Genomic DNA, 71,755 nt, shown 5'->3' with positions numbered 1-71,755 from the left:
CACTTTGATTTGGACTTGCCTTTAGCCTCAAAACTAAGTGAACACATTGCCATTGTTTAACTGGACCCATTTCATGGTATTTTGCTTGAGCAGCCTGGAAAACTAAAACAATGCCTCACTCATCTGCCTACCTGCCTGGCTTTGGTTCTGGTAGGTATTTGAGTTTGTATTTCCAAAGCCAGACTCTTTAACACCTGATTCATAAAATTTTGTGGCGTAATTTATTTTCACCCTTCTTTTAAAATTCACATGAATTTGAAACCTTAAAGAAAAGAACAATTGGATCTTGTTCTAATATCCAACTTTTTTTTTTTTTTTTTTGCTTCACAGATCCAAGCTATTGGAAATGAGTGGAGTTAGGCCAGCTCCTTCAGAAAAGTTGTTTCAGTCTCCCAGTCTGCTCAAACAAATACAGTGCAAAGGGATGGCTTAAACAATGGGAATTTAATCACAGTTTTGAGGCAGGAAAAAAGTCCAAATCAAGGCATCAAAGCAATGCTTTCTTGCCGAAGACTGGCGTTCTGGGGCTGCTGCCAGTGAACCTTGGTCCTGGGCTTCTCTGTCACATGGCAATGTACATGGCGGCCTCTATTCTCTTCTGGGTCCCGTTGATTTTCAGCTTCAGGCTGCCCCTGGCTTTCTCTCTGTCTGAATTTCATTCTGTTTATAATGGATTCTATTAATAGCATTAAGACCCATCCTGTTTGAGGTGGGCCACACCTTTAACTGAAGTTGCCTCAATGAAAGGTCCTACTTACAACAGGTTCACACCCACAGGAATGGATTAAGTTTAAGAACATGTTTTCCTGGGGTATATACAGTTCCAAACCACCACAGATGTGAAATGATTGAACTGGGCCACACTATGAAGACTGGTGATCTCCTTCTGGAGAAAGGAAAATGGAACCAATTTATCATTATTCTTATAAGCTATTGAGCAGTTACTATGTGCTATGCACTTTGAGTTCATTATCTCATTTATTCTTCACACCAGCCCTATGAAGAAGGTCTTACTATCCCTGTAATACACAAGAAGAGTGAATGAGTAACTTCCCAAGTCAAATTTAAACAGCTAGTAAGTATGATTCAAACCAGGTTTGTCTGAAACAAAAGTCCGTGCTCTTAGTCACCATTTGGCAGCTTCCTAAAGACAGGCAGCCCCTTCCTGTGGAGCATGTCTAGGGCCCGTGGCTGCCCCAAGTGTTGGAGTCTGTCCATCCTCTTAGTGTATATGCCCCAAAAGAGGGTGGCTGCACCGTTCAGGGCTGACACATGAGTCCTGTCCCCTCCAGCAAATAGCAACAGACAGGACACTGCTCCAGCCCCTCCCCAGGCTGTCAAGCTGCTTGGCTGGTGGGGTCCAGTGGAGTTCTGGGTCCTGTAAGAAACCACAATGGAAGAGTGGGTACGGATTGAGTCAGACAGAGCATGTCTTAGTTCGCCAGGCTGCCATGATAAATATCACACAATGGCTTGGCTTAACAGGAATTTATTGGCTCATGGTTTGGAGGCTGGGAGAAATTCCAAAATCGAGGTGTCAGCAAGGTGATATTTTCCTTCCCAAAGTCTGGAACTTTCTGGTGCCAGCTGCCAGCGATCCTTTTGGTTCCTTGGTTCGAATGGCCTGCCTTGTGTCATTTCTCTTCTGGGTTCCACCAACCTCCAGCTTCCAGCTCCTCCCCTGTGGCTTTCTTCCTAGAAGGCTCCCAGCAATCCAGATTAAGACCCCACATCATTCATATGGGCCACTGCTTAATTTAAAATACGTCATCAAGAGGTCCTATTTACAATGGGTTCACCCCCACAGGAATGTGGATTAAGTAAGGTTAAGAACATGTCAAAATTGGGGCACATAATTCAGTCTACCACACAGCATAAAGCCAACTGTGCCCCCTTCTCCCTGTCCAGCTCCTTCCTGCTACCCACACAGCATCCCTGGAGCATGACACCAGACAGACCCACGGCAGAGAGGAGACGACTACTTTTCCCATTCAGACCCCATGGCCTCTTGACCCAGAAAGCAGCCATCGGGGACTCACTGTTTCTTTAGACGATGCTACTAGTTGTTCATTCATAAAACCCACCATATTTATCGAGCATCCACAATGTGCCAAGCTGAGGTAGTCCTCCTGGGTGCTGGGGATACAAATATGAAAACATTCTGCTTTCGAGGAGCCCCAGTCCAGTGGCAAAGACATCCATATTAACAATTATTATAATGCAAAACGCGGTCTCCCTTATTATCATTGTACACAAAGGAATTGTGGGAACAGAGAAGAGGGAAGAATTGATTCTGCCTGGAAAGTGGGCGAGATAGTGACCAAATTTAGGCCCTGGGTAGGTGCCTGGGACAGAGTATGGCCCTAGGAGGCTCTTCTATCCCAGCAGATACCAAGACCTACAAAGATACAGAATAGAATCACATTACAGGGGAGCAGGAGAGGATCTCTAAACAGCTCTAGTTCTACACTGCGTTCCCCTCTTCTTAAAGACGGGATACTGAATCCCTGGGGTGAGAAGTCACCCATAATCAAGCCAGCATTGGAACCAAAACTAATTGATAGTGAAAGAGAAAAGAGTTGGAGAGAGGTGGGGAGAAGGAGAGAAGAGGGCTGTTTTATTCATTCATTCATTCATCCCCTCATCCATTCACTACCTCATTCAGCAAAGGCGCTGGTGCCACAAATGTGAATATCACCTGGTCCCTGCCCTTCAGAAACTCACAGGCAGGGAGGGGAGAGGTAGTTATACATGGTGGAAGGCAATGTGGACCAGGGAAGAGGAGACCCCCATTTCTGCCTGGGGTGTTGGAGTGGGTGAGTGGGTGGACGAGCAGCAGGAAATACTTCCAAAAGGAAGCAACACTTTAACTGAATCCTAAAAGATGAGGTGGACTAAGTGGAAGAGGACGTCTCGGGGGAAGGATTGGGGAGCATCTGGCCTGACTAAGTGAGACGGAAGAGGTTGCTCTTGAGTCAATCCGAGAAGGAAATCTGTGCTGAAGCAGCCCACTGATTGAGAAAGTTAGTGAGAATAATGTTCTGATTGGGTGGGGAACGTAGGAATAAACCTCAGAGAGGGATTTGGTGGTAACGTGTTACAGGTTTGCTCTTCATAGGCCTGTTTGATTCAAGTCAGCCAAGGGAGAGAGAAGTAATTTGCTCAAGCCACTCAGCTGAGAACTGGGGGAGGCAGAGTTCAAGGTAAGACCTGCTGGACTCTAGGGCTGCCGGGCCTTCCACTGCACCTCCCTGCCCAGGTGCCACACGCCACACTGGGGCCCAGGAGCCTGGAGCAAGACAGACACATGCAAATAACATGAGTAAATGTGACATTGCTAAAAAATCTATGAGAAAGAGGGTGTTGAGGGAGCGCTTAACCCCACACCCAGAGGGGCATTCTTGAGGGACTAGCAGGCTCCTGTGGTCTGCATTTCTCTTACCTTCTACTACTAGGGAAATCTTTTTTAACTTTGGAATTATAAAAAAGAAGCTTGGCACTTTTAATCCCAGCCAAGTACGTGCACCTGAATTCTATTTGTGGCTAAGAACCTCTACCCAGAAGGTACGCCCACTTATAACTATGCCTAAGAATCTCCCCCAGAGAGCCTCTTTTGTTGCTCAGATGTGGCCTCTCTCTCTAAGCCAAACTCAGCAAGTGAACTCACTGCCCTCCCCACCACCGATGTGGGATATGACTCCCAGGGGTGAGCCTGGCCCTGGCATCGCGGGATTGAGAATGCCATCTCGACCAAAAGGGGGGAAAGAAATGAAACAAAATAAGGTTTCAGTGACTAAAATATGTCAAATACAGTTGAGAGATCATTCTGGATATTATTCTTATGCATTATATAGATATTCCTTTATTTTTCTAATGCTTTAGAATAGCTAGAAGGAAATACCAAAAACTATTGAAATGTAATGCAATAGCCTTGATTCTTGATGATGATTATATAACTATATGGCTTTTACTGTGGGACCTTGTGATTGTGAAAACCTTGTGACTGACACTCCCTCGATCCAGTTATGGGCAGATGATTAATAAACACACACACACAAAATATAAGTGGGGGGATAAAGGGTTTGGGATGTTTTGGGTGTTCTTTTTATTTTTATTTTTATTTTTATTTCTTAATTTTTATCATTTTTTTTGGAGTAGTGAAAATGTTCTAAAATTGTGGTGATGAAATGCACAACTATATAATGATACTGTGAGCTCTTGATTGTATACTTTGGTGGAGCATATGGTGTGGGAATATATCTCAATAAAATTGCATTAAAAAATAATAGAAAGAACTTCTGCCCAGCCATTCCTCAGCATCCTCACCTGCTTTTAGTGCAAAGGCCACAGTCACTGGGCGGGGGGCATACCTGGGACTGGGTCCACTTGAGCCTGGTGTCAGAAACCCTTACAGGTCCTTCAGGGAAGCCAAGTCTCTGGGGTTTTAGAATAATTTTGGCCCCTGATGCAGAAGGAAATGGTGGAGATAAGCTGCCCTGTTTTGACTGAGGCTATACAGGATTTGCTCCAGAAAAAATCACTGGGGTCCAAAGATATAACATGGTGAGTAAGTTCTTGAGTCGGGAGGTTTAAAGCAAGCCTAAACTCTGAATTTTCTCCATTCCACGTCAGCAAACAAAAACTCCATGAGACTCTGGGAGCTGTGTCATACCTCTGTATTACTAGCAAGTAGCTGACAGGTTTTGTTTGTGTTTTAGGTTGTGTATCAAATTGGAAAGGATGAAAAGGAACAATGAAACCTAGAGTTGATGAGAGTGTGTGGAAACAGGCTCATTCTGCATTTGGTTCAAACTTTCTGCAGGACAGTTTAGCAAGAGGTACCTAAAGCCTTAGATCTATGCATATATTTTGGTCTGGCAATCCCACTGCTAAAAATTTTTCTTAAGATAATTATTTGTTTTTTTATAAAGATAAGTATACAAAATGTTTACTGGCATTTTTTTCCCTGACACTTATTCTGGATTTGAATCTGCTTTCCTTACTCTCAATGCCTCTTCTAGCACCAAAATTATTAGAATTTTTAACAACAGAAAACCAAACAAAACAAAAATGAATCAAACCAATGAACCAACAACCCCTTCCCACCAAAATCACTCACAATATATTGATTGCAAAGATTGCAAAACCAAACAGCCAGCATCCAAAAGAGGATTACAGTCCGGTCGCAATTTGGAAGGCTAAAACTATAGTCATGAAGAATGCTAGAAGCTCACTAAATGTACCAGTGGTCAGCTTAATCTGGTGGCGTATGGAGGTCTACTCCTTCCTCTTTGTGCTTTTCTAGGTGTGTCCGAAGTTCTTGCATTGAGCATGCATTATGCAGCTTAGTTAGATAAAATTCTTTTAGAGGATGTGAATGCAATAACCATGTCTGAAAGAAGGACCACTGGCATGTGTTTCAAAAAATCATTTCTACATGAAATTTGAGCTCAAATTGAATCTATCTCCTAATAGTGTGAATTCAATAAAGACAACTTAATAAAAATAAGAATGAAAGAAGGAAAAACGGAATTGCTCCCAGGAAAGGTCTGAAGCGATTGCGTCTCATCATCCGAAGCCAGGGTCCCTGATGGGTGCTGGCCCCACGGTCCTCTCCTCTGTTTCAGCAGCACGTGTTGGAAAAGGGGCCCATGCCCGGCCCCACTGCTTGCTGAGTGGTACCACCAAACATTCTAGAACTCCTTTTGGGCTAGGACACGGGCATCGGAATAGTAGCTCATGGGGCTTAGGGACCCCCAGGTTCCCTGGGAGCCCCCCACTCTCCCGAGTTCTCACTTCCTCTCGTCCCACTGGGAAGGGGCTGAGGTGGCCGCAGGAGCCCAGGCTCTCTCATTGTTACATCCTCAGCCTTCTGGACTCTGCCAACTTCAAATGTCTGCAAAGTCTGGCACTTTGCTTTGGCTTTACAAACTTCTTCTTTCAGTGATCTATTGCATGTCATTTCTTGATAATATTTATAGTACTTTCAGTGCCTTCACTCCACAGATATTTACTGAGTGCCGTTTGCCTTCAGTAAGCCGACTCCAGTCGTTCTCCCCAGTGTGGTTAAGCGAGCCTGTAGGGTGAGGAAGCGGGGCATGGAGGGGAGAGCTGGGGGTGCAGGGAGGCCAGGAGGGCCTGGGCTTTGACGAGGATGGAGTTGGTTGGTGATGGGTGTCGTGGACCCAGCAGCAGGGATCCCACACGGAAGGATGGTCTGATTCTGTGCTACACAGTCAGCAGGGTTTTATGAGGCCATTAGTTCTTTTATTCACTCCATCTGTCCATCCACATCTAATAAGATCTTCTATATATAACTACTACCTATCTGCCATCTATGTATGTATGTGTGTATGTATCTATCTATTTATCTATCTGTGATGGTTAGGTTCATGTGTCAACTTGGCCAGGTAATGGTGTCCAGGTATCTGGTCAAGCAAGCACTGGCCTAACCATTACTGCAAGGACATTTGTAGCTGGTTAATAAACCAGAAGGCTGGTTTATTACATCATCAGTCGATTGGCTGCAGCTGTGACTGATTATATCAACAAAGGATGGACGTGTCTTCCACAATGAGAGAACGCAGTCAGCTGGATTTAATCCCATCAGTTGAAGACTTTTAAGGAAGAGAGGAGGACCTTCACTTCTTCAGCTGGCCAGCAAAGCGTTTCCTGAGGAGTTCATTGAACACCTTCATTGGAGTTGCCAGTTCACTGCCTGCCCTATGGAATTTGGACTCGTGCATACCCACAATCGCGTGAGACACTTTTATAAAATCTTGATAGATATCTCTTGTTAATTCTGTTTCCCTAGAGAACCCTAACTACTAATTATCTATCTATCTATCTATCTATCTATCTATCTATCTATCATCTATTTACTGTAAATGCCATAATAGAGTTCCTGCTGTCCAAGAGGAGAGACATGAAAGAAATAATTGTCCTGTAGAAAAATCTGGGTGAGTGTTGGAGCAAAGTAGCAAATGACCGGCTCTGCTGAGGTGAGGGAGGTGGGGGTTCCATGCAGAAGAGAGAAGTGTGGACAGCACAAGCTGACCCTGGGACCTGGGTCGTCCATCCAGAGCCAAGGGTCATGCTCAAGGGACATCAAGGGAGCCAAAGCAGATTTGCCTTTAGAGTTCCCATGCTGACTTTGGTGGGGACGGTGGGTTGGGGGCGAGGGGCACTGGGAGGAGGGTGCGGATCTGGGAAATATGTGTGATGAGCAAAATGTGGTGGGTCTGGAAATGGAAGGGAGGACCAGCCAACTACTGCTTCTGTGCCACCCCTTGGGCTATGCACATGCTGGGAGGCAAGATGTGGAGTTCAGTGCAGTTGCTGATGGGGCATCCTGGTCGGGAGCCCAGTAAGCAGCTGGACATAAGGATATGGAGCGCAGGAGAGAAGACCATGACACACAGCATGTGTCTTGCGAGAGGGGACCTTCCCCAAGCCCAGTGTCTGGGTGCCAGCCCAGTGTGGCCACCTGCCATCTCGGGAAAGGTGTTTGACCTCTCTGTGCCTCAGTTTCCTCCTCTTTACAAGGTGGATCATAATAGGTTGCAGTGAGGATTGAATCAGATCACGTTTTATTGTACTTAGAACAATGCCTGGCATGTGAGGTGCTCAGTGCACATTTGCTTTTGTGATTGTGACTATGTGGGACTCCCAGGTTGTAAGTTATGGCTGGAGCTTTAGGAGTAGATGATGTGGCCCAGAGGGAAGTTGTCGGTGTGAGGACAGCTGGGGCCTTGAGGAGCACACAAGAAGGTTTTCTAGCCTTGTTTCTCTCTGGGCCAGGAGTCTCTAGGGCAGAATCATGGGTAGAACCAACTGCAGGGCTGTGGTTTAAAAACTTTTGTCAAATAAATCCCCGCCAGACCTTCTAAACAGACCTTGGTTTTATGAGCAAACCCCATTAAGCTTGCACTATTTGTGTCTTTCAATGAACAAAGTGACACTGTAAACATCCAAGACGTTTTTAGGTACACGTGAACCCCTCCCGAGTCCCAAACTTGCTGTTAACTACCTGTGTGATCTTGGGGTGCCACCAACTCTCTCTGGGCCTCAGTTTAACTCACCATAAAATGAGTCACTTAGGTTAGAATCACTGCTCAGCTTTCTTCTTGTCCTAAGAGTACAGCTTAAAAGGCAACCCACTGTTAGCTTGGTTTTAGTGCCTTGGTGTTCTTGAAAGTTAAATGATTGATTTTTAAAAACAAATTATATGCGAGAAGCCAAAGCAGTGGGGGCAAGGGGGGGCAGGGGGCAGCCTGTACTGAGGTCTAGGGCCCAGGCGCCCTGGCCTCGCCCCAGCCCTGCGAGTTATGAGCGGGTTGCATCAGTTAGTCAGTCAACAGGCATGGAGTGAGGGCCTCTGTGTATGAGCTGTGCTTGAACCACAGCAGGCAGAGCCTTTGCCTTCATCATCTACAGTTGGCTGGGGAAGCGAGATAATGAACAATTCCAAATAACTAAGTGATTGTCAAGACCATGGGTAAGTAAGTGGCTTAACTTTCCCAAGCCAGTTTTCTCCTCCATAAAATGGGGATAACAAGTGCTTAACTCAAGAGCTGTTGTGAGAGTACATGTGCTAACACGGTTTATTTATTTCTATTTGATGTGGCTTGCAGAGATGCCTAGAGTACAACAAGCTAAGGAGTTCACAAATGAGCACCTAAGATGAAAGAAGAGGGAATGAATCTCTGAAGTGCATACTTGGGGCCCTTGATGGTTGCTGGCAGTGGACTGCATGTTGGGTTCTGAGCTTCCAAGACATGAAAGAAAGAAGGAAATATGGCCAGTCTGATCACATCACTTATGGATCAAGATTTTTCAATGGTTTCCTACTGCCCTTACATACAAACCCAAAGGCCTTCATCTGTCTCTTCAAATCCCATCAACCTTTGTCACCCTCTACAGCGTAGAGAAGCCAAACTTCTCCTTTTCTTGGACCAGTCATTTTCCTTCTCTCTCTCTCTCTGTCTCTCTTTCTCTCTCATTTTTTCATTCAGGGCTCAGCTCAATTGTCCCACCCTCTATGAAGCTTCGCTGAACCCAGGGGCTGGGTTGGAGAGCTCTGCTTTCTGTTACTGGAGCTTCCTGTACTTCCCCTTTGTCTCAGTTTGCCTGAGCTGTGATCACAAATGCCACACAATGGGTCGGCTTAAACAATGAAATTTATCGGCTCACAGTTTTGAGGCTAAAAGAAGTCCAAGATCAAGAAAATGGCAAGGCTGGCTTTCTCCCTGAAGAATGCAGCATTGTGGTGCCGGCTGCCAGCAATCCTTGGGTTCCTTGGCTTTCCCATCCCATGGCATCATCCTCTCCTTTCTTGCTTCTGTGACTTCCAGGATCTCTTTATCAGGACTCCAGCAATCAGGTTGAAGACCCAATCACATTCCATAGGATGACACCTTAACGGAAATAACATCTTCAAGAGGTTCTATTTACTGTGCTTCCCACCCACAGGAAGGTGGATTATGATGAAGGAAGTGGGGTACATGATTCAGTCTACCACACCCCTCACCCTGCCTGTAATTGTTGGTCTTTTCTTCCTCCAGTCCATGTTGGTGGGACTTCTTCTCCCATGGCCCCATCCCTCCCAGGGTAGGCTCAGGAAATACTGGAGGAATGAATGACGCAGTTAAAAACTGCCCAGCCTTCTCTGATCCTGAGGTCTCTGTGTCAGTGTGCCCCCTGGATCTTGATAAAGGAGGTGTCATGTGGTGTGGTGGACACGGCCTGGATAAAGCCCGCCCAGTGGGAGTGAACGCAGTGGTGACCGACATAACCAAAAGCAGAGGCCTGTGCTGTGGTGGATAAGGCAAGACTCACTGAAGAAAACAATCTGATGATAAGAACTGAAGTGGGAGGGTTAGTGAACGGGAGGATGGGAGAAGAGGAAAGAGTGAATTCAAGCCAGTTTCCATAAACCCTACAAAGGGCATCTTGGGAAACCTACTTTCTGTATCTGTGAAAGTTAGTGATCAGTTTTGGAAATAAGCAAACAAAAGTTCAACCCCAGAAAAGAGAAAGCAGAGGATGGGACAAAACTGTGCCTCCAGTGACATGTTCTAGGACAAAGGTCATGGATTTATCCACAGTGTAACAGTGTTACTTGGCAATTAGAAGTGTACATGGCAAAATCCTTCAGAGTCACCAAGCTGGGGGGATGCTAAGGTAAACCTAATGGTAAATATTTCCAAAATCTTGAAAAATCATGTGTACCTGTTTGAATGTATTATGTCCCCCAGAAAAAGCCATATTCTTTGATGCAATCTTGTGGGGCAGACATATTAGTGGGGATTAAGTTGGAACGTTTGGATTAGGTTGTTTGCATGGAAATGCACCCCACCCAACTGTGGGTGATGACTCTGATTGGATAATTTCCGTGGAGGTGTTACCCCACCCATTCAGGGTGGGTCTAAATTAAATCACTGGAGACATATAAATGAGCTGACAAACAGAAGGAACTCAGTGCAGCTGAGAGTGACATTTTGAAGAGGAGCTACAGCCAAGAGGGACACTCTGAAGAATGCCCAGAAGCTGAGAGAGGAACTGCAGTTTGAAGACAGCCATTGAAAGCAGACCCTTGCTCCGGAGAAGCTAGGAGAGGACAAATACCCCAAGTGCAACTAAGAGTGACATTTTTGAGGAACTGCAGCCTGGAGAGGGATGTCCTGGGAGAAAGCCACTTCGAAACCAGAACTTTGGAGCAGATGCCGGCCACATGCCTTCCCAGACAACAGAGGTTTTCCAGACACCACTGGCCATCCTCCAGTGAAGGTACCCGATTGCTGATGTGTTACCTGGGACACTTTATGGCCTTAAGACTGTAACTGTGTAACCAAATAAACCCCCTTTTGCAAAAGCCAACCCGTCTCTGGTGTTTTGCATTCTGGCAGCATTAGCAAACTAGAACATCATGGTAAACTCCGTACAATGACATTTCATAACCAGAGATTGCCCAAGATCTTCAGTCATTCTCTCTATATGCCACACTAGATTTTCAGCTACTTGAAAACACAAGTATGTCTTTGTCAAGCATCTCCTACAGTATCCATTCCAGAGCCTTCACAGAACACTTGCTTTGTGGCATTAAATTGAACTCAAAGGACTGGAGATGTATAGTTTTCAGATGAGCTTAATGGTGTAGGCCAGCATTTCAATAGTCTCAAAAGAATATTCACTTATAAAAATATTCACTAGCCCAAGAAAAAGTGATCTGGAGCCTAGGTGAAAAGACACTTAAAGGTTTTAGATAAGAAAATATGCCACATGAGTTACCCCCGTGAAATGACTTCCAAGAAAATCCTTGGGACCTGTGTGCCACGTAAATAAAAGTGTGCCAAGTCCCGTCCTCCACAGGTCAAACCACATCTGGAGCAGGAAATTCTCTCCTGGGCCCCATATCATAAAAAGGTAATGGGAAAACTCCAAATGCATTCAGGGAGGTATAACCAGGAAGGAGGAGAGCCTCAAAGTGATGTGATGTGGACACAGTTGAAGCATGACTCATTCCATACCACCATTCACCCTTTCTTCAAAAGCAGAGTCTGTATACTAATCCTGATTTCTTTCTCCTCCCTCAATCCGTCTTGCCTCTGGGCACTGCTCTCCATTTCCCAGTGGTCCCAAATGAGTTTGGGTTCCCCTTTGTATCTCCCCCGGGCTTCTATGGCCACCCCTTCCTCCAGGCCTGCTCCCCTCTGACCAGGCTCCACGCAGCTCTCTCAGGGTGAGCTTCCTAAAGTGTCCATCTGCTTGTGCCACTTCCCTGCTTAAAACTCCAATGATGCTTCTGCCAGGCCTTTCTCCATCTGATCCAAGGCCACCCTTCTGCCTCATCCCAGTCCCCCTTCACCAGCACCCTGGGCTCTGGCTGCAGGTCCCTTAACACACCCTTCTCTTCCTCATCTCCACACCTTTCTTTGCACATGCAGAAGGTTTCCTCTGCCTGGTGAGCTCCGACTCTTCTTTCAAGACTCTGCTAGGACAGAAACTCAATTCAAACTCACTTCAGAACATTGGCATGAATACCGTATATGCTTGAGTATAAGGTCATCCATAATATAAAACATTTTCCAGGGAGAAGATTCTCTGCCCAACTCCAAGTGTTTCCTAAGTGGACTGGCAGCTAATGGTTCCAACTTCACATTATTCCAAATTTACATTCTTCCAGCACCCTGAATTCAGGGGCAAGAGGCAATTTTGTCACTAGTTGAAGACTCTGAGGGGCTGGGCTTTGGGCACCTGCCTTCCCTGGACCAATCAGGGAGGCTGGGGGATAGGGGCACACTCTGATTGGCTACCTTGCCACGGGGCAGGGCATCCTGATCTAGCTCCTGCCAGGACCACATGGAGCGAGGGAAGCAGAGAAGACAGTTCCCCAAAGGAAAGCGGGCCAGGGAGCATCCTCTAATCTTCCCAGAAGAGTCAAGTGCTTCTTCCTTGCTGGTCCCAGAAGTCCTAGGCTCTCTTCTAGCTGGAGCTACTTTGCTCTTGGGTTTTTGTTCTGTTTTGTTTTTTTTTGTTTTGTGTGTTTTTATTTTCATGCTGCAGTTTAGCAGCATCTCTCTTTTTAATTTTATCATGCTTGTATATAAAACATAAGATTTCCCATTTTAGCCATTTTAAAATATACAGTTCTTGGCATTAATCACATTCACAGTGTTGTGCTACCATCACCACATTCTGTTACCAAAACTTTTTCTTCACCCCAAACAGAAACTCTGTACTCATTAAGCAAGAACTCCCCATTCTCCATCTCTCCAGCCACTGGTAACCTCCAATCTACTTTCTGTCTCTATGAATTTGCCTTATTCTGGATATTTCATGTATGTGGGATCATACAATATTTGTCTTTTGGTGTCTGGCTTCTTTCACTCAGCATAATGCTTTAAAGGTTCATCCATGTTGGATACTGTTTTTTTTTTATTGTTGTTATACACCTTCTCCCCCGTTGGATGTAAGTTCCTAGAGAGCAGGCATTTTGGTTTTGCTGGTCATCCTCTGTTTGTCCTTCTATATTCCCTCTCCACTCGTCTTCACCCTGCTCCTTTGAGAGGCTTCTGGTTGGGATTGGCCAATGGGGCACACTGGTGGGACATCAGCAGGAAAGGGGAGAGGAGAATGAGGCTGGGATATTTCTCCCTCTCGCCCTTTCCCTGCAGGGTCCCTGTGAGCTGGCTGCCTCCCTGGACTGGGGGCAGACTGTCCGTTCCACACAGCCTTCTCTTTGGGTTCTGGAAACATGTCCCTGCCCTCACCCTTCCAACTTTGTTCTGCTGGTGAAAGTCCTGGGGTTCTGCACTGTCTCTTTAGGTTTCCCTCTGCCCTGCCCACACCTTTATAAAGAATTCCTTGATTAAACTCGCCTCACATTTCCCAATTAGAGAGTGCCACCTGGCTCCCAGAAGGAGCCTGATGAACACAGTGTTCTATTCATCTTTGTTCCCCCAATACTCAGCCCAGGGCTTCCCCACCATGGGCCCATGGTAAATTCAGGAATTAGGGAAGCAGTAAGCAGCGGCTGGATATAGATGTGCTGAGTCTTATATGGAAAAGGAACCAGTGGAGTAGGTTTCAAACTTTTTTTGACCAGGACTCATAGCAAGAAACATATTTCTTATTACAATACAGCGAACATACCTATTTATGTATAATCGAATGGAAGTTTCACAAAGCAGTGCTTAGCTTTACTCTGCGCAACACGCTGTGATAATTTCCATTTAATTCTGTTTGATTTCATTTTTTAAATTAAATTCTAGTTATGGACTGCAAAATTGATTTCATGACCCATGAAAGGGTTGCAACCCACAGCTTAAGAAACACTGGCCTGGATGACCTTCCGTTTCCCCCCCGTTCTGGAGAGTCTGCGAATCCAGTGATGCATTTAATGGGAGTTGGCTTCATTGCCATGAAAAACTCAAATGAAATTACCATTCTATCTTTGCTTTTTCATAGAATTTGTACTCAAAGCTAGCCTTTTGGTGGAGGTAGGGGTGGTCGTAGATTTAGAGCTCTTAAAACATGCACGAGAAATTTTAAACCTCAGTTTCATAAAAGTCATATAAAAATCCTGGAACTATAGTTGCCGAGTGCCAGCTGGGCCCATTGGGCTCCAGCAGAATCTTGAAGAGGAAAGCTAATCTTGTGTGTTTGCCTAAAACGTCCCTGGGCCTCTCCATTGTGTCCTTGCTGCCACCAACAGCTCCTTCTTCTCCTCAGTGAAGCCTTTCTTAGGGCCCTGGTTGTATGAAGGGTTAGATCAAGGTGACAACGTAGCCTGTCCATGCCACCCACGGGCTGAGAGCCACCAGGGCCGTGTAAATCATTTGCAATCGGATATGCTCTTGCTGTTTCAAATTCAGTCTGTGGTCCTCTCCCCCTCAAAAATTGCATGATTCTATTTTAAAAACTGAGTTATATGTTCTGCAAAATTGAATCTCCCCTCCTACCCCACCATCTGTTATTCTCCTGGTATCTAAACAGTAAAGCCAAGTTAAAAGGGTAGAAGATGGTAAGAGATATTATTTAGCTGTGAGTCTGAACTGAATTCTCAAATCCTGTTGTTTCAGTTTGCTAAAGCTGCCAAAATGCCATCTACCAGAAATGGGTTGGCTTTTACAAAGGGGGTTTATTAGCTTACAATTTTGCAGTTCTAAGGCTGTGAAAATGTCCAAATTAAGGCATCAACAAGAGGATACCTTCTCTGAAAAAAAAGGCTGCTGGCATCTGGGACACCTCTGTCACACAGGAAGGCAAACAGCCGGCATCTGCTCGTCCTTCTCTCCCAGGTTTTGCTGCTTTCAGGTCTGGCTTCAAGTGGCTCTTTTGGCTTCTGTGGGTTTTCTCTCACTGAGCTCTCTGGCTTGTTTCTGTCCTTTATCCTGTTATAAAGGACTCCAGTAAAGGATTAAGACCCACCTTGAATGGGGTAGGTCACATCTCAATTGAAACAACCTAATCAAAAGGTCCCACCCACAATAGGTCTACACCCACAAAAATGGATTAAAAGAACATGGCCTTTTCTGGGGTACATAACACTCCAAATCTGTCTTCAACCTGACAGCCCCTCCCCTGACTTCTTGAGAGAAAGGACCAGCCCAGGGAAATGGGCTTGTGACCAGATGGTGCTCTTGCCACAGATGCAAGGTGGAGCAGGGCCTTGGCAGGCTGGGCAGACCATTCATTCGTGTATCAGTCATTCTTTCAAAAAAAATTGCTGTCAGCACCTGTGCTATGCCAGGCACAGGGAGACAGCGACGAACAAAACAGAGTCCCAGTGCTCTTGAAGCTTATGTTCTAGTGGGGAAAGTAGAAGAGAAACAAATAAGCAAATATATGTACTCCAGATAGGCAGTGGTGGTAAGTGCCACGTGGAAAATAGAACCAGGTAACGCAGTGGGCTGGTTGGTGTATGTGTGTGGGCACATGTGTGTGCACGTGTGTGAATATTATTTTGGGGATGTCAGTGAAGATTTATTGAAACAATGACATTTGAAGAGGGATCAGAGTAGATTTGAGCCATGGAAATATCTAAAGGGAAAGCTCTCTGGGGGATGGGAGGAGCACCCCAAAGTCCTTTCGATCATAAAGAGGGCACCTGATGCCTGGGATAGAGGCAGGCTCTGCTGCTTTGGGTGTATTATGTCCCCCATGTTCTTTAATGCAATCTTGTGGGGAGAGACATATTAGTGTTGATTTATGTTGGAACCTATTGATTGAGTGTTTCCATGGAGATGTGACTCAATCAATGTGAGTGAAACATTTGGTTGGATAATTTCCATGGAGATATGGCCCTACCCATTCAAGGTGGGTCTTGATTTAATCACTGGAGCCCTATAAAAGAGCTCACAAACAGAAGGAGCTCAGAGCAGCTGAGAGGGACATTTTGAAGATGGCCACTGAAAGCAGACTTTTGCTGAAATTTTGGAGATGCTAGCCCAGTGTTTGCTCCAGAGAAGTTAAGAGAGGACAAAACACCCCAAGAGCAACATTTTGAAGAATGCACAGGAGCTGAGAGAGGAACTGGAACACAACCTGGGATCAGCAGATGCCAGCCACGTGCCTTCCCAGCTAACAGAGGTTTTCTGGTTGCCATTGGCCTTCCTTTGGTGAAGGTATATTCACATTAATGCCTTAATTTGGACATTTTCATGGCTTTTAAACTGTAAATTTGTAACTAAATAAAACCCCTTTTATAAAAACCTATCCATTTCTGGTGTTTTGCATAATGGCAGCTTTAGCAAACTGGAAAATAGGCCCAGGGACTCTGTCTTAGTTTCCTGGATTGGTTGTAACAAAGGACCCCAAACTGGGAGGTTTAGAACAACAAACTTATTCTCCTACAGTTCCAGAGGCTAGAAGTCCACATCCAGGGTGTCGGCAGGGCCTGCTTCCCCTGATGGCTCTAGCAGAGACTTCCTGGCCTCTTCCAGCTTCTGGTAGTTTGCTGGCAGCCCCTGGGGCTCCTTGCCTTGTTGGCGCATCATGCCCATCTCTGCCCCATTCTTCATGTGGCCTTCCTCCTTCCATGCATGTCCGCTTCCAGAAATCTCTCTCCACCTATAAGGACACCATAGAGAGCTCACCCCGACCCACCACGACTCGTCTCAACTCGATTTCATCGGCAAACAACCCATTTTCAAATAAAGTCACATTCACAGGTAGCAGGGGTGAGAGTTTGCTTTTTCTTTTTCTTTTTGGGGGACATAATTCAACTCACCACAGCCTTGAACCACAGTCATCTGAGCAGCGCCTCTGTCCTTCTTTGCCCCAGCTCATGCCAAATCCTGGTCATCCTTCTGACTTGACTCACAGACCCAATTTCCGTGAGTGGCTCACTGTGCTGATGATGGCACCTGCTAAGGAGCCCCCTGTTTATCTGTTTTCATTTCTCTCTCCCCTGGACTGTAAGCTCCTGGTGGGCAGGGTTTTGAGTTGGGTGTTACTGTATCCCAGAGCCTATGTAGGGCCCATAGCCTGCACTCTCTAGGGGCTTATTAGATGAGTAAATCCAGAAAGAATTTGGGAGAGAGGAGGGTGAAGGCTTGTTTGGACCGAGCCCTCCTGGCTGTCCACATGTGATTGTACATACTGGGCTTCTCTGTGATTTTGTTTGGGCAAAGGGCAGTGCCCCTAAAATAAGAGCTGCTATAGTCCAACTTCCTGTGGGAGAGATGGAAACCTCCAAAAGGTAAGTGATCTGCCAGACATCAAGATGGAGACTGTGGCACATCCGGGATGAGAATCCGAGCCCCCGACCCACCATTCAATGTGCTGTCCCCGTGCCCGGGTGCCCGGAAAGGGGAGGGCTCAAGAAATTGTCTTCGTTTGTTTTTCCCATGCCCTGTGCCCGTCCCGGTAGCTCATCGCAGTGGTCAGAGCCATGCGAGAGCAGGAAGGGGGGACCGAGAACCTAACACCACTACCAGCTGGCCCCCTGGAGTTGGAGGTAGAGCTGGCTTTCCTGTCCCCGGACTTAAGTCCCACTCAGAGCTGTCTCGGGGCCGAGGCACCTCAGGACACCCCAAGACTGAGGAGGTGCAGCCAAACACTGGGGGGCTCAGCAGGAGGGCAACTGAGAAGGTGCTTCACACTCTGAGATGTCTCCTGCCTGAGGAGAGGCTCTGCTTCTTGTCGAATGTAGATTAGACTGTGCGTGTGTGAGAGAGAGACAGAGAGAGGCCAAGGTGAGTGAGTGTGAGAGAGAGAGGCCAAGGTGAGTGTGTGTGAGAGAGGCCAAGGTGAGTGTGTGTGAGAGAGAGAGGCCAAGGTGAGTGTGTGTGAGAGAGAGAGGCCAAGGTGAATGTGTGTGTGAGAGAGAGGCCAAGGTGAGTGTGTGTGAGAGAGAGAGGCCAAGGTGAGTGTGTGTGAGAGAGAGGCCAAGGTGAGTATGAGAGTGTGTGTGAGAGACAGGCCGAGGTGAGTGTGTGTGAGAGTCAGGCCGAGGTGAGTGTGTCTGTGAGAGAGGCCGAGGTGAGTGTGTGTGTGAGAGAGGCCGAGGTGAGTGTGTGTGTGAGAGAGAAGCCAAGGTGAGTGTGTGTGTGAGAGAGAGGCCAAGGTGAGTGTGTGTGAGAGAGAGAGGCCAAGGTGAGTGTGTGTGTGAGAGAGAGGCCAAGGTGAGTGTGTGTGTGTGAGAGACAGGCCAAGGTGAGTGTGTGTGAGAGACAGGCCGAGGTGAGTGTGTGTGAGAGAGAGAGGCCAAGGTGAGTGTGTGTGAGAGAGAGAAGCCAAGGTGAGTGTGTGTGAGAGAGAAGCCAAGGTGAGTGTGTGTGAGAGAGAAGCCAAGGTGAGTGTGTGTGTGAGAGAGAGAAGCCAAGGTGAGTGTGTGTGTGAGAGAGAGAGGCCAAGGTGAGTGTGTGTGTGAGAGAGAGGCCGAGGTGAGTGTGTGTGTGTGAGAGACAGGCCGAGGTGAGTGTGTGTGAGAGACAGGCCGAGGTGAGTGTGTGTGAGAGTCAGGCCGAGGTGAGTGTGTCTGTGAGAGAGGCCGAGGTGAGTGTGTGTGTGAGAGAGGCCGAGGTGAGTGTGTGTGTGAGAGAGAAGCCAAGGTGAGTGTGTGTGTGAGAGAGAGGCCAAGGTGAGTGTGTGTGAGAGAGAGAGGCCAAGGTGAGTGTGTGTGTGAGAGAGGCCAAGGTGAGTGTGTGTGTGAGAGAGAGGCCAAGGTGAGTGTGTGTGAGAGAGAGAAGCCAAGGTGAGTGTGTGTGAGAGAGAGGCCGAGGTGAGTGTGTGTGAGAGAGACAGGCCAAGGTGAGTGTGTGTGAGAGAGACAGGCCAAGGTGAGTGTGTGTGTGTGTGAGAGAGAGAGGCCAAGGTGAGTGTGTGTGTGTGTGTGAGAGAGAGGCCAAGGTGAGTGTGTGTGTGTGTGAGAGAGAGAGGCCAAGGTGAGTGTGTGTGAGAGAGAAGCCGAGGTGAGTGTGTGTGTGAGAGAAAAGCCGAGGTGAGTGTGTGTGAGAGAAAGGCCAAGGTGAGTATGAGTGTGTCACAGAGCGAGGAAGCAAGAGAGGAGAATGTGACGGAGGTCGAGGGGATAATAATAGAAGCTCCTTGGTGGATTTTGGGGTTAGAAGATGTGCAAAGCACACGGAGCATACCCGGCTCCGGCAGGGCTGTGTAACTGTTAGGGAGAGGGAGAGAGAAGGGACGATGGGAGGCAGGAGGAGGAGCTGATGCTAGAAGCTCTAGCCATTTGACAAAGAGGCAGAATCCGGGAAGGGCCCCTCTGCCTCATTCTCCCGTGAAGCCGACCTGCTGGCCTTCCTCCCCGGCGGGTTTATGTCTGAACCCCACAGCCTGCACCGTGTGTCGGGTCCGAGGGGCGCCTGGGGCGGGCTGGGCCTAGCGAGTGGCCTGGGAGGGCCGTGGTGCCTCCGGCCTGGCCCCCTCCGCTCGGTGCCTCCTTGGGTTTCACCCTGTGTTTGGCAGGAAGGGAGCTGCTTTCCGGACGGGTGGGATCAAAGGTGAACCCTGCACATCCCGGGTCACTCCAGGCCCTGAAAAGGCTCTCAGGATGCAGTTGCTTCAGAAAGGAGCAGGGAGCCCCCGCCCCAATTGTGCTTTGATGGAGTCCTACCATCTGTGGAGGGACAGTGGGAGCAGGGGGTACCCCTCAAGTTGACTACGTTGATTTGCAATCCAGGCCATCACAGGGAGAGTCTTTAGTTAACATTTGAAACATGCATTTTCTTTCTTGTTTCTAAGTGAAGGCCGACGCGAGGCCTGCTGGAGGCTGCTGGGCGTGCGGCTTTCCCCAGCCCGGTCCCTCCTGCTAACAACAGCCACACCAACTGCACTTTCCCCCACCTCCGCATTCATCCACGAAAAGCAAATAGTCAAACCAAATACCTGCTGGCATTTGCAGCATGCTCTCAGGCTGCAGGAGGAGGCTATTAAAAAGCAGCCAGGGAGAGGGGAAAGGGAGATGAGCTTTTGGAGCAAGAGCCAGGGATGCCTGGGAAGGAGTTACAGGGGGGCTCAAGCAGGTGCAGCCCTGAGGCAGTGAAGCTGGGCACAATTTATTTAGCTGGAAGAGGTAATGGTATTAACCCCCCCAAAACTGGGCATCTTTTGCATTTCAAAGGAGAGAATAAGTAGATATAGAGCAGCAATTGCAGCTCTTTGTAAATGGTGGGTGAGATGGGGGGAGACCAGGAGCAAGAAAGAGACAGAGAGAGAGGGAGGAAGGGGAGGGGGTAGAGAGAAGGGAAGGGATGGAAATGGTGGAGAAAGAGAAGGAAAGGAGGAGGGGGAAGGGGGACTGAGAAGGGAGAGAATGAGGGGGAAGGGAGGAAGGAGGGAGAGAAAGAAGGGGGAAGAGGGAGAGAGGAGCAAGAAATAGAGGGATGGCAGGGGAGTGGTGGAGAGAGAGAAACAAACTGACAAAGGCACAAAGAGACACTGACAGCCGTTAGGGGTGTGTTGTCAATAGGTGGCTTCTCAGAGGAAAACAGGAGACCTCACTGCGCGTCTCCAAGACAATTTTACCCACTGGCCTTCCTTTCAGTGTCCTCTGGCCTCCCCGCTGCTCCTTGCTGCCAGGGAGGGCCATGTCCTGGCTTCCTCAGGGCCCGGTGACAACTGGTGGCCCAAGCAGCTTTTGAAACAAGGTGAGGGAACCTCAGTCCCAGTGGGGACGGTTGTTGAGGGCCTTAAGCTCTGACACACCCCTGGAATTCTCCCGGCTGGGAACAGGGGTCCTCAGGAGCCAAACTTGACCCAAGGCTTCCCCTGGGACTCCGAGACCCCACTCGAGCTGTCCCCCCACAAGTAACTTCCATAGTATCCTTTCCTACTACCCAGTGTTGTCAGGTTAAAGAAACAGCACTGGCTACAAACCAGAAGCCAGATGGACTTCTGTCAGGAGCAGGGAGCGAGGATGAGAACTAGGGGAGGGGAGTGGGGCTGGCTGCAGCACTGTTGTATGAAATTTAAAGAAAAAGAAAATTCCCTCAGCATTGATTTAATTCTGTCAGCACTGAAATGAACCCATCTTATAGAGCAAAAACACTCAGGCTGCAAAATGTTTCATCCTTCTGTCAAAGAACTTGATTAAGCGTCTACTATCCAGAGCTCGCTCTCGGGCGGTCATTTGTAGATGGGGTAGAAGAAGAAAATGGGATTTCTGCCTTCCAGGAAGTTATAGTCTAGTTGGGGAGGCAGATTTTATATAAAGAAAGAGCATATTCCCAACTCAAAAAAAACAACACAAAAAAATCCGAGCCGGATCATTCCATCAGCAACTTTCCCTCCCTCAGCCCTAAGGGGGATGGGCCAGGTTGGAAAGCAGCAGGGACATTTTCCAACACAAATAAATGAAGGTTCTCGGGTAGCAGCCTTGGTATCAGAAAATGGGGAGACACAGCTTATTTGTCTGACTCAGACTGAAAGGGACGCGTGTCTTTCGAAGAGCCAAGCCTGGGCTGCAAGCCAACCTGGAAACGGAGGCAGGAGAAAAGTCCCTTGAAAGACAGGTTTGGTGACTTCTGCCCGGGAATGGCCTTAATTCCCAGGGGAGCAGCCCTGTTCCTTTGCCATCTTTTGCCAGCAGCACTTGCTGGAAAACAGAAAGCGGCACCCAGACGGGGCCTTGTGCGGCACTTGCAGGGGACAGATGAAGTTCTACTGTGTAAGAAACCCAAGCATTCCCACACGGAGAGCCTAGACCAGTGTCACCAACCTCTCCCCTTCCTTTTATCTTCCCAAATAAACTTCCAGAAGAGAGAGAGGAAACACCAGTTTTGTAGACATATGTCTAACAGGCAAATACTTTCCATGGCACCTTCATATTGAAAGTCACGGTGTGTCTGTGAGCCTCCTTGGCTTCCTCATGAGGAAAATTAGATTGTGCCCCAAGTGCCAGGGTGACAGAGAGGAGAGTGGGATGTGGCCTCAGCCCCAGGAGGGGCACTGTGATTCTGGAGCCTTGGCGCCCAGGGCCCGGGAGTTCAGAATGGGGGGCAGCCTCTGTGCAGCCCCCAAGACGTACCTGTTCTGCATCCTACAGGGAATTTCTCCCACGAGTGTCTTGCTCCCTGATAATCTTCTTCTGGCCTTGTCAGCAGTATTGTACCTTTATTCGACTGTCACCTGCTCCCCACCCCCACTGCTCCCAAGTTTAACCAGTCTAAAGAAGGCTTATCAAAATGTTAACAGCAAGATTTTTTTTTTTTTTTAATGGGGAAAATAAGCCCTTCCCTGAATTCCCAATCAGTACAGTTCTTGGAACTGGACACGTTTTGCCCATCCCCACTTAACCACTTCTCCCCCTGAGGTGTGGTTCCAAGGCTGGAGACTGAGGTTGTGGGAGGTGGAACGTGCTGGACCCCACAACCAGGTAACAGCAAAACACATCTGGTGATTTCTTGTGAATGATAAAGTGAATCACTAAAATGTCAGAAAATACCCTCCTTCCCCCTCCTTCCTTCCCTCCCTCCCTCCTCCCTTCCTTCCTCCTTTCTTCCTTCTTTCCCTCCTTCTTTTTTTCTTTTCTCCTCATCCATTCTGAGTCTCCAGGCTTGTGCGAACCAATTGCATAGCTCATCTCCATTCTCTTCCAGAATAACATATTAGGAGGTGTGAAGATCACAAACATAAAATCAAAATTAAACCAGCAGTCAGTCAGTCTCTCAACAGATACCAAGATGACCAGATAACTCAGATTTATTTTGAATCTTGCCTAAGCTCCACCTTCAGAAGTTACTGTAAAGAACCATAACAATTAAAATCATAGCCTGAACTGTCGGCAGTGTGTATGCACTTTGATTCTTTCTCCACTAGCTGGGTGGAGTGTGTTGACCCCTCCAACCCCCCCCCCCCCACTTCAGGCATTCTTGCTGCCGAGAGCATGTGGTTCTAACATAGGGCCCTGGTAGATGGAGGATTACAAATACAAAGCCATGTTTTCCTCTGTGTGGTCCCCACCTGTCCTGAGTAGCAATTATTATATGACTGTATAATTGCTGGCAATGATTACATATGTATAATTGTATAGAGAGAGATCATTTGTATAGCACTTGGTAGTTTCTTTTCAAAGCAATGTCACATTCATCATACCGTGTTTCCCACAACAGCCCTGTCACGTGGGAGGGCAGGGCATCTTCAAGGGTCCTGATGCAAAAATCAAGGTCCAGAGAAGCAAAGCAACAGGCAGAAGCCCAGGTAAGGACTCCATCCCCTGACTTCCGGGCCTGTCCTTTTTCTAGGATTCTATTCTGCCTTCGACAACTCAAGCCTCACCGATGCTTCGTACTCACCATTCATTCGTTCATTCATTCACTCGTTTCATGAATAGTTACTGAGTTCCGAGCACTGTTTTATGTCTTGAATATAGAGCAAGGAAAAACAAAAAAGAAACAAAGAGAAAATTAGCTCTTTACATCATCAGGGCTCTGCCCTTTGGAAGAGGCAGTGGCAAAGAGTGTGCATGGATGCCGGAGCCAGCTTGCTCAGGTTTGAATCCCCAACTCACCTCTTTGCTAGTAGCATGACTTTTTCAAGCTTCTGCATCTTGGTCTCCCCCTCTGTAGGAAAGGGGTACTTATAGTAGCTAAGGGCCACCTCGAGAAGATTAAACACATTAATATACCTACATGGCTGAGTAGTGTCTGGCACACAGGAAGTGTTGGCGGTGAAAGTATTCTACCCGATTCACCAAACACTGAAAGAGAAAATATCTAGGGAGGATGCAAAGATTATAAAATGCTTAAGATACATCTTGGGGTGATGACTTTAAGCTTCCTTTTGATGTTTTCTTAGCAGTAACTTTTCTTCTCCCTCACTCATATCTCCTCCCATATCTTCTCCCATCAAGAATAAATGGATGTTATAAGAATGTCATTGACAGTTGTAAAGATATTCATTAGGGTTTTTTTATTCCAGAGCTCTGCTCAGATCTCATTGTGTTTCTGATGCAATACTTAGATTTTGTATCTGTCAAAGTAGAAGTCCTTGTGTAAAAGTGCATGTATTGGGGACTTTCAAGATGTCGGCAATAGTCTATTTGATCAATGGCATCTTGAACATGCAAGGCTGAAGTTCTCCAGTTACTTTCCAGAAAGAATGGTGTTGCTCACCCCAACTCCATTAAACTTTGCTTTGCCTCTTACATCTTGCCCCTCATCCTGACTCCCCGCTATTGGGTATGATAATTGATAGCCTTTGTGCTGATCCCCAAAGAGTTCGTGCCAAGGAGAACCAGCTACTTGTCTCTGCATTTCTTCTTGGGTGAGACTGCCCTATGTAATGAGCAATGGCTTTGTGGGAATGCAAAACTTTCTGAGTTGAGATGAGGGTTTGTGCACCTCTGCTTAGTTAGCCTGACCATATGTCTTGATCTGCCCAGGACAGTACCCGTTTATGCCTGGTGTCTTGGTATAATTATTAATAGTACCCTCTTTGATGCTTAATCCTGGTGTAGTTTGAAGCTGTTATGTACTCCAGAAAAGGCCATGTGCTTTTGATCCATTCCTGTGGGTATAGACCTATTGTATGTGGGACCTTTTGATTAGGTTGTTTCAATTGAGATGTGACCCACCTCATTCAATTGGGTCTTAATCCTTTTACTGGATTCTTTATAAGAGGATAAAACACACACAGAAACTAACAGATGAAATTAAGAGCTCAAAGAAAAAGCCCCAGAGGAACTGAGAGAAGAAGCCACTGAAGCCAGAAGCTGACAGCAGTGAAACTCAGGAGACAAGAACAAGCAACAGCTGCCATGTGCCTTCCCATGTGACAGGTGTCCTGGATGCCAGCAGCCTGTGTCCAGAGTCCAGGTATCATCCTGTTGATGCCCTGACTTGGACATTTTCACAGCCTTAGAATTGTAAATTTGTAAGCTGATAAATCCTCATTGTTAACTTGAGTCCATTTCTGTTATATTGCATTTTGTCCGCTTTTGCAAACCAAAACACCTGGCTTGGATGATGAAATCATATGGTCACCGTCCATGGTCCAGAGCAAGCCTTGTCTCAGCTACCATCTGTGAGCTGTGCACAGCTGGTCTCTAGAGGCAAAAGGAGAGTGGTCAGAGTAGGTACCTAAGAAGACGTGATGGTTAGAAAATTGACATCAAGTAAACTCTGAATCTTGCAATCACACAATGCCCTGAGAATATGATGACCAGTGAATTGTGGCAGAAACAGAGTTTACCAAATACCTGTGTGCTCCCTGGCATTTCCCAGGCTTCTTTGCAGAGGGGTTGGAGCCATGTGTCTAACCTGGGACAACAGATGGTGCCTACACGAGAAGTGTCACTTCTGTCCCTCCTACTTCTCTCTCTCTGTGCTGTGGTGGCCTTGGAAGTCATGTGCTGTGAGGGCAGCAGAGCCACCAGATGGAGGCAAGCCCATTAGGCTGCCTCAGACTTGTGTGAGAGGGAAGTCAACGTTTATCATGCTAAGCCATTGAGGTGTTTCTGTTCTTCTCATGACCGCAGCTCAGTGGTAATACTAACATTGAAATGAGCACTCTGACAGCTCCATCTGTAGAGAGGACCATATCAAAAGACCTACATATTCTCTTTAAGGTCTGTGCCAGTTTGGATGTATTATGTCCCCCAAAACACCATGTTCTTTGATGCAGTCTTGTGGGGACAGACATATTAGTGTTGATGAGGTTGGAATCCTTTGATTGACTGTTTCCATGGAGATGTGACTCAATCAACTGTGGGTGAGATCTTCAATTGGATAATTTCCACTGGAGTCCTATAAAAGTGTTCACAGACAGAAGGAGGTGCTTCAGCTGAGAAAGACAATTTGAAGATGGCCACTGAAAGTAGACCTTTGCTACTCCAAAGTTTGCTTGGGAGAAACTAAGAGAATACCCCCAGACGCCTAGAAAGAAGCATCCTGGGAGAAAGCCATTTTGAAACACAACCTGGGAGTAAAGGAAGAAGACACAAGCCATGTGCCTTCCCAGACAACAGAGGTGTTCCAGACGCCATTGGCCATTCTTCTGTGAAGGTACCCTATTGTTGACGCCTTAGCTTGGACACTTTTACGGCCTTAAGACTAACTTTGTAACTAAATAGTCCACCTTTATAAAAACCAATCCATTTCTGGTATTTTGCATAATGGCAGCATTAGCAAACCAGAACAAAGTTACAAAAATGCATTGCTATTGTGGTAGATTGAATCGTGTACCCCAAGAAAAGACATGTTTTTAATTTTAATTAATGTTCTTGAAGTTATGAACCCGTTTGTAAATTAAGGACCTTTTGAAGATGTGATTTTTAGTTAAGGTCTTCCCAGATTGACTCAGGGTGCATCTTAATCTGTAACACTGGGAGCTTTATAAAGAGAGGAAATCTGGATTTAGGCAGTCAGAGAAAAGCACAGGAGGAGACCAAGGGCATTGCCATGTGAGGAGGCAGAGATGCAAGTCAAGGAGCCCCAAGGATTGTGGCAAGCAAGCAGCAGAATGCCACAGACTCCACGAGGAAGCACAGCCTTGCCGATGACTTGATTTGGGACTTCTAGCCGTGAAAACCATGAGCCAATAAATTCTTGTTGTTTAAGTCAACCCACCATGTGGTATTTGTCATAGCAGATCTGGCAAACTAAGACAGTTTTCATCTTGGCTTTCCTTTGATCATGCTGTTTAAAATCCCATCCACCCACCAGTCATCACTGCATTACCTTGCTTCATTTTTCTCCATGGTACTTACTGATATGTATGTGTGTTTATTATGTCTTCCCCACAAGAATGTAAATTCTACAAATGCAGAGGGACTTAGTACCTTAAAGCAGGGCCTGATGCAGAGTGGGTATTCGATGAATATTTTTGAAAACTGAATTGTAGGCTGAAAATTCTGTACTTAGCCACCTTCTCTAAGTTCCAAGAAGCTAAGAAAGGGTGGTGGTGGTAGGTAGAGATGGAAATCAAAGATACAGACTCTACCTCCAAAGGAATGCTCAATCTGGTTGAAAGACAAAATATAGAGACACAAAGCAAACAGAGAGTCAAACCCTAGGTCCATAATAGTAAATAAGTACTAACCATATAAATGTATAAAGTTGGAGGGGTGAAGGGGAAGAGGCCAAGTGGGGATATAGCTAACCATGCAAAATTCCCTGAAGCAACTGAGTTGTGTGCAAGATCTAGAATAGTGGTTCTCAAACTTGAGCTGGCATCAGCCTCCCCTGGAGGGCTTTTGGAACCCACACTACTGGTGCTGACCGCCAGAGTTCGTGATTTAGTAGGTCTGGGTTGGGATCTGAGGATTTATGTTTCTACCACGTTCCCAGGAGCTGCTGATAAGGCTGGTCGGGGGAACACAATTTGAGAACTACTGTTCTAGAGCAGGGGTTGGCAACTATGACTCTGTGAGGCCCACCTGTTTCTAGAAATAAAGTTTTATCGGAACACGGACACGTCCATTTGTTTACATACAACAGCACAACCAAGCGGTCTGGAGGCTGTCTAGTCCACAAAGCCTGAAATATTTACCATCCAGTCCTTTACAGAAAAACATCTGCTGACCCCTAGAGAGGAAGTCACGGCCCACGGCTGGCAGATGGGAGCCTCAGGATGTGAAGATTTCCCAAGGAAAGGGAACCTGTGGCTGAGAACTGGTAAAACGAGCTCTCATTTTGCAGCTGAAGCCTGATGGTGATTTGTGTACGATAAAGAACATCATCCCAATGACGTTTTGCCACTAAAGCCCTGAGGGATATGGTGTGGAATAACCACAGGGATGTTTTGGTCAAACATTCTTGTGTCTGGATAAGATGAGAATTGTCTTATATAACAAAGTACAGTCTACATTTTCCGCTTGCACTTTTCCTGTGAGTTTAAGCACTTCTGAAACAGTGAGCACATTCACCCCTGTTCCGGCCTTCTCAGAAGCTGTGTTTCATCTGCAATTATGCCCTGGAGGGTGGGAACGTGGAAAAAGACCTTGGCCTTCCCATCAGTCATGCCTCTTGCCTCCCAAAGAGCTTTGAGGGCCAAGCATTAACCACTTGTGCCCCAGTCTGGGGCTTGGTTGGGGTGATAAACACACAAAACCTGGAGCAAAACAAGAAATAGTGTCCCAGGCTTGTAGAACTCCGTGGAGCAACCTGACGTGCTCAAGAATGTCGAAAGAGAAAAGAACGCTGGTTGGTGCAGGGTTAGGTTTGTGGGACGTGACTTCTGGGTCCCTGCTTTGACTTAATTAAACTGAGTTTGCTGGTGAAGCAGCTCCCAAATGTCAACTGGTGTGAGCAGCAACAGAATCATCTGAACATCTTTTTAAAAAAAACATGCATGCGGGGGGATAGGGTATGGGATGTTTGAGTATTCTTTTTAATTTTAATTTTTTATTTTTTGAGTAATGAAAGTGTTCAAAAATTGATTGTGGTGATGAATGCACAACTATATGATGATACCATGAACCACTGTGCACTTCAGCTGATTATCTGGTATGTGAATATATCTCAATAAAGTTGCATTAAAAAAAACAAAACAAAATATGCATGCATGCAGGTCTTCCTGGGAGAGTTTGATTTTCAGCGGAACATTTGGCTGGATGCTTTTAAGCACTCCCCCCCACCCCCACCCCCCCTGTGATTGTGACACACAGCAAGCCAATGCCGACAAATGGAATCTGATGCTTGCTTCCCATTGTTTCCGTGGGTTCGCAGTGGTGCTGGACCAACAGGTTCACCTGGCCCCTCAATTCTGCTCCCAGCTCTCTCTGCAGAATCTTCCAATGTACCTTACATCCCCAGAAAAGTCATTTATCATGTGCCATGGATTGGGGACCCCAGATTCTCTCCAACGTGCAGAGTGGGAGTCTATCTGTCTTACCTCATGAGCCCTGCTTAGCTGTCTTGACAAAGGGCTTGTTATTCTCCTGGAGAGCAGTGTTTTTTCCAAAACATAGACTGGAACCTATTCTTGAGTTAGAAAATCAGTTGGGGAGATTGTAACCAGCATGAAAAAAAAAATGTTAAGTAGCCGAGGAAAAAAAATCAGAGTCTATCACCCGGGGTAAGAAGTGTGTTTTGTAAAACTCATTTCAGCTGGGGTGGTTTGAGCATTGGGTTGCCATGTAAAATGTATTTCTTACTGTGTGTCATGGTGAAATGTTTGTACGTCTCTGCTGTGGCGCGTCAACTGACTCCCCTAATTTATTTATTCTGACTCTCATCTCTGTTTCAGAGGACTGATGGCAGAAGCCACCAAGGAAGGCAGACTGTCACCTACAAATACTTAAGGCAGGCTACCTGGAAACGAACAGAACTATCGGTGGATGGCCACTGTGGAGCTAAAGCCGTCAACTGCAGACACGTGGAGTGCAGCAGACTCAGCTCGCTGCGGCCTGTCACCCGCGGGAGAGCAGGATTTATCTGGAGCTGAATCTGGCCCAGTTTCAGTTTCCCTTTCCTGGAACTGGGGATGATTGCCCTCTTGACTCTGACTGGTGGGGGAAAGTCCAAGTTATATATATGTAAATATAAAGGCTGTCTAATAAATGATAAACCACAAAGCTAAGACCCAGCAGTGGCCTTTAATGGTGCTTTGCTTGGGATACTTTTATTGGCATCAGGGAAGGAAGAAAAGGGCCTATACTCAGATCAGATCTGGGCAGCCCTGGGAGTCTGCAAGCATGTGCACTCAAGTACCACTGGAAAACCCTAAGACCAGGGGCCTTTCTTCTTCTGCCCCCCGGCAGGCAGCCATGGGCGCTTTCATGGCACCCTGGTCTTACCAAGTGTCCTGGAAACGTATGGCCGGGCAGAGGCAGCAGAGTGTGGGACCAGCTCACTGAGCATCCACTTAGGGGGAATGTCTTCTCCCTGCTTGGGAGGGGACGGGAGCAGAAGGGGGGATAGTGAGGGAGAACTGGGTGGTAGATGGTGCTGGGGGCTGCTAATTTTAAGGCAGCCCTGCTCCCTTACTCTTCCCAGTGGGAAGCCAAGAGAGCAGAGGAAGGGAGGGTAGAGGGGTGCTTTGGGAGGAGAACTGCAAGGCTCAGGGAAAAGTCTGGAGGAACATCACTCAAGGGTCCAGGATGGAAGTCTCTAGATGACATAAAGCCCCCTTCTTCTGATTTGAAGTAAGTCACTTTTAGTTTCCTTGGCTGCTCAAGCAAATACCATGCAATGGTTGGCTTAAATAATGGAAATTTAATGGCTCACGGTTTTGAGGTTCAGGGAAGTCCAAATCAGGTCCAAATCAAGGTGTCATCAAGACGATGCTTACTTCCCAAAGATGGGTGCTCTGGGGCTGGCTGCTGGCGACCCTTGGTCCCGGGCTCTTCTGTCACATGGCAATGCACATGGCGGCCTCTCCTGGCCTCTCCCTTCATTTCCTGGGTCCACTGACCTTCAGCTTCTTGCTTCCCCTGGCTTTCTCCCTCTCTGTCTGGATTTCACTCTGCTAATCAAAGACTCCGGTAATAGGATTAAGACCCATCTTGACTGAGGTGGGGCACGCCTTAACTGAAGTAACCTCATCAAAATGTCCTACGTACAATGGGTCACACCCACAGGAATGGATTAGATTTAAGAACGTTTTTCTGGGATACATACAGCTCCAAACCACTACAGCCACTTATGACATAGCCTCTTAAGTGGTGGAGAGAAGCCGTTTCTACTTCTGCTGCTTTCTTTTTTAAACCTCTCACAATAATGAGTGGAAAAAAAATGCCAAGAACAAGGTAGAATTTTTAGAAAATAAAGACATGTTTAAAGTTGCATGGAGTCCATCTTTCTTTAGTCAGTGACCTGGGTGGCTGTACCTATAACTTTGTTTGCCAATATGAGAAGTCCAGATATCAGACTTGCCCCTCTCCCTGCTGTGATAGACTCTGCCTAAGAGCAAGCTCCAGCTGCCATCATGTTTCTGGAATGGGACAAAGCCTCTTTCCCTCCTTAGCTGGACTTTATCTGGATCAGAGGTTCTCAAAATTTAGAGTACAGAAGTCTCACCCAGAGAACTTGTTGAAAGCACTTCTTCTTAGCCCTACTTGCAGCAATTCTGTGGCTTGAGGGGAAGCCCAAGAATCTGCATTTTCTGGGGTATCGGCGCCCCTCGCTCCCCCCACCTTGCTGTCCTCTCCCCATAAGCTGGGGCAGGTGCACCACACTTTGAGAGACACGGGTGGGGTTGGCTGCCCAGGAAAAGGGAAGTTTCCAGTCAACAGCACTGTGCTCCCCACCTACCCCCACCACTGCCACCACAAGGCAAGGAGGATCCTGCCCCACCCAGAATCCATTTCCCCAAAGAGGCCTGGGGTGTCTGCTGCACCCCAAACCCTGAGGCAGATAACAGAGGACAAACCAGCTAATCAAACTTGAATGCACATTGGCGGCACCCTTTCTGGATTGAAAAAAAGAGAGCAACTACAAAAAAGAAAAAAACAAACAAAAAAAAAATTAAAAAAATAAAGGAAAACCCAAGGTCACCGGGGCTGCCTGGGGCTTCCTTTCAGGCAAAGGTCTCGAGTGCTTGCCAAGGCCCCGCTGGGTAAATCTAGCTCTGGTTTTCCAGCCACAGATTCCCCGAACCCTCTTCCAACGGGGTCATCAAGTTCTCCTACCCCAACCCCATCCCTCTTGAGCTATTCTGATCTTTTCTTCACTCCGGTTTTCTCACCGTGCCCTGCATATGGTGTAAGGTTGAACAAAGACATTTATTTGTAAAACCAGCTCCCAGTGGAGGAGAGATTGGCTCCGTAGGAAGTAAACCAGTGATTGTTCAGAGAGTCACATGCAAACATGAGAGAAACCAAGGGGAAAAAAAACTGGCTGCAGACAACGAGTCCTTTCCGCTTGAGCACCAAGATGTCCTGTAAGAAGGCAACTGATTTCTTCTGACATCCACCATGAAATGAACAGGGCACAGCTGAGGGAGACTCAGACGTTCCTCTGTTCTCTGTGGCTTGTTTGCTCCCCACAGATGCCCGGTGCAGAGCTGATGTGCTCCTCTGGCCTCTGGAGGGAGGGAGGTGGTGGCAAACCCCGGGGCCTTCTCACATGCCCATCCGTATGCTCTGGATGATCTGAAAGATAGCTGGAACGGGAAAACCAAACAGTTGAGACAGATGCCGGCAGGCGGCAGCTGGAAACCCAACCCCACAGTCGCCCGGCTTCTGCTGACCCCAGGGCCCTTGACGTGTTAGCACACAGCTGATTAGACATTTCCTTACAAGGAGCTAAGTTAACAGGAGGTCAGTGAGTTTCTTAAAAAAAAAAGCCAGACTTGCTCTGTGGGCTGACGGGATGCCTCCAGGGTTTATCCAGAGAACTCCTGCCAATTCCATCTGGAGTTACAGGCCAGGAATCCCCCAGGCACTGAGAGGAGATGTGGCCCCCTGCCCTGCCCCTGAAATGTTCTGCAGCTGGGGAGAGGGATGCGAGACTTTCCTGCAGGCTGCATCCATTTACCAGGTCGGTGAGTCAGCCTTTTCACAACGGCCTTGACCTGAAAGACAAACAGCCTCTGTCTGTGCTGGGGAGGCAGGCCAGTGCTCAGAGCAGACCCATCAGGCCATAATCCTCGAAGCAAATATATCTCCGGGCTGCTTGTAACTCTCTGAAATGCCGACTGCAGCTCGGATTTGCTCAGGGCCCAAGCTTCACTCAAGGAAGTGTGTGGCCTGTAACCCCCCGAGAATTCCTGGGAGCGCCCCCCCCCATAACTTCTTTTGGTTAAGTGCCCAGCCTCATTCTATATATAGGATCTCAAATGTGTTTCCAAAGAGGGAGGCCCCGACTTTTCCTTCCATCCTCCCCAGTAGGTAATATTGGTCAGTCTTGATGACGATGATGATGGCAATGACAGAAACTCCCATGGGTTGAGTTATATTTTTGAAGGAAGGCTGGGCATCTGTCATTTAATCATGTGTAAAAGCAGAATCAACCCTGAGCTCTCAGATGTCTCACCCCTTCTCTCCTTTGTAAAGCCATCCCGGGGAGACCCAGGAATCCTGCTTGCTAAGTGACCATGGTAAACAGGGCAGGAAACCAGTCATTTGACATTTCATCAGCTGACCTTACTGAGCACATACTGTGCCAGGCACTGTGCTTCCAGGTAAGAGAGAGAAATGAAACAGAGGGCCCTGGGGAATCTTTCTAGGACTGCTGGGTTTTAAGGTAGCTAAAGCAATCAAGCGTTTTCTTTCTCTTTTCCCCCCTAAAGAAAAAAAACAAACAAAAAACGCCACACCATCATCTCTGCCTTTCTAAATCTGATACACCAAACATGACTTTTTTGTTTATATTTTTAAATTTTAATTCCATTTTATTGAGATATATTCATATACCGTACAATCATCCACAGTGTACAATCAATGGTTCACAGTACCATCATATAGTTGTGCATTCATCACCTCAGTCAAATTTTGAACATTTTCCTTACTCCAAAAAGCATAAAAATAAGAATAAAAATAAAAGTAAAAAAGAACACCCAAAGCATTCCATCCCTGCTATCCCACCCTATTTTTCATTTAGTTTTTGTCCCCATTTTTCTACTCATCTGTCCATATACTGGATAAAGGGAGTGTCGGCCACAGGGTTTTCACAATCACAACCAAACATGATTTAACATGAACTTTTCATGAATGTGCAGTGTCACCATGATGAAAAATAATAATTAGTCACCTCTTTCGTAGTATTGTTATGAAAGATATATGGCGTTTCATCTGACCCCAAAATAGCTCTGGTGTCATTTATGCATTTTAAAAAACTTTTTATCTCCTTATTTTTGTCACCTGTCATATCTGGTCTTACGGCATCAATCTTTAGTGGGCCCTCTTTTTTTTTTTTTTTAAATCTTCATTTCATTGAGATCTATTCACATACCACGCAGTCATACAAAACAAATCGTACATTTGATTGTTCACAGTACCATTACGTAGTTGTACATTCATCACCTAAATCAATCCCTGACACCTTCATTAGCACACACACAAAAATAACAAGTATAATAATTAAAGTGAAAAAGAGCAATTAAAGTAAAAAAGAACACTGGGTACCTTTGTCTGTTTGTTTGTTTGTTTCCTTCCCCTATTTTTCTACTCATCCATCCATAAACTAGACAAAGGGGAGTGTGGTCCTTATGGCTTTCCCAATCCCATTGTCACCCCTCATAAGCTACATTTTTATACAACTGTCTTCGAGATTCATGGGTTCTGGGTTGTAGTTTGATAGTTTCAGGTATCCACCACCAGCTACCCCAATTCTTTAGAACCTAAAAAGGGTTGTCTAAATTGTGCGTAAGAGTGCCCACCGGAGTGACCTCTCGGCTCCTTTTGGAATCTCTCTGCCACTGAAGCTTATTTCATTTCCTTTCACATAGTGGGCCCTCTTTTAATAAATTATTTATTTACACGGATGCTGACTAAGAAAGCTGAAAACAAAGACTTAGAATGTGTCAAGCGAAAGTGAATCAGTGCTCTGTGAGGGTCTGAGAGCCTTTTCTCTAGATACAGTAAAGGAGCCAGTTCATCAACTTATTTAATTCTTAATTCAACTTATTTAATGAATTGGCAGAATTAAGTATTTAATTCTGGCTCTCTTGGAAGTTTTCTTGGCTGACTCATGGTTTCTGGGTGGGTCTTAACAGGCAAAGTTGCTAGATGGATGAGAGAGTATCTGACCAAAATTTATAAGCTTGCGAAAGTATCTGACCTTTTTGTCCTCTTCTACCAAGGCCGAGAGGAAGCAAAAATTAAATAAACACTCTTTAGCCTGGATCAACAGTGATGGAAGGCAGTTATATGTTCAGCAATATTAGACAAAAAAATATTTACATCTACCATACCTCAGGCTTTGTTCTTGGCATTAGGGAAACATTGCTAATCTTGACAAACAAGCTGACTTTAGAGCAGAATTTTAGTCAGATGGAACTGGGTTTGAATCCCAGTTCTTCACTTAATAGCTGTGTGACTGAACAAGTCATTTAACCTCTTTGAGCCTGTTTCCTTTTCTGTAAAGTGAAGCTCACGGTAGCTGCAAGGTTATTGTAAAAGATGAAATGATAACATATATGAAGCTTCCTCATACACTGAGGATTCCATGTGTGGTAACTACTGCTATTTATTATTACTATTACTGCAACAACTACTGCTTCTTCTCCATGTATGAGCACATAGACCAAAGCTTAAGTATAATTCCGCCACCCTCCAGAGGTGTCAAACTTGGAAAACTACTAAACAGTTCTGAGTCCTGATTTCTCTATTTGTCATACCACAGATATTGTGAGTCTCAGAGGATTGAAAGGAATAAATAAGAGGACATCAGTAAAAGATGTGCCCATAAAAGATACTCAAAAGTGTTATTTCGTACAAATAAAAAAAAATTTCTCCATGAACTAGAACAAATGTATGAAACTATTTCAAGGAGTTAATAGAGGAGTAAAGGGGAAAAAAACATACCTATTGCAAACTACGGACTATAGTTAACGACAATCCTTTATTATTCTTTCATCAATAGTAACAAATGTACCACACCAAGGCTAGAGGTCAATGATGGGGGGATAAGGGGTATGGGATGCTTTGGGTTTTCTCTTTTCTTTTTTTTTCCTTTCTTTTCTGGAGTAATTAAAATGCCCTAAAATTGATTGTGGTGACGAGTGCACAACTATGTGATGATACTGTGAGCCACTGATTGTATACTGGATGGATCGTATAGGGTGTGAATGTATCTCAATAAAATTGCATTTAAAAAAATGTTATTTCTCCCTTAAACTCTTCTTAGACAAGAAATTATCAGTATGGTATAGGTCGATTAATAGGCAACCCTCTGTGTATCTTAGACAAGTTAATTCATGACTTAAAAAGTCCTAGGTAACCATAAAACCACTCAATTCTTTTGAAGTAACTGCTGAAAATTTCTTGAAAAAAATCTTAAGACCAAATATGGCCTGTCTCAGAGTAGCAACTCTTACATTCAAACAACTCACCTATTTCTTGGCATCTGCTTTAAAACTAATTAAAAATGATTTCTGCTCCTAATTGAACCTGGGAATGAGCATGTAAAAGTCCTCTGGTCCTGAGCATGTTTCCAGATGACCCCTCAAAACTAAACCCTCTGGAGAAATCACTTTGAATAAAGTCTATTTTAAGTTCACCATTTGCCTCCATATCTAACATAATGGGGAGAAGGGGTGCTTATTATCCCCTTTTCAGTTGCTGCAATGTCTTGCAAAAGCCTTCCACACTTTACACCAATCATATTAACTGTAATCCTGTGCACCTGCCAATATGGACCTGCAGAGTAGCTCAGCCTTCCACAGGCTGACTTTCCGAGGCGTCGGACAGGAAGGGGAGCCATCAGTGAGTTCAAAGAGGGAAAGGAAGTGGGGAGTCTGGCTCCTGACAAGTTAATAACTTAACAGTGGGTGAACAAAGCTGAGAAAACAGCTGAGCAGGCTGCAGGAAAAGGGCTATGGGTAGGTGAAGACAGCAGGGAGGAGGGAGGCCAAGAGAGGGTCAGACGGCAGGATTCCAGGACAGGGAATCTGGCCCTGGGCAGGTCACAGAAGGTTTCAAAAAAACCCAGGCTGGAGCAGGAACGACTAGAATCAGTGAGCATCTGCACCGTCCACCTGGGTTTTGGATCCTGGCCTTCAGTCACCTTAGCTGATCACAGCTCTCTTACATCCAAATTCCCCCTTTCAACCAAATCCTTAGGCTTTAACATGCTAGAATCGTTTCTGTTCAAAAATCAAACAAACCCAAACAATCCTCCTGACTTCACTTCCCATCAACAGCTGCCCTCTGGTCCTCTTCCCAGTCAACCATTTCCAGAGCTGTCTACACTCAACTGTCTACTCCCTGTGTGATCCACTTCACTCTAGATTCTGCTCTCTTCATACCTCTGAAATGTCTCTTGCTATAGTCACGAATGATTTTTGTGTCCCTCAATCCAACAGGTGATCTTCAGCTTTCTTTTGCTTTACACCCTTACTCAACATCGCTGAGCACAACCTCCTTGAAACACTCTCTTCCCTTGACATCTGAGACATCATATTCTCATTTCCCTCCTTCTCTTTGGCTGTTTCCTCTAAGGGGTCATCCTCCTTCACCCAACCATTAAACACAAATGTTGAAGCTCCTCAGTGAGCCTCCCTGGTCTTCTCCTCATTGTATTCTTTTACCCCAGGTGTACTCACCCAGTCCCACAGTTTCAATTGCCATTTAGGTGTTGATAACTCACCAGACCCTCCTCTGAGCACCAGACCCCACACACTCACCATCTCATTAGTATCTATACTTGGATGCCTCAGGGGCATCTCAAGCTCAACTGTACCTTCCAAGACCTCTTCCCACTGCTAAACGTGGCATCGCCACCTTTTATCTTGTTGTGTAGACCAAACCTCTAGAGTCATCCTTGACATCTCCAATCCATGACCAAGACCTGTGGATTCTATCTAAGAACTTGTTGAATATGCACCCTCCTCTCCATCCTTCCAGAAGCCACCGTATTCCAAGCTACCATCATCTTTCCCTAGACCCCTGCAATGAGCTCCAACTGGTCTACTTTGGCTCCTCTCCAATCCTTTCTCCATACTGTAGCTAGAATTATCCTCTCAATAAAAGCAAACAAAAAGATCATGTCACCCCTGGGTTCAAAGCACATCAAAAGCTTCCTATTGCCCAACTCTTGATGAGGCCTCTCCAGGACCTGCATATTTTGGCCTCTGTCAGTCTCTCCACATTCATCTTGCATTACTCTTCCCCTTGCTCGGGGCATTCTCTCATGTTTTCAAAAGCTCCATGCTCTTACTCCAGGGATTTCATACCTGCCATTCTTTCTGTCTGAATTACTTACCCCACTTCACCCTACTGCCTAGTTATCCTTCATAATCCAAAATTTATTCTTCAGAATGACCACCTGGGGCAGTGATTCTCAGACTGGAGTGTGCATCACAACTCCGTGACAATGCGTTAAAACACAGACGTTGGGCCCCACTTCTAGACGTCTCTAACCCAGTGGGTCTTGGGTAGGGCCCAAGAATTTGTATCTTCTGCAGATTCACAGTTGAAGTTGATGCTGCCGGTCCAGGAACCACACTTAGAGAACCAGTTACTCCAAGTATATCAGCCCTTTGCATTATATATTTTCATGGCCTGATGGGCCTCTCCTTCAAACACTTTCCCAGCTGGGATTTTACATGTTTTCATGTGATTACTTGATTAATGCATCTTTCTTCCCCACTGGACTACAAGCTCCGGGAGAGAAGGAACCATGTATGATTTGGGTTGCAACTCTACCCCTGGCACAAAGGAGGGTCTTCAATAAATACATTTTAAATACACGAAAGGTGAATAATTGCAAATATATGAAGGAAAATACATTTTAAAAAAATGCAAATGATTGCTTTTCAATCCAAAAGAGTCAGCAGTAAATTGCTGTCTGCAGATTCATACGTCCCAAGAACCCAGTCTTGGGAGGGAAAGCAAAGTCACGATAGACCATAAACTCCTCGGGGACTGGGTCTGTGTCATCCCCACCTGCTCTTACACTGGGGACTGACCCACCTCAGCCAAGAGGAAGTTGTATAAAAAGGGAGTCACGAGGACATAGGGAGGTTATACCAGTGGATCTCGGAATAAACTATCAGGAAGCCTGGAGCCCTGCTAGACAATTGTGATCTTCATCAAGCCACTTTTATTGAAAATAAATAGGTAATAAGAGAGATCAGGGGTATTGTTGAAAAAAGAGATTAAGACAGGCCAGAGGAGCTTTTGGGGGATAAGGCAATCCTAGAAATCAAATAACTCTGATTAATTTTTTTTTGAATGAAAATGATGAAAAAAAAATCCTGAAAGAGCTCATAAGAAAAATTATAGGCCCCAGGAGAGACAAAAAGTTAGGAGACAAGACATTGCAAAGGTGGGTCATTACGCTCTAAAAGAATCAGCAAAAGGAAAGTCAAAGGCACGATTTTTTGAGGTAGCTTCTCCAGAGACGGAGCAGATGGGAAAAAGAGCGCAGCCAGGGACAGGTGAGGACCATGGCAGATACCATAAAGAAAGCGGGTATCATTTGCAGAGAGTGTAATGGCCTCTACCACATTCAAATGGCAGAAAACAGAAATGCTCTACTCAGAAAGACACTGGTGACAGGATCCCAAATGCAGCACTGCGGCCCAGGGCAGTAGGTGGCACAGAGCAGGGGAGGCTGGGCATCACCTTGAGGGAGATAACGGCTGATGAGACATCTTCTCCAGACTGTCCATCTCAGATCTGAGCAAGGGCTTCCAGAGTACATGGATGTCCTCGGTGGTGACACAGAAGGGTTTCCCCAGGGCCATTTGGTTCCTTGAGCATCCCAATTGCCAATTTGAGGGAAGGGACTCCCTCTGAATGTCACAATTTCAGGAAAGTTCTGCCAGTGTGCAGAAAAGGCAGGTCGACCACCAAATATGGAAAATTCAAGTCTGTCCTTGAGCAAGTGTCCAGGAGAGTAAGGTGAGTGGGAGCACTAGTGGCCCAAGCAAAAAGCAGTCCCTGGTTGGGTCAAGGCTTTATCCATCTGGGAGCAGACCCAGGATAGCTGCACAACTGGAACCTCTGGAAAATGCCCTTTTGTGGCATTAGGGGAACTAGGGGCTCTTTTCAACAGACAGTTGAGTGCTCAATGCCTAGAACTGGTGGAGAACTCTTCTGCTCCATATTAATTTCAGAGAAAGAGAAGAAGAGAAGGAATATAGGATAATAGAAAGAAGACGGGTTTTGGAGTCTCAAACAACTAGGTTTGAACACTAGTTCCCTCATTTTTAGCTATGGTATGTTGACTGAGTTCCTCCATGAACCTCAGGTTTGTGACCTGGAAAAATGAGTATAACAGCATCTTTGTAGAGATTGTGTGAGCGTAAGAGAAAATGTATGTGTAGGTTTTGGCAGTACAGTAAGCACTCAAGAAATGGTAGCCATAATAGTTGACTATACAGCTCTTGCTCATCCCACAGGCTGGTTTATAAAGACTTCTTTTCAGAAGGAGACGAGGGATTCTAGCTGCCTCTGCAGTGGTGGCATCACTGACCTTCTGGCTTACAAACCACACCACCTACCTGTGCAGGTAGTCGCTGGGCTTGGCTCAGGCAAGCTCCTCAATATCTCAGAGTTATATTCCTCCCTACAAATCTTCTCACCATCTGTGGTGTTAAGTTTCATGTGTCAACTTGGCTAGGCTACAGCACCCAGTTATTTAATCAAGCAGTAGTCTAGAAGGTGCTGCTAAGATATTTTGTAGACATGGTTAACATCGACAGTCAGTTGACTTTAAGATCACCCTCTATAATGGGGGTAGCCTCATCCAATCAGCTGAAGGCCCTAACAGCAAACAAAGAGCTTTCCCAAAGAAGAAATTTTGCCTCAAGTCTGTAATATTAGCTCCTGCCTGAGTTTCCAGCCTGAAAGTTACGCTACCAATTTCAGACTTGCCAGCCCCATGATCACATGAGCCAATTCTTAAAATAAATCTCTTTATACAGAGAGATGTAACATCTCTCATTGTTTCTGTTTCTCTGGAGAACCCCTGACACACTGCTCCAAAGCCAAGCCACCAAGAAGGTCAAAAGGTTATCTTTCTTTCCTTGTAGGCTCTCAGTACCTTGGTCATCCTTCGTCAGAACCTTGGCAGGGTGGGTCAAGAGGTGGGGAGACGGTGGATAATGGGCCAGACACATAATTACAACAGCAACAAGCATTTCTAAAACCATTACCAAGATTCTACTAAGCATTCTCTCATTTAGTCTTCATGATTAGTTCCCATGATCTCAGGAGTTGGGAACTCACAGCATCCCCTTTACAGAAGGGGAGAAACAGAGGCTTAGAGTGGATGTAAGAAACTTGGGCAGAACCACACAGCTTGTCCACGGTGGAACCAAGTTTGGAGCCCAGATGGTCAAGCCCTAGAGCCGAAGCTTTTAGCCATCATGCTGACTGCTCCCCTCTGACACAAAGACTCTGCTAATTTGGTGGTTTTCAGCCAATGAACCCACAAATAGACCCTGATCCTTAAATCTTATGTTATTGGGAGAGTTCAGAGGGGAGCTAGGAGTTCACAGAGGATGTTCCTAGGTGTTGCAAAAGCACACGAGGGCCTCATAAGGGAGTAGGAAAGAGGGGGTATGGGGAGGGGTGGCTCCTTGGCCCCCAAATGTTCCTGGACACATGTGGCTTAGGATTCTCCCTTCTCCATACCATCCTAGGACTGTGTTGGTCCTTGCAGAAACAGAGAGGCCTCTACCACATAGACAGAGGAAGACAGTGGGAGACCCTCTGGAGCAGGAGGCTGGGAGATGGGAGGAGGCCCAGCCAGGAACATGCCAGAGAATCACATCTTCACATCTGTTCTGAAAAGATTGTCCTGAGAAAGGGACGTGCAGTGACATGATATCTGTCTCTCTCCACCCCACCCCCAACTGCCGGGGGCAGAATACTCAAGAAAGAGTACAGTCTGTTACACGGAGGGACGGCATGGACAACAGGAATGTCCCCACCCAGACTCAGTGGAGCTGCTCACAACTGATAGTACCAAACTAACCCTAGCAGGCTATTTTCTGCAAGGCATTAACTCTTAATAACTGAGATCTGCTGTGGCCGGGCACAATTTCCCATTTGATTGGGTCAGATGTGTGTTTCCTCCTGGGGATGGGAAAATCTGTATAGTCAGAAACAGAGGGAGACACCCCCTACACATGCACACACATGCACGCACATGCACGCACACACACACACACGCAGACACCCCACTTCAACCAGAACAGTTGCCTTTTCATGTGCTTCCCTCTCAGACAGGAACAAAGAGTTTTGCAGCTTAAAGAAAACAGGCACAAAACTACTAGCCTAGAGATTTCATTTTTAAAAGACATTTAATTTTTTTCCGATTATAAAAGTAGTATATGCTCACTGACAAATTTGGAAAATGTAGAAAGTTATGAAGAAGGAAATAAAAGTCACTAGTCCTGTTACCCTAGAGGTTTCCCTTTGATGGGCATGGATAAGCTCAGCAGATTCAAGAATACCAGGCTTCAAGAAAATTCTCATACTCTCTGATGGAGGAGTTTTGGTAATGGATAGTGGTGACGGTAGCACAATGTGAAAGCAATTAATAGCACCAAAGCATCAACCTGAGAGTGGCTGCAATGGGACATTTTATGTTGTGCATGTGTTACCAAGATAAAAATTTTAAACCATTCTCATAAGTTCTACTCAGGGAATGAATATCAGGGTTGGCCAGTGAGACAAATGAAATTTAAATCAGGGATTCATGAGGGAGAAATAGTCTCAAGAAGGGAACTGGGACATGGCTGGTATTTAAGGGTTTCCCTCTGAGAATCAAAGGATGATGTGAATTAAATGGTGATCCCATTGACTCCAGTTTAAACCTTACTTGAAAGGATGGGGACAGAGGAGGATACAGCCCTGCTGCCAAGCAAATGTGCAGTCTCAACTTATTTTGAGACTCCCATCAGGGCTCAGAGGAGGTAAAAAAGACCATGATCAACATGCAGATGCTGATTCTTAAGGAAAAGACGCTATTACACCAAGTCCAGGAGACAGTCTGGTCAAAGGGGAAAGTTGAAACCTGCTTCCACTGTTGTGCTGGGAACAGTGACACTCACATTAGAAGGAGATGGGCCAGGCCAGAGATTTCAAAGATAAGGAAGCGACTTTGCTCTCAAACCACGTTCAAGGCACACACTGCTAATCAACCATAACTCATTTTCCCACTGAGCCTCGGTGTGGCCTGAGATCCTTTTTAATATCACTTTCAAAAGAGCTGGGGAGAAAAGGGAGAGGAAAACAGAAACTAAAACCAGGAGTGAGTGCTGTGAGTGCAAAAGCTGAGCAGGTAGCTTCTGGGAGGTTTGGGGAAGGGCAGCGAGGCTGCACGTGAATGGGGGAGAGCAGCTGGGGTGTCTGTGGGGCAGCTCCTCTGGGGTGGACAGTCCCAGAAAGACATGCAGCCATGCTTGTCTCTGAACCTCAAGAAGAGACAAGCATTCTTCAGAAGCCATCCAACAGTTCCCCAGAGAGGCAGGTTTTGAAAGCCAGGACTGAGAGGCAGGATGAGCTGCTTATCTGGAGAGAGGCCCCACTGCCCGCAGAAATGGAAGATAACGCTTTTATCAAAAGGGGAGAGAAAACAGGGAAAAGTCTCTTAAGGGGGACCCCAAATCCCTTGGTCTTTGATGTGGATCTGGGTCTTAGGAGGCCAAGTAGAGACAAATGAAGCCAGTGGAAAAGGCTTGAGCCCTTTTAAACAACACCCCAGGCCAAGATTTGAGTAAAAGACCTGGCCTATTTGGAATGATAATCTGAAGGACCCACAACAGGTATTTGATTGAGAAACAGGTTTTAGATTTCTGACGTCATCTACATACCATTAACGATACAGCTGGTTACCAAATTAAACAAAATAAAACAGCCCCGAGATGCTCTATCTTGATAATTCTGTATCTCAAAGGAACATACTGTTCCAAAACATTTTTATCTCAATGAAAGTTTCTATAGCAAAATAGGTTGCTCTTCAGTTGCTTTCAGGAAATGGAACTCACATTTTATTTCTGAAATTCAACTGCAAGTACAAACTGCTACTCATTGATTTTGGTCTGCACGTCAGTGCTTCTTTCTTCCCTCTCGGGGAAGTCTGAAAGATTCTGGTGCTTTATCACATGAGAAAATAGCCTCCTGCACCAGAAATGTTAACACTTAAAGTGCCCCCAATCCTCACTGTCGTGGAGGCAGGGTCTGTTGCTTTCTGATAGATGGAAACCAACACTGGAAGCCGAGCCTGCACAGCTTGGCAGGATGAAAGACACAAGATACTATCATAATGCCATGGTTTTCCATAAAGGCTAAGAGGAAGAGGACGGTGGAGGTGACAAGGGCTGCAGCTCTGGGTTCCGAGCTTACTAGGGTTCAGGCACTTACACCCACTGAACCATCTAATGCCTAGGACAACCTTGTGAGGGGTTCTCATTATCCCCATTTTGTAGATAAAGGAAATCAGCATGGAGAGCTTAAGTAACCTGTCCAGGGTTAGTCAGCTAATAAATAGCTAATCCAGGCTCTGAACCCAGACCTGACTGCGCCCTCTGAAGTCCCTTGACCCATTACTGACAATTTGTTGGTATTCAATGAAGTCCCTTGCTGCAGAGAGCTCCTGCAATCATGGAAACTGGAAATGGACTTACTCCGGAAGACGGTTGTCTTTGGCTAACCTCCCCAGACCCCTACCAGCCTAATAGGGTCACGCCTTAGAGCTTCCGAGCATGCATCTCAGCAGGAGGTGAGCACAGTGAGGGCGGGCGTTCCCTGGGGACACGTTTGTGCCAGGGACCCCTGGGGCCTGCATTCTGCCCTCCCTGCTCTCCTGGCTCCTCTTCCTTTCCATGATCTCATTCTTATCAGCCCTATTGGCATGAAAGGCAAGTGCTGAGAAAGAGGGAGGCCAGTGATAAGAGCCTAGAAGCAGGCTCCAAGAGTTGATTGTGACACATCACCCCCATAATCAAGGGGTCTCATAGCTTCTTGGAGGTGTCTGCCTGTTTTTCCACATTAGATGGTGTAAGGGTGAACTGATAAGTGAGTATACACTTAAATGTCAAAATTTTAGCACAATGTTGTGAATTTTTAGAATTGCATTAGGAAAACCTATAAAATGTGTCAATTTAGTACAGGCTTGGTCTGGCTATCGATTTACCCCAGGTACACTTGGCACTGTTTCTGAAAAGATCCCTTTGCCCAACCAATCACCAATTGGAAAAGTAGGATCAGAGAGTAAGGTAATGAAAGCAAATGAGTCTTTCAAAGGACTCAGATCAGTGATCAATAGCTTCATTAATATTAGAAGATGGCTGTATTAGTTAGGGTTCTCTAGGGAAACAGAACCAACAACATAAGATTTTATAAAAGTGTCTCATGCAACTGTGGGGATGCACAAGTCCAAATTCCATAGGGCAGGATGCATGAGTCCGAATTCCACAGGGCAGGCAGCAAACTGGCAACTCCAATGAAGGTGTTCGATGAACTCCTCAGGAGGTGCTTCGCTGGCTAGCTGAAGAAGTAAAGGTTCTCTCTCCTTGTCCCTTAAAAGTCTTCAACTGATTGGATTAAACCCAGCTGACTGAACTTTCTCATTGAGGAAGACATGCCCTTCAGTTGACTAACCAGCCACAGATGCAATCAATTGGCTGATGATTTAATAAATCAGACTTCTGGTTTATTAATCAGCCACAAATGTCCTTGCAGTAACAGTTAGGTCAGTGCTTGCCTGACCAGACACCTGGGCACCATCACCTGGCCAAGATGACACATGAACCTAACCATCACAACCGCCTTTTCCCCTTAGTGTCTGTATAAAAATATACAAAATCTGAATAACCAACAATATGGACTCAAAGTGGGTAATATAGCCTTGAAGAGGTATCACTGGAACGCAGTGAAATGGGAGCTACGCCTGGCATAGTGATTTATCTTGCTCAAAGGAAAGACATCGAATGGAAAGGGACAGGGACGAGGGTGTACCTGCAAAGGATGGAAATCCTGCGAGAAACTCCAGGGCATTTTGAGTGAGTATAAAAGGCAAGAGGAGCTGAGATAATGTCGATGGGCAAATGACAGCCAGCCAGCCAGATGGGAGAGGAACGTTCCTACTCTGGATTGCAAAACTAGAACAGAAGCACGACGAGGGGCCTCACCGATCCTAGAACCTCCAAGAAGACTCGCAGGTGAAGCAGAAGACCTGATATGATGGCTCGACTCAAGGATATCCCATTTTTTCTTTAATGTAGAGAAAAGATAGGTAGGAGCCTACAGCCTGAGATCCTAAAAAAGCAGAATCTCAAGAGGGAGTGTAGGTTCTCCAAGATGAAGTGAATCGGGACTGATACCAGAGAGATGGCAACAGGGACAGAGCTGAAGGAGCTCTTGTGTTTTTCATGACATGCTCAGATTAGAAGAGGCTGCATACTGAGATAGAAGGAAGGGCACATCACCAAGGACAGACTGAGAAGAGTGACACATTTCTGTGAGAACAGTGCCTGATTTGAGCTGAGGCTTGCAAAAAAAAAAAAAAAAAAAAAAAAAATGCTAAAGCTGGCAAAAAAGAAAAAAAAAAGGGAGAGTGGTGAGTGGTGGTGGTTGATTATTTTTAGTTATGATTGGAAAAGGGATGAGGATCATGGCAGTATGTTACAAGGACAGAGAAAGTAAGATGACTCAACTCCCATTTTAGGTCTATCCAAAATGATCTTCTGAGAAGATTGAAAAAAGGCATCATGAAAGGAGCATTGAACATTCAGGGATGGGAACGTGGTGTGTCAGTAAGTGGTTAGTGTGTCTTCTTTGCCATGCTGAGTCCAAAATCCCAGGCCCCTGTAAAAACCCACACAAAGGATAACAGAGCCAATGTATGCACGTGATGCCTGGGAAATGACAGGGATTGGGAGCAGCTCTAAGAGACGGCTGTTGGCAAATGTCCCAATTTACCCAAGCAGGAAGGAGATGGCTCCTGGTAGGTGGATCAATAAGCCTGGCAAAAGTTTGGGCCAGATAATTTAGTAGATGGTTTTTAAGTCCTTTGAAAAAGAAAGAGGTGGATATTGAGGACTAGCATGAGCTTGAGAAAAATAAGGCACACCAAGTAATTCTGGCTTTTTTTCCCATAGGGGCAAATTTGGGAGGGTTATAGTTACCATGTATCTCAAAGCCAAAAAAGAAAAAAAAAAAAAAAGTCTGAAAACATAGATAACTCTTTGAGATAGACTGATTCTCTTGCTTATTTCTTCTGTGGCATGCTAAAGGCACAATTTTTTGTTTTGTTGGTAAAAAAAGACTGACTCTGTATCTAGTTACAGCCTTGACAATAGGGGCTAAAATGACTGGGCTCACACATCCCTGGTGATCGCACTTGGGCCGTTCTGAACTCCTTACTTCTTTGAGCCCTTTGTGCTACTTCACACTGTGTTCCCTCACTTGGAATAACCTTCACCACATGTCCTTCATACCTCAGCTCAAACAGCACCTCCTCTTGGAAACTTTCTCTAGCGCCAGCAGGATTTCCAGTCCTTTTCCCATGCTCCCCAAGCTCTCTGGACATGCCATGGTCGCCACGGTCATTGCACTCTCACCCTGGCTTACGAATGACAGCTTCTTTATCTGCCTCCCTAAGGCCCTTGCAAGCTCCTGAAGGTGTGCACATTTCCAAAGCAGACAGCACAGTGCAAGGCATACAGAACACTGCCCCCCCACAACTTCCCCGGAAATGATCACAGTTTGAGTGAGTTTTGCTTAGAGGTTCAAAGTCAGCCTAAAGGGGACTTGTCTCTATGTTCCATGGGATTCTCTATCAATAGACTTCCATTAGTGACTTGGAGAAAAAGGTAATTTCAGAGACCATAAAGCTGGGAGAGAAAGATAATTCGATGGGATGTTCAAGATCTAACAAGCTAAGGCTGGCCATAAAGTCTGCAAACAAAGATAACTCTTTGAGATAGATTGATTCTCTTGCTTATTTCTTCTGTGGCATGCTAAAGGCACAATTTTTTGTTTTGTTGGTAAAAATCGGAGACACAGATCATCTGAGGCAATGTATCACAGATGAATACGCAGGGATTCGTTCATTGCAATTCTGTACAGTGCTTTGAACTCTGCATCACTAATGAGGGACAGTACATTGAATATATCGTGTAATGTCATTGACCATATTGTATATTGTAATGTAACGTCAGTAAACCACTTATTATGAAGATTTGTCTGTTTCCAGACTTGAAGGCCACTTTGCAGAAAGACAACTGATAACAAACTTAGTAAAATTTTAATAGAAGTCATCATGAAGTTTTATATTATGTCTCAAAAAAACAACAACTGGGTATCTGCAGTATGGGGGATATCTGGCTTTATTCATCCATCCACCCAACCATTCATATTTATTGCACACTTATTATGTGCTAAAAGCTGTGCTAGGCTCTTTAAATTTAATGGAAAATAAGCACTGCTTCCCCTGAGCTTAGGATTAAGTGTGGTGGTGGGGGGAATGGATAAGTAAGACAATTAAAAAACTTCAAAAGCTGATGATGGACACAAAGAAAATAAAACAACGTGAGAAGGGGATAGGGGACAACCTTGGACAGGCGAGTACTTAGATGCAGCTCAGAGGCTTGCAGGAAGTTTATGTGTAGAAGGGCTTGGTCAGGCCTTGCTGACCATTGGCTCCATGTGAGACAACAGAGTGCTGTGACTGTTAAAAAGTAACTGCAGTCTCAGGCCATATTAACAGATGCAGAGGGATGAAAACAAGGATGACACCACTTCTAGAGCACCTTCTTCAGTTGCAAACGCTATACTTTAAGAGAGCCATTGAGGGTATCCAGAAGAAGGAAAGAGAGATAGAGAGTGTGAGCAAGCCAGTGCGGTCAGGAGACAGAAAGAGCTCTGGCTGTGAAACCAGCTGATGAGATGGTCATTGAAACACGTTTGATCATCAGAAAACTCAGGGTTGAAGCCTGAGCCATCAGAAACATAGAATGGAAAAGGACTGGCCTGGCCAGTCTAGAATCACATCTTAGAAGGCAAGGTTAAGAGAATTGGGGAAGTTTAGTTTGCCAAAGGAAGCACCAGGCAGTCATCTTTAAAATCTCCAAAGATTCAAGATGTTCAGCAATACAGAAATGGAATAGGCTTTTTGCAGAATTGAGGACCCCATCCTTTGAACATGACCTCTACTCACCAGAATGGCGGAGACCTAACACACAGGCACCAGGCACCGAATGACAGAATCCCCCGAGACACACTTCACGGTACTTTTGCTCAACTCTCCCTCCACCTTGGTGTGTTTCTCTGTGTGTGTGTGTTAGGGAAAGTTCTCTGAACTTGCCACCTTCCAGTAGGTCAAAGGCTGGGTCCATGTGGGGGCCCTGTGGAGCCTCCTCCCAAGGCAACAAGTCATTCCTTGCTCTGGAATGTGAACTTATCTCAGGCAGGCAGGTGCTCCACTTTCTATTTGAAATGCCCTTTTTAGGCAACGTCTTCATGGAAAACTGAACTGAACTCTAAGGCATATGGAGCCAATGTGACTGCTCAACTTAATCATTTTATGATTATAATTCGATAGTATATCAGTTCTGTCTCTACCCATATTTGGTCTGCTGTTATAGAAACCAGTTCAAAGCTCACTCAGATGAAGGTTTAAGGGAGTGATTAACTTGAATCATAGGCCGCTACGTTGTTTTGTCTCTTCACCTTGTGAGTAAAATATTTGTTTTTGAAGGACAGCGTTTGGAAGGGCAGTGGGATATTTCAGTGAAAGACCCTTACCTGAGCCACAGACAACAAAAACAAACAGGGCCAGTAGCCATGGTCCAACAGGATATTTTTCTTCTTGCGGCCTCTAAAAGACAATGGAAAAAGGTCAGATTAGTCTCATTCATTCAGGCAACGCTTATTGAATACTGGTAGGCACTGGGCTTGGTCTGGGGATTCCACTTTGAACAATGCAGACCAGGTCTCTAACTCCAGTGACCCTAGTGGGGGGGTGTGGTGAGATATAGACTAGTCAATTATAAAGGACCAAGACAGGTTTGTAAGATTCAATAACCTTAACACACCTGTAACTCACTGAACTTGGTCTTAAATATTCTAGGGACAGATGAGTCATACATATATAAACCAGTACTGTGATTTGGGAGTCAAAAGCTATATTAAGAACTGTCTCCACTTACTGAAAGCATACTTGATCCCAGATCCTATACCAGATACTCCATATCCTTTATTTCCAGCATTGAAGACTCTCTGCAAGGCAAGTATTATGGTCTCCGTTTTATAGTGGAGAAATTGAGGCTCAAAGTTTATGCTAACTTGAGCAAGAGCAGGGATTCAAATTTATGTCTGCCTCATCACAAAGCCTGGGTGTTTCCCACGAATGGATTCATCATGCCTGTGAATTCCAAGTGGGGTCATAGAGCACAGAATTCTCTCAAAACCTTCTACATGCAAAAAAATTGAGAAGTCAGCATACTGGAAATCCCGGGAACACCACAAGCACCGCAGTAACCACGAGTAGAGGAGAGAGAAGCAGCATTTCATAATAATGCTCCGAAGCCTTAACGACGCTTGCACGTTGGAGCAATTTCTGCATTCCCTGGGAAGAGAAAGGGACTGCTGTGCTTGCTTGAGGCTAGCCTTGTATTGTAGTTTGCTAATGCTGCCAGAATGCAAAACGCCAGAAATGGACTGGCTTTTATAAAGGGGGTTTATTTCATATCCACTAGAATGGCTATTATTTAAAAAACCCAGAAAATTACAAGTGTTGGAGAGGATGTGAGAAACAGGAACACTCATTTATTGTTGGTAGGAATGTAAAATGGTACAACTGCTATGGAAGACAATTTGGCAGTGTTTTAGTTTGCTAATGCTGCCAGAATGCAAAACACCAGAGATGGATTGGCTTTTATAAAAGGAGGTTTATTTGGTTACACAGTTACAGTCTTAAGGCCATCAAGTGTCCAGGGTAAGACATCAGCAATCAGGTACCTTCACTGGAGGATGGCCAATGGCATCCGGAAAACCTCTGTTAGCTGGGAAGGCATGTGGCTGGAGTCTGCTCCAGAGTTCTGGTTTCAAAATGGCTTTCTCCCAGGACGTTCCTTTCTAGGCTGCAGTTCCTCCAAAATGTCACTCTTAGTTGCTCTTGGGGCGTTTTTCCTCTCTTGGCTTCTCCAGAGCAAAAGTCTGCTTTCAATGGCCGTCTTCAAACTGTCTCTCAGCTGCAGCTACTCTCAGCCCATGTGCATTCTTCACAGTGTCTCTCTTGCCTGTAGCTCCTCTTCAAAATGTCACTCACAGCTGCACTTGGGGTGTTTTTCCTCTCTTGGCTTCTCCAGAGCAAAAGTCTGCTTTCAATGGCCACCTTCAAACTGTCTCTCAGCTGCAGCTGCTCTCAGCCCCTGTGTATTCTTCACAGTGTCTCTCTTTGCTGTAGCTCCTTTTCAGAATGTCACTCAGCTGCATTGAGTTCCTTCTGTTTGTCAGCTCATTTATATAGCTCCACTGATCAAGGCCCACCCTGAATGGGTGGGGCCATGCCTCCATGGAAATATCTCATCAGAGTTAACACGTACAGTTGGGTGGGGCGCATTTCCATGCAAACAACCTAATCCAAACGTTCCAACTTAATTCCCACTAATATGTCTGCCCCACAAGATTGCATCAAAGATAATGGCGTTTGGGGGGACATAATACATTCAAACTGGCACACCTTGCATTCCTTCTGCTCTGCTCAAATTCTCTAGGTCTATTTGCAGGCAGGATTTGGCCCTTCAAACCAAATCAATCAATGGAACAAGAAACATTTTCAAGAGAGGGGCATCAGTAAAAACAGTGGATTTCTCAAACAAGAAGGGAGAAGGAAGAGAGTGGGATAAAAAATCAAGGAACTCACGAAACAGTTCCTTATTAGCTTGAGCCAAAAATAGGTTCTATTCAATAAAAGTTCAAGAACTCATTATATTATAGATGAGGCAAAAATTCTTTGGTTCTCAGCTTACCTGTTAGATTCCCTCTTCAACCTCAACTGGGTTCACTTGTCACTTTTACTGCCAGGTCCTTTTTCTTGATAGCTTTATCACAGTTTGTAGCTCTATGTATAATTCTGGGATAATGTGCTTTGTGTCTTTCTACCCATAGACTGTAGAACCCAGGAGGGCAGACACTATGGCTCTTTCATGTACCTTGTATAACAATGCCTGGCACAGAAACAAAACATACTAGATACTCAATAAACATTCACTGAAGAATGAAGTAGCATATGTGCTTCATTCAATAAGAATTTTTAGTTTTTCTTAGTTTTAAGTAAAGACAGAGTCTAGGAAGGATATTGTCTTTTTTATTAATACTTCTCAATTGGTGGAAGTATTGTTGAATTTCTCTTACTAGAGAAGTATGGATTGAAGTATCAGTGGCAGGTAGACTTTGACTAAGGAAAAAAAAACATTCACTTCTCTGTTCTTGAGAAGCTTGGAAGTGTATCTGCCTCCACACCCATATGATGACAAAGGACATTGCTAGGGAAAAGGCAGTTGCTCTTGACCAGACAAAGGACAAAATCTGTCTTAAGTACTTGATAAGATAACTGTCACCAGAATTTCTACTGTGTCATTCTTTGGCTCTTAAGACCAGGTCAAGTTCGGATCAAGTAAATGATAGAGATATTAAATAAGGTGACCTGAACAGACAGTGACATTTATCCCCCACCTCACCTTCTCCCACCACCTTCTTAACAAAATGACATTCTTGACCAGAAACCAATTCTGTTGCTGTTGTCCCACTGATGATATATAAAAATGCTATTTTAGTTCTATTTCTGGCAAGACCCATAAGGGAATGCAGGAAGCTGTAAATGAATTATTGGTTTAGTACAGCTTCCAAATGCAGTCCTTTATTCCTCATTTGCAGAAAAACACAAATTAGGAGCATGGAGAACTTGGAGCATAGAACACAAAAACTTTGTGATGGCATCTCCCAGTGAATCATTGCTATTTGGGGATTTTCAGGCTCAAGAATACCTGGCTGATCATAATACCAATATATCTTGTTTTGAGAGCTTTGGGTTAATTTTTCTTGGAAAGGATGTCCACCACAACCCCACTGGGACAATCCACATGTGCCTGAATCTAGTGCTGAGAACAGGTAAGAAAAGCAGTAGCCATTTGCAAATAACATGGTTCATTTCAAACAGATGTTTGCCACTTCCTGAGGCTCTAAAATGACACAGGATGGCTTTTCCTGTGAAAAGATACCAGCAGTGTAACTCAGAGATTTAAATTCTTCCTTCATTCTGGAGAAGTTGCTACTGGAGATTATACTACTGTATAATCATGAAACAATCACTCCATTTCTCTATTTCTTGGATTTTGTCTGCTGTCTGGGAGAATAACCTTGATTTACCCCACAGCTATTAGCTGACAATGAAATACTGAAGCACCTGCATGCAATTAAAGAAGTTTATTTCTGAGCTATTAGTCTGAATTTTCAGTTGGAATCTGTTCCTATCTCCCCATTTACTGATTTCATGCTGAACGAGTTGTCTTTGCAAGTTAACTCCTATCAAGGTATAATCATATTTGACCTATAATTGGGAAAATGAGATTTAGGATTTGTGGACTTTCTTTTTTGAAAGATAATCACACCTTACTTTTTGGATGCTGATTCATTTACATTAAGGTTAACCAAAGAGCCTTTTCAACCAGTTGAAAGTAAACATACATTGTGGCTTGGTTTGGAAACCTTTCGTTACTAATTTGGTAGGGCTATTTAAAAATCCTCATGGGCACCAGGCACTCTTGGAGGCCCTGCTCCACAGTATATCAAAATCTATTAAAATGTACCCACATCTAACATTAGTATAATTTAAATGTAGCTATCTGAAAGTAGAGTTGAACTACAGGTGACTAGTTACATTTTCTAGACATTTAAACAGTACCCCACCCCCCACCCCACCCCCTACAATTTTCCATTTTCTTTTCATATTTTGGAGCCAGTCATTTTTGTTTCAGGTCCCAAACCTTTTCTAATTGTCTTGAGAGGTCTGAAAGTGGCACACATTTGAGTCTACTGATCCTAATGGATAAACAGCTCTGCAAATTACTTCTCATACTGTTGCTACTTCTGTAGACAGGTAAGTTGTCAACTTAGTTTAGTTAACTGAACTCTGATTCCTTACTTCACTAAAAAGAACTACATAGCTAGAGAGTTTCAGTAAGTGAGCTAATAGGCATGAAATACTGGGAAGAATTGATACAGTGATATAAAACCCTGCATGCTTTAATGAAAAAACATTTTTTTTCCAATGTCAATTTGGACAGTATTTTTTTTTCTGGGTAAAAATACATAGCGAAGGCTTAGATCTCTGAACAATAGTTCCAATTTGAAGGCACATTGGCATATTGCTGCCCCAATCACAACTAAATGACTAAACCCCAAATGAGAGAATTTAAGGAGGACTTAAGCCTGGAGCTGTGTGTAAAACTCTAAGAAAAGTTGAGCTTAATCCTAGAATTTCTCTGCCACAATACTGCTTGGTTTTGCAAGAATTCTGGTGTGGTGACTGCAGATCCAGACTTTTGCTCAGTTAATCAAACCAGCATCCTTTCTTTGGCTAAAAGGAATTGCCTCATCAAGCCTGCAAGCTTTTCCAGCCAAACCCCAAGCTTCAGCTGAACTTCCATTTTCACTGCATAGGATAACAGATTCCAGGTGACTTTGCTCATAGACTTGGAGAGCAACACTGCCCAACAACTCATCCAACTCATGCCTCTGAATGTCCAAAAGTTACAGGCCTGGGATTTTCTGTTGAAGCTATTCTGATTTGCTAAAAAGAAACCCCTGTGCTAAAAGAAATCTCTGTGTTTTATTTAAAAGCCCAGTTGCAAAGCTTCAATCTGTATTTTGGGGGCACAGAACCCCTGGCAGTAAACAGATCTCTAAAGTTCTACCTTATACCATCAAGATGAGCCCGAATTCACAAGGTGAGCAACTTTAGCCCAGCGGTAGGCGGCCTCTTTGCAGAAGAGGTAAAAGAAAGAAAGGAGGATGGAGAGAATGTGAGTCCAAATCTCACTCCCCGCTTTGAACTCTTTTAATTTACACGGAACAGAGCATTGCAAAGCGACTGGAAAGAAAACCTTACCAATGGCGCGTATCTACTGGGCCAGGGGACAGAGCCTTGGAGGTGGAGATGATAAACGGCCCCACTTACCCTTTCTTTCATTCATTCAACAAACGTTCAAGCACCTATTATTTGGCTCACCTGTCCCCTAAGGATGTGGCTTTCAGCCATTCCCAGGGACGAGGGCCCTATGCGTTCCCGGGGACTTTCCGCTGCGCCTCCACGGTGACCCGGCAGCCGCTCCCAAAGGGGCCACTACCAACCAGGGTCCTCCTGCCCACTAGGGCGCGGATGAGTCCTTGTCGCCCTGCGCCCACTCTCGGGGACCCCGCAGGAGGGGCGGGCGGGGCGCCCAGGAGCAGGAGGCCGGCCCGCCCCGCCCCGCCGCGGCGCCGCCCCCCGCCTCACCAGCGTTTTGGCGACGTTCCCCCGCTGGGTGATGTTCTTGCTGTGCTTCTCGTTAGCCATCCGGATCCGCTGTTTGGCCACCATGGCTTAGGCGCCGGGAAAGGCTTTCGGCTCCCACCTGCAAGGATCTCCCCGCGTTAGCCCCCTTCCGCAGGGCCGAGCGCGTCCCGCCGAGGCACACGCGGCCGCCCCGCTCGCCCCGGGCCGCTGCAGGTGGCTAGGCGTGGCCCCCGAGCCCCGCGCACCCCAATCCCCGACCCCCAACCAGCCGGCTCCAGAGAGAGGCCAGAGCCCGGACGGAAGTAATCTCTCATCTCAGGAAACCCTCTCCTACTTCCTCGTTATCCTTCCGGTCCCCCCAGCTACCTAACCAGCGCGGCCACCGAGGCAGGCGCTGCTGTGCGTCCTCCCTGCACCAGCGGTCGGGGCGCGCCGAGGGGCCGCAGCGCTGCGCGCCGAGTGGCTCCGGCCGCGGGGACCCTGCTGTGTCGGAATCTGGCGGCCGAACCCCGCGGGGCCGAGGGTTCGGGGCGCTCGCGTGCGCTTATGCGCGTGTGGGGGCACCGGGGCGCAGCTGCCCCCGCGGTCACTGATGTGGGGGGGGAGGGGCTCACCCCAAGCCCGGGGAAGGGATCGGGGTAGCAGGTCTCCCCTGCAGCGCCGTCCCCATGGCCAAGGGCTGTACCAGGGGCGGCAGGATGGGGCCTCAAAAGACAAGTAGAACCCGGGAGCCTGGACAGGGCTAGGCCCGCGCTGTTGAGGGGCTGCCCAAAGGACTCTCGCCTTCACGGGGCTGGGGAAGAACCCCGGGTCAACGTACCCCACTGCAGAACCTTTTTCGAGGGCTGCAAAAAGGGTTGCTTTGTAAAACACAGAAGACAAAGTTGCCTCCCCCTTGGGATGGGGATGTGGGGGTGTGAGGCTGGAGCAGGGACAGGCCTTCCTGTCTTTGTAGATGTGGAAAGAAGGGCCAGTGGCACAGCTGAGCAGAACGCGGAGGAAGGATGGGAAGGTTTGGGGTTGCAGCCCAGGTCGGATGTGGTGGGCACTGCCCAAAGGTGAGCTAGTCCAGCCGTGGCTCCCCACTGCCCAGGTCTGGAGTCAGACCTGCGGGCCCAGGATGGCCCAGATCTCCTTCCATCCCCCCTTGTTCCTTGGGGTCAGAGTGTGGACTCCCAGCTGCACGTTTTCCCCCAGTCGTGAGATAAAAACTGAAGAGTTTGCATCACAGACCCTCCTCCTCTGTTCATTCTCTCCAAATGGCCTGGGGCCAGAGATGGGGGGAAAGGGGTTCAGTCCCCCACTTTTCTTCCCGCTGAACGGGTTGCAGTTAGGCTGTAGGAGCTCAGAAGAGGGAAAAAGAAAAGGGGGAATGTCAACCTAAAAGATTTGGTGCCATGGGGTGAGCTGGTGCTGGGGTGGAGGCAGGAAGGGCTGCCAGTGTGGGGAAGAGTAGCTGTGGGGTGAGACCAGCTTTGCTTTATGCACCCCCAGGTCTTTTCTTGCTGGTGCTGGGACTGTGCTTCTTGAGGGGTGTGTGTGTCCGTAAAAGTCCCCTCCTTTATCTGTGGGAAGTTAGGGAGTGCTGCTTATGACTTCTTGCCCCACCCTCCATCCCCCCCCAACTTCTTGTCATTCAGGCTTTAGTACAGGCTGCTGTAGGGAGCTGTTTGGGGTATGTTGGGGTATGGGCGATTCCCCCAGAAAGAAAGGAGGCCAGGTGCTCTGGTCAGCCACAGAAAATGACAGGTGTCACCACAGCTCAATAATGTAGCATCTGTAGGCTTTGAAAATACATCCTTTATAAAGATGGCAAAACCGAGTCTCTACGGCCCAGTGAATGAGTTTTAGAGGGAGGTAGGACCTCCCCTCCCACTTTGGAAGCATGAGGCTGCAGATGCTTGTGACCCAGCTTGGCCAACAGATGCTCCCTAGAAGATGGCATCTTGGACATAGGGGGCAAAGACAAAGGGACAAGTTAAAATCCTTCTGGTGGTGTGGGCCCATGGAGCAGGCAGTGTCCAGCAGCAGGGGGTAGAACGAGTGGCAGTCTCCTACCTATCCCCTGGTACCTGAAATCCTTGCAATAAATTTCTCTTCTGCTTCCATGGGATGTTGTTTGTGTTGTTTACAACCAAGGACCCGGATCAACGCACACGAAACCAGACAGACATTTCCCCTCCCTTTTATGGAATGATTGTCATGCCACTCAAGACTTTCAGACATTTTCAGCTAGCGGCTCTCTTCAGCTTGTCTCACAAAGGGAAACTGAGTGCAGAGGCCTGGGGACTGGTGCTTTGGTCAGCCAGCTCTCAATTATAGGCGGGAGTGGTTGCATAAATAAAACCAGCAGATCACCCACCCTTCAAATTAATGTATACTTGCAGTTTCTTCTTCATCCAAACTATTTCCCATACTGTCAGAGAAGAGGAAACGCTGGCAAATCTCAATGCAAATCTCACCACCAGCTCCTTTCATTCATACAACTCACATGGTCGTGGAGATGTTCACGTAAGTATCTCAACAGCGGGCAGAGAAAATAAAGAAGAGGAGAGCTGACAGCCAATTGTTATCTGCAGCATGAATTAGAATCACATCATTGCATTAGATGATGATTTTATGCAAGGAAACGCTGAGATTCATTCATTCATATGTTTAGTGTTTATTGAGTGACTACCATATGCCAGACACTATTTTTGACACTGAGAATTTAATGAGCAATACAACAGAATTCCTGCCTTCAGAGAGCTCTCAGTTTAGTGGGGAAGTCAAAAGAGTAAATGTGGGAGACTGCCTAACTTTAACAAATGATCAAAAGCCTCAAGATTGCAAAAAGACTTGGAGCAGAGCTGAGAGAAGAATTGAAGCCTCCTGACTTCCCACTTTCTCAAAAGAAGCATTTACCAGATAAACTTGAGTGACACCCAGAGTGACACGGCTCTGCACAAAACAATAAATCACATATACACATGCACATGGACATGTACACACGCACACACTGCATAGATCAGCTACGTTGAGATCTTCAAGGCTTGAACTTTGGTCCATAAATCATGGCAAAAGACAGACTTTAACTGTTTATGACAGCTATGTAATTCCTTGACCCTAGAGATGATTAGCTTAAGCTTTAAAATGCAAGATGTGTTTATCCATCCCCGTTCTGTTATCGCCTGGCCACATCTGTTATTAATCGTAGTAAAACCATCCTATCCTGAGGTGGGTGAGGGAACACAAAGGTTTTCTGCTTATAGCACTTTCCCTCGTGACATCCCTGGCAATTCACTCCTCTGCTGAGAAGCTGTAGGGTGCTTCCTTTCAGGCGCTAGAGCTCCTATTAGTGCCTGTGTATCACTCAGGACCATGCCCTCCAAAAAATCCCATCTCCTATTTCAGCCACCTCATTTCTATTAATCAGGTGCATGTTTTTAATGGCTGAAGCAATTTCCTGGGAGGGAAGAGATGACACCAGTGGTAATATCTGACATTTGCTAAGCGCTTACTGAGAGCCAGCTGCTGCGTGAAATACCTGGCAGCTTTTTCTCTTCTTACCACAACCCTGTAAGTACATGGACGCTGGAAGCAGACAAATCCTGGCTCCCCCACTTGTTGGTGTGGTGAACGCAGGCCTCTTTCTTCATCTGTAAAATAAGGGTGATAGCAATAGTACTTATTAAATAGGGTCGTGTGAGATGAGATGAAATTGTCCGTGTAGAAGCACAGAGCCAGGCCCCACAGTAATCTTTTTTTCTTTTTCTTCCTTCCTCCCTCCCTCCCTCCCTCCCTCCTTTCCTTCCTTCCTTCTTTTCTTTCTTTTTGCCTTTTTTATTTTTTATTTTTTTATTCAATGCTATTGAAATATATTCACATACCATACAATCATCCAAAGTGTGCAATGAGTTGTTCACAGTATCATAATACTGTTGTGCATTCATCACCACAATCAACTTGTGAACATTTTCATTACTCCAAAAACAAATAAAAATAAGAATAAAAATAAAAGTAAAACAGAACACCCAAAACATCCCATCCTCCCCATTATTCATCTAATTTTTGTCCCCATTTTTCTACTCATCTGTCCATACCCTGGATAAAGGGAATATGAGCCACAATGTTTTCACAATCACATGGTCACATTCCAAGGTAATTTTTTTTATTTTAATTTTTTTTTAATTTTTTAAATACAATTCCCGTGGTAATCTTTCAATAAACATTGGCTGCTACTATTATTACTCTCTCCATTACAAATGAGGAAACAGGTTTACGAAAGTTGTGTAACTTGTGCAAGGATGGCCCAAACCAATGGGTCATAGTTTCTACCTTCAGGTACATAAACATACACAATTGAAGGCTGTGAGTACGGAGGAGCGCAAATAGCCATGGACGTGGGCACTCTTTCCAGGTTATTTCATTCTTTGCAATTATTTTAAAAATCTGAAAAAAATTTTGGGCATTACCCAAGAGATACAGAGAAAAGTGGTCTCCCTCATCCCTGACTCCAAAGCAACCATTGTCTACATCACGTAGTTTGCTATATGTGCATATGTTGTAAATTTGGGTATATGTATACTGCCCCTTAAGAAATCTCAGATAGTATCAAGTAATTCATATTATCTGTATCTTACATTGTTGTTTTTTTTTTTCATTTAAGTAATATATCGTGGAGATTGATTCATATCATTACATCTAGCTCTGTTTCATTCTTTTAAAATGGCTGCATGGTATTCCACTGTAAGGGGGTATCATAATTGATTTAAACCATCCCCTATTAATGAATATTTAGGTTGTTTCCAGTTTTTTCCCTGCTATAATAATGGTTCCATGAATAGTCTTGTATATGGGTTTTTGCAAACCTCCCAGCATATATTTATTGCAGAACTTTCTAGGAGTGCAATTACTGAGCCAAGAGGTATGTACATATAAAAATGGGATGGATATTGCCAAACTATCCTCCAAAGGGGTTGTATCAATTTATGCTCCCTGTTTAATGTATAAGTGTGTTCAGGCTTTTTCTTTACTTAGTTGTGTGACATTGGACAAGCAATCTTGGGAAAGTATATTTTGGTGATCTATTTTTGATACATATATGTTTATAACTGTTATATTTTCTTGATTATTTGACCCTTTTATCAATATATAACATCCTTCATCTCTTGTAACTATTCTTTTTCCCTTAAACTTTTTATTTTGAAATCATTTCAAATTTACTGAGCAGTTGTAAAAATAACACAAAACCCACACAGAGAACTCTGACATTCCCCTCTCCCCAGATGCCTGGATGTACCAATTTTAACATTTTGCCACATTTGCCGTACCAGTCTGGCTATCCATCTATCAAACCTTGACAAAACTGAATGGCTAATTAGACAGTTTTATAATAATCATTGGAGAGTTCAATGTAGCATTTTCACTAATGGATAGAACATCTAGACTGAAGATCAATAAGGAAATAGAAGACTTGAACAATACCGTAAACCAACCAGACCTACCAAACGTATGTAGGATACCTCACTCAGCATCAGCATGATATGTATTCTTCTCTAGTGCACATGACCTTCTCTAGGATAAAGTGTATGTTACTTCACAATACATTTAAAACAGCCTGAAATTATATCACTAACTTCTACAACCACAGTGGAATGAAGCTGGAAATCAATAAGAGAAGAAAAACAGGAAAATTAAGAAACAAGTAGTCGAGGAGCTGGAGAAGGTGCAGAAGTGTTGGACTTCCTCACCTGGACTGGTGTTGATATTGTGACAAACATTGGGACTGGAGGTTTGATGTGCCGAGCCCTCGATTGTGGGACTTGACCTTATGAAGCTCGTTACTGCAGAGGCTAAACTTGCATATAATTATGCCTAAGAGTCTCCCCCTGAGTACCTTTTTGTAACTAAGCCAACTTGATAGGTGAACTCACTGCCCTCCCCACTACGTGGGACCTGACTCCCAGGGTTGTAAATCTCCTTGGCAACGCAGGATATGACTCCCGGGGATGAATCTGGACCTGGCATCGTGGGATTGAGAATATCTTCTTGACCTTAAGGGGGATGCAAAATGAGATGAAATAGTTTCAGTGGCTGAGAGATTTCAAATGGAGTCGAGAGGTCACTCTGGTGCACTATATAGATAACACCTCTTAGGTTTTAATGTGTTGGAATAGCTAGAAGTAAACACCTGAAACTACCAAACTCCAACCCAGTAGTCCGGACTCCTGAAGATGATTATACGATAATGCAGATTACAAGGAGTGACACTGTGATTGTGAAAACCTTGTGGATCACACTCCTTTTATCTAGTGTATGGATGGATGAGTAGAAAAATGGGGATAAAAACTAAATGACAAATAGGGAGGGATGGGGGGGATGGTTTGGGTGTTCTTTTTTTACTTTTATTTTTTATTTTGATTCTGATTCTTTCTGATGTAAGGAAAATGTTCAGAAATAGATTGTGGTGATGAATGCATAACTATATGATCATATTGTGAACAGTTGATTGTATACCATGGATGATTGTATGGTATGTGAATATATTTCAATAAAACTGAATTTAAAAAAAAAAAAGAAAGAAACAAGTAGTCAATTAGTTTTGCTGTATCCTCAGTCAAGGTTAATTCTTTCTGTGGTCTTGAGCACAATAGGGACCAGATCTACAAACGGAGAGACAGGCAAATATTCCTCACTATTTCTGGATTCACTTAAAGAGTTTACCTTTCAAAAAATTAATCATCAAAAGATTAACATTTAAAAAATGTGGTGATTAGAAAATTGCTCTGTTTTTAAAATTCGTTATTATAACATGAGACACATCTATATAGAGTACAAATCTCTGAATGATTTAGAGAAAGGGGACTTGTATTTATGAACAATCCTTATTGTACAGAAATTGCTTTCAGTATTTGGTTAGCTTTTTGAAGATCGACACCACATGTGTTCATCGAGGTATCCCCAGAGGCCAATGTGATGACATATGTTAGGTGTGGGAATGAATACTGAATGAAAGAATAAGTGGAAAACAAAGGATTTGGGGGATTCAGGTGTTAACCATAATGCATATTTATTCAGTGCCTTATATAGTTTGTGTTCATGTGTTTCATTCAGGGTACTGCCAGCTTGATTAGGCACACAGAGCATGGTCAGGCTCCATGCTGTGTCTCAGGCATCTAAAACAGACACTCATTTAAACCCCCATTTAACTGCCTATGATATTTTCCTATGACCTAAAATAAAGTCACCATGTTAAAATAGACTAACATGCATGTTTGTGCCAGTTTAGATATATTATGTCCCCCAAAATGCCATGTTTTTAAATGCAATCTTGTGGGGGCAGACGTATTAGCATTGATTAAGTTGGAATCCTTTGATTTTGTGTTTCCATGGAGATGTGACTCAATCAACTGTGGTGTGAAATGCTTGATTAAATTATTTCCATGGAGTTATGGGCCCCAACCATTCAGGGTGGGTCTTGATTTAATCACTGGAGTCCTATAAAAGATCTCACAAACAGAAGGAGCTAAGAGCAACTGAGAGAGACCTTTTGGAGGCAGCAGCTGAAAGCAGACTTCTGATGACACTTTGGAAATGCTAGCTCAGTGTTTGCTCTGAAGCTAAAAGAGGACAGGAGCCACATTTTGAAGAAAGCACAGGAGCTGAAAGAGGAGCTGGAACACAAGCCAAGATCAGCAGATGCCAGCCACGTGCCTTCCCAGCTAACAGGTTTTGTAGTCGCCATTGGCCTTCCTTCGGTGAAGGTATACTCATGTTGATGCCTTAATTTTGGATATTTTCATGGCCTTCAGACTGTAAATTTGTAACCAAATAAACCCCCTTTAAAAAAGTCAATCCATTTCTGGTATTTTTCAGGACAGCAGCGTTAGCAAACCAGAACAATATTTTCCTGACTCAAACAACTTGGTCTGTGTTATAGTTGTTATTTTTTTCTCCCTCATGTCAAATTTGGAGAAAAAGTCCAGTCCTTTTCAATAACTTCATCACAAACTTATACAAAGCTCAAGAATGCTCTTGGCTTTCCAGAACATCAGCACTCTAAATCTAGGATCCTATCTTCTAAAAGTCCTGGAAAACTGTCACATCTGATATACTTGTAAATGGTTTTGTAAAGAGGTTATTGGCAGTGGTCACTACAGATTAGGAAGCTATCTGCAGAAAGCACAGAGAAATGTTGTGGGAAAATGTTGTCATTGGAGACCATGGCAGCTTGGTAATCATGACAATGTGTGGAGGGAGCTCTGCGCTCCTCTGGTTTTCCCAACTTCATCCAGGTGGAATGGCTTGCTTGGGCAGGGGTGGCCCCAAGGTTGTTAAATATCAAAATGACAGCCTAGCCAAGATTACAAAACAGGTGGGGGACTAGAAGAGGAAGCTCCAAAGGGAGTGCCCACTGGTTCACAGCAGAAGCACTGGCGTTCTCTTGCCACCTGGAAATAGACGCCTGGGGCCAGAGCCATGTTCTCTCTCCCACCACCACCGTGCACACCCATTTTGTCTGGGAGCAGAAATCAGGCAAGAGCCAATCTGTGGGAAGGAAGGAAGTGACTCAGAGAGGCTGGCAACCGTCAGCACTAAACTGATTCCTAGGAATTTCTCTAGGCGTGATTCTGGGTGTGTGGTGTAAACTGCCCTTGACTCCAGAGTTCTTTGTCCAAGTATAATGAAGAAACCAGCAAAGGGTGACACGGTCTCCAGTATCCACCCTTGGGGTTGGACCTCAGGGAATGGAGTGGATTATTTTTGACAGATAGGCAAATGTTCTGTTTTCCATTTTTCAAGGCTTTTTACAAGGCTTGACTAGCCTGTCCCCACACCAGGAGGTAGGTCAGTGTTATATAATTCCAGGTTTACAGATGGGAGGCTAGCTCACAACAGTGGCCACAACAGTTTTTCTATATAGCAGGACCTTAGGGAAACCGTCTGATTACAAGGGAGGCGGGGTGGACAGTGGTGGGGTTGTGTTTGTACAACATTTTACGTAAAATTGAGCAAACCTCAAACATGCCCAGCCTCTAGCCTGCCACTCCCTCCCTGGCACCACTTCTATACACAGTGAAGAGATTTTGCCTGGGGTTCTCACATACCAGTGGCGGCGCTGGATTAGAATTTGGATGGCCTGGCCCCTCTGCTCGTATGAGATCTCCCTATTTTACAGTCCAAGCCCCCACCTTCCTATGTGGACTCACGGAGCTTCAGGGTTGAAAGGGACCATGGAGAGTATCCAGTCCAACTCCCCATTCAAAAGCGACGCACAGGAAACATCAGAAGATGGAAAAACTAATTGTGGAAATTGCTTGGCAACAGAGAGTGATAATTTTCATATGGAAAAAAATGTACTTAAGGAATCTGTGCCTGAGTGTGTATGTGTATTTGCGGGCTGGGGTGGGGGTTTCATTTTCTGTTGCTTTCTCTATTATTTTGTTTATGTGTGGGATATGTCATTAGAATATATTAAATTTCTTCGTTTTAGCACAGTTAATTATGGTTCTCTAGTAAAATTCATAAACAGAGTTTGGCAGTTAAAAGAACAAAATCTAGAAGGAAGAAAATATGGCTGGTTTGACTGAGGGGTTTAATTTGTTCCTTTGCTCAGAAGGAACAAAAATATGTTTCTTTCAGGTTAGTCATGTTTAATGCTAACATTTCTGTTTTAATAACATTTTGCAATTTCACTGGCAAGCCTGGCTGTCCAAGAAGCTCCCATGATTGATTCCACCTAGACTCTGTTTTTCTTGATCCTTCAGCACTTTGGCACTTGTGCCAGTTTGAATGTATTATGTCCCCCAAAATGCCATGTTCTTTGATGCAATCTCGTGGGAACAGATGTATTTAGTGTTGATTAGACTGGAATCCTTTGAGTGAGTGTTTCCATGGAGATGTGACTCAATCAACTGTGAGTGAAACATTTGATTGGATAATTTGCATGGAGGTGTTACCCTGCCCATTCAGGGTGGGTGTTAATTGGATCACTGGAGTGCTTTAAAAAGAGCCTCACAGGCCCAGACGCTTGCTACAGCCAGAAGGGACACTTAAAAGGACTCACAGGAGCTGAGAGAGTAGCTGCAGCTTACAGAGATGTTTTGAAGATGGCCATTGGAAGCTGATGCAAATATTTTGGAGAACGCCATTTTGAAACACAACCTGGGAGCAAGCAGACGCCAGCTATGTGCCTTCCCAGCTAACAGGGTTTTCCAGATGCCATTGGCCACTTCCAGAGAAGGTATCCGATTGTCAGTGCATTACCTTGGACATTTTATGGCCTTCAGACCGTAACTGTGTAACCAAATAAGCCCCCTTTTTATAAAAGCCAATCCATTTCTGGTGTTTTGCTTTCCAGCAGCATTAGCAAGTGGGAACAGTGCTCCTTTCTTGCTTTATTCATTTGTCATAGTTGATATTCCAGGAGTGCATTCACTTGGTTCATATTTGCATGTTTTGTTTTCTCTTTCCCTGGCCACCTTCCCTGAGGTGCTTTTCACAGTGTTTCCACATTTCAAAGGCACAGACATTCAAGCATGTGGACTTCTGATTGGCAGAGTTGTCCTGTATTACAAATGGTATTGTCTGAATGCATGTCCAACATTTTGACTTCATGCAGTAGGAAAAAGCTAAAGGTTTATGTCAGTATCTTTCCCAAAGGAAGACTTGACTTATAAACAATGCAGCTAGCTCCTCTGACAGACTCTTTAACATGACTGAGGAAAGAAGGTCCTAATCAACCTCATTTCACAGCCAACCATGACCGATGTGTTAGAAGTTCTTGTCCCTTTGTCCTCATGGCTCTGTGAAGAGCTCATGGTGAGACAAGGTCCACCTGGGTTTCTCTTTAGCTCCCAACAGCTAAGAGGGCCAAAGAGGCAGAACCCATTCAGCTTCCCAGAGATCCATATTTCCTCCTTCTTCTTCACCCTTCCTGAGAAGTTCATGCCCGGACTGCCCATGGGAACGTTTTGGTGAGTGGCCTCTGAGTTTTGTTTGATGCAACCCTTTTCTTCTCCACTCCAGCCAGGGTCAAGGAGAAGCTATCATCCTTTCTCAGTTCCTCTCCTACTCTCCAGATTACTCTCTTTCCTCCCCTGCCAAACCCGCAGAGTCTAATGAGTACCCAATGGAGCTTTATTACAGACTTGGCTTTTTCAGTGACAACTTAATTAAAAGAGACTGGAACTCCAGTTCTTGTTTCTCCCCTTCCATTCCCTTAAATTCTACTCCACCCCATGAATGGAAGGGTTTACTCTCTCCATCCCTGGACTGCTGATATCTGGAAATAAGGGACTCATGCAACACATATTCCCATGGCTGAACTTGTCTAAGTCAAGTTGTGGTCTCCTGTGCTCTTTGTTTTCTTAACTCTGAGATTGGCTGCCTCCTCACTATTCCCCTCCATCCTGTGTATTCTGTTTATCCAACGTGGGTGGTTGCCAATTTAGAAGAAAGCAAATGACCAGTTAGGGCTCAGAATAGTTGAGAAGGAGGAGGAGGAAGGGGACAGGAGGTCAGGAAGAGAGAACTGGACCGCTTGGAAAACTTGCAGCTGAGGAGGGCCTTGCCAGCCAAAGGCCCAGGATGGATATCTGCAGAGTTGACCGATTGCCACCTCATGCCGATAATAGCTTGTTATGTGAAATGTAGTTTTTGAAGGCTTCATTCCCTAAACTTATAATAATTGACTTTAGGTCCCCAATGCACTTCTATGAGATTGCCAAATGTCTATTTGGGCGACAGAATGGTTCCTTAAATAATCCAGGAAACAACCATGATTCACCTGAATTACTCACACTATGGCTGTTAGCAAACAGTTTGACTTTTCTTCATATTATGAGCTCAAAAGTCTCATTTCTCCCTTCCCTTCATCTAGGATGTTTTTCAAATAGTTTACTAAAAATCCCTCTGTCACAAAAAGGTGTCAACTGCTCTCATCACTGACATAAGGAGATTAATTCTAGCAACTGGTTATCAATCAAATTCCTTTTCTTTTATTCTTAATCTATATAAATTTCATTCAACAGCGGAAATGGGATTTCACATCAAGAAAATCTTCTGGCTCTTATTTCTGGTTTGACAAATCAACCACGGGTTCCTGGTTATAGATCAGCTCTTTGTGACTCTTTTACTGTGATAAGGAAACAACATTAAGCAAATGTTGTCCATGTTAGGTTAGTTTCATAGGTAACAGGAATCTGATGAGTTTATGTTTCTTTTCTTTAACTATAGCCAGGGACTGCTGATTTCTAAAAAGATTATTGCCTTGAGGAACTGTTAAACTTAATTTAGGAGTTGGAGTGTGGGCATTTGAGCTCATTCATAGCGCTTTCAAATGCCTTTAGAGTGGGAGTACAAATAAAATTTATTCATGTGGCATGAGAAGGAAAACTACCAGAACTGGAACAGGCCTCTCAACTAAGTGCCTCAATATTTGTGGTTGGAAGAGTTTGTAATTATCTTTCATTTTGTGAAAAGTGAGAAGTAGGAGGGAGGAAAGGATTTGAATTTGTTTGTTTTCTCTCATCTTGGTCCAGAAAAGATCAAGATAAATGTACAAAACGTATTTAAAAATAAACAGATGAGCAAGAACAGAAAACGATTCTCTTAAAGAATTCTCAGACCCATCTTTCTTCATGTCTTTTCTGACAACAAATCCTGTAACTTTTGCCTCCTGTGAAGTCCTCCCTCGCTTATCTGAGTCACTCATCCGAGGAGAACATACAATTCGTTGGCGAGTTCTTCGTGATCAGGGTCTGATTTACTCCCCAAGATTATAAGCTCATTGAGGACAATGAGGACAAGAACCAGGTCTTCTAAGTGGAGTTACCACAGCATGTGCCCATCGGCAAACTTATCAAACACCAAATGAAACACTTTGCCCACTGCAGGAGCTCAATCATGATTTAGTGAGATTGTTACTAGAAGGGAAAATACCTGTTTTTGCTTCTCTAGGCTTTTTTTTCCTATTTTCTGACTTTTCATCCTTTATCCTCACCTTCCCTCTTTTCTCCCAAAGCCTGTGGGAATTCCCTCTTTTCCCTCCATGCTACTCATGTAGGAGCTCACGAGATTTTAGTGGTAGCTGTGGTTGAGTGGAGAGAATACTGAGCTTGGAACCAGAGGATGTGGGTTTGGGCGTTGGAGCTCTGTGAACTGGACAGGACTTTGGGTTCCCATCTGTGCAAGTGAGCATAGTAAATTGGCTCTATTGGGTTGCTATGGGATTAAGTGTCATAGAGGATGTCCAAGTGTGTTCTAATCTGTAATGATGGTAGAGTGGAGTTGGGGTAGAGTGGCCCAGGCTGTGTTCTTGGGTGCCAGCTTGCCCATGCTAGAATCCTGGCTCAGCCTTATTACCCTGATCCTGTCATTTAAACTTCTGGTGTCTCAGATTCCTGATCTGTAAATTGGGGAGATAATAATAATAGCCTTGTTCTGAGACTCCAGGGAGTTAATATGTGTATAGACACATGGTAAGCACCATGTAACGTGTAACATATGATATAATGATGATGATGTGGTCCTAAAGAGTCATTATTGCTGAGTGCAGATAAATCTCAAATCTTGCCCCCAGTTTTACCTTTCATTATATTTTTTTCAGTCACAAGGTGTCTCCACTTGGATATTTGACTGTCACCTAAATCTCTGTGTCTAAAATGGAATATATTATTGTAATCCTTGTTTTCCCCAAACCTTCACTGCTGTTGTATTCTATCATTTCTGGTAATGACAGTGCTCAGTTCTTAGTTACCCATATTTATAGTCAAATAGCCATCCTTGAGTTCATCCTGCCGCCACTTTGATGTCCAAGTTATCAACATGATGTGCTATTCTGCATATACTTAAGTTTAGCTGAAAGAACTGGAGACAATGTTCTTTGCTCTAAGAGAATTACTATGGGACCAACTTGTATATTCAACTCAGAAACATTGACCTACAGACTCACTTGGAGATCCTAATTTTTAAGCTTGTTTCCCCAGCTTTGGGAGCAACCCCTAAGCGCTGGGCTTCGTAGATCATGAAACCATTGCCAAGGACTCAGTCAGATCCCATGTACATGTACCATGTAGCTCCTTCATAGGATTAAATGTGGTATATATAGAATGTTAAAGTGTAGTTTTACCTTTATTAGTGTGATTATTTGAATAGTGTGGGCATCCCTTCTGTACTGTAAGCTCCACGAGGGCAGAAACCACATACGTCAGTACCCTTCATTTATCCCCAGGACCAAGCAGAATAAAAAAAATGTTAGTGGTTGATTGAATGTGTGAAAAGTCAAGTTAACACCTCTAAACCTCAACTTTATTACTTGTAAAACCAGTTTAAAGAGTACTCAATCTCTTCCCGTTGTGTATAACAGGGCATGTAGCAGACATTCAATAAAAGAGAGTGATTATTGTTCACCAGCTGTTTCTATTGGAGTTTCTGCAGAATACACATTCATCTTCTTGTGCTGTTCCTTCACATTCAAACAATGGATGATTATCCAGCCATGGCCATTACAAATGGGTGTTCAAGGTCAAACTCTACTTAAAGGAGCTCTGTGATCTCACTTTCCTGGTTTGAAAATCGAAACACTAATATATTCTTGATTACCTATTTCCTAACCCTGTCTGAACTGAATTAAAAAAAAAAATCTTCAACCACATGATCAACTTGCCACATGTTTATGACTGCAGTTTCTAGGAGCAATTTCCATTTTGATGTGTTGTGTCACAGATTGTGTTACTAGTGAGTTAGGCAGAATGGAAAATAAGATATCAAGCTGACATCTTGGATAGATGAAACTACAGATTAATGGGGCAGGGGAATTCACTCAGGGCTGTGAGGACATACACCACGACTTGAGCAGTAATTTCGTCAGAAAATGCAGAAGACGTAGGCAAATTGCCAAGCTGGGGATAACAGCTTTTGCTGTCATGACAGATTGTCTAATGTTTTTGAAGAAATGATTTTTATGGATGAGTAGATTGGAAGGAAGAAAAAGAAGAAGAATTCAGCTGCTGTTGCTTACAAGATAGGTTGGAAGGGTGATTCATAGAGCAAGAGATGTAAAACATTTGGCATGCAAGCCCCTCGTAACATCCAGAGAAGAAAATTTTCGTAAGTGGTTTCTTCTGGGTTGTTCTTAGCATTGACCGAAAAGAAAGTTAGGCTGGGAAAGGGAACATCTAGGGGCTACTCCTATTTCTACCAGCTGCGTGGAATTGACAAAACAGTTATTTCCAGGCGTTTGTCAGATTTATAGAACGAGAATATTTGTTCTCTTAATTCATGAAGTTGTGGTAATGATTACACCAAATCAAGTCAATGGAAAATCTTTGAGAAGTATAATGCATAACGTGCATTCTTATTGATGTCATATACATTTTCCAGAGATTTGAGCCTATTTCCCCATCACATTTTTCTATGTTTCAAAAGTTGTCTGCATTTACCCACGTTCTCAGAAATGCTTAGCAAATAATTGTTACTTATTAAGAAATGAGATCTGAAGATCAGCTTGGGGCATGTTGACAGCTGCTACAGTGCACGTAATACTTTCTTCACAGATGCCTCTCTCCTCCCAACATCCTACAGGGAAACCCTAAAACACGTGTAAGGTTCGCTGATTGATTTGCTTCGGTCTGGGAACACTGTGCAGGGAACCCCATTTTATTTTCTAAGGAGGCTGAGATGACCAACTAGAATGAAGTAAATTCTTATGAGCACTTTCTTCAGAGGTGGCAATATGTATTAGGCAACAGCCTAATAATTTTACTGATTTATCTTGATTTATACACGGCTACTATTTGATATAGAAAGGTCAGGAACTACTATACTAAACAGCATCTAAGACCTCGTTGATTATAAGCCATATCTTTATGCTTTACACTGTAACATAAAGAAGAATACTGCCATTATAATTTTAAGATATTATTGATTGTAAGACAGGTCCTGACTTCAGAGATGCTAAAACGGGGAAACTGTGCTTAGAGTTGATGAAATATGGAAATGTTTATGAATGTTTTTTATGCTCCAGCAGCTTTACAGGCCTTAATCATAGATTTAGTCCACACAATGGACCCTTTCCACATTTTACGGATAAGGAAACAGACCCAGATAAGTTATTCTACAACAGATTCCAAACTAGTAAATATTGATCCTGGAATCCAGGTCTGTCTGGTTCCAAAGTCTATTGCACCACACTGGGTTTTGCTGCATACTGACCTCTCAGGAAGTTTAACTCTTCCAGTGTCTATATTTTAAGGTTAGAAAACTTGTGGCTGGCATTGATTTGTGTCTCAGCTAGACTTTCTTCCTTTTAAAATCATGACTTATATTTGACTTTGTCAGGGTTAGTGACCCCAGATCTGCACTTGACCCAAGAGGTCAACTTGTTCAGATCCCTGCCTTAAGATGGGCTTCACGTACAGCCCTCAGCCCTCTTTGGAGAGGAGGTCACTGGCGCCCAAGGAGTGGTAAGATGCCAAGCCAGCCCAGCCAAGTGGTGGAGGGCATACTGCTTTCATATGTAGTGCTTTTTCATGGTACCATTGCTTTTTTAAATTTTGAACAAATAGTGTGTACGTATAGAAAACAATAGAGACTCTAACAAACACCCTGTACCTGTTACCCAGAAAGAACAAATGTGCACATTTTATTTATATTTACTTCAGATATATTCAAAGTCCCTTTTGTTCCCCTTCTCAGTCCCATTCCATTTCCTCCTTTCCTAGAGGTCACTACCAACATGAATTGAG

The 71,755-nt window shown here is 44.9% G+C and overlaps 1 protein-coding gene across 5 annotated transcripts; it reads right to left on the bottom strand.

Moving 5' to 3' along the window:
- Window positions 1-29,730: 29,730 nt before the first annotated feature.
- On the bottom strand, window positions 29,731-57,138 carry SERP2 (stress associated endoplasmic reticulum protein family member 2). Of its 5 annotated transcripts, none has more exons than XM_037800345.1 (4): window positions 57,084-57,138; window positions 55,026-55,143; window positions 49,271-49,343; window positions 29,731-32,007 (listed from the first exon to the last, which is right to left on the bottom strand). In XM_037800345.1, exons 2-4 carry the CDS (start codon window positions 55,107-55,109, stop codon window positions 31,967-31,969), a joined length of 198 nt encoding a protein of 65 aa, XP_037656273.1. In that variant the 5' UTR covers window positions 55,110-55,143; window positions 57,084-57,138; the 3' UTR covers window positions 29,731-31,966. The 5 variants fall into 5 exon arrangements, with proteins under 5 accessions (XP_037656273.1, XP_037656274.1, XP_037656272.1 ...); XM_037800346.1 differs by lacking the exon at window positions 57,084-57,138 and adding an exon at window positions 55,846-55,869; XM_037800344.1 differs by lacking the exon at window positions 57,084-57,138 and adding an exon at window positions 55,640-55,680.
- Window positions 57,139-71,755: the final 14,617 nt, after the last annotated feature.

This window comes from Choloepus didactylus, chromosome 12 (assembly GCF_015220235.1).
Source record: "Choloepus didactylus isolate mChoDid1 chromosome 12, mChoDid1.pri, whole genome shotgun sequence".
Classification (NCBI taxonomy): domain Eukaryota; kingdom Metazoa; phylum Chordata; class Mammalia; order Pilosa; family Megalonychidae; genus Choloepus; species Choloepus didactylus.
Note: the sequence above shows the minus strand (reverse complement) of the source record. Positions and strands in the feature narration are given on the sequence as shown.

Excerpts from the sequence above, each read along its gene's own strand:
- SERP2 (XM_037800345.1), bottom strand. The coding sequence starts at position 55,109 with ATGGTGGCCAAACAGCGGATCCGGATGGCTAACGAGAAGCACAGCAAG. Across the intron at positions 49,344-55,025 it reads GGAACGTCGCCAAAACGCTG|AGGCCGCAAGAAGAAAAATA; the intron begins GTGAGGCGGGGG and ends ATTGTCTTTTAG. Across the intron at positions 32,008-49,270 it reads TTTTGTTGTCTGTGGCTCAG|CTATCTTTCAGATCATCCAG; the intron begins GTAAGGGTCTTT and ends TTCCCGTTCCAG.